Genomic DNA, 72,089 nt, shown 5'->3' with positions numbered 1-72,089 from the left:
TGATTTTATAGTTGAGCTATCATCATTATTTAAAACAAGAAAACACTTTACCTTTCCAGATGACTTGATTCCTTTAAACAAGCAGAAAAACACAATAACCCAGGATAAAAGCGTTGTGCCAACCAGCTCCCATCTTATATCTCCAAAGTCTCCAATACCTCCTGTTATTTCCAGCACGTTATTCCTTAAAACATAAAAGTTAGAAAAAAAACATTTTTTTTAGTACTATACTAGTTCACGTGTGTGCGATTTCTTTCGCCCAATTTCCCTTTCACTCCCTGTCAAAGTGGACTAATGAAAATGTCCCACCCAAAAACGTACCCTTTCCAGGGTGGAGTTATATAAAACTAAAGGCTTGCTAAGTACGAATCATAGGTTTATACATTCTAAGGTAATTCTTGTGAGCATAATTATCGTTTATTTTCAATTTTGCACACTGTAGCGGTTGTAAATAAAGGATGGTCTCAATGGGGTGGTGGCTTTTACGGTTAACGGTTAAAATTTTGGCTGTTTTACGGCAAACGGTTAATTTTTTTCCATTACGGTTAACAGAAGTTAAAAATTAATTGCCATTGTTTTTTAAAAGTTAAAAATGATAATTTCCATTCTTGAAAAACATATGTTTGGTCTTAGGACCATTCTGGGACGATAAAGTGACCTGGTCTATTTTATTTCAAATTACTGACCGATTTTTTACGGTTAACATTTTTTACGGCTAACGGTTAAAACTTTTCAATTTTTACGCCTAACGGCTAAATTTTTGGCCGTTTTACGGCTAACGGTTAACCCCATTGACACCCTCATACTTATACCCTTTCACGATTGTAGGTAGCAGTGACTGTCGTATTATAATTAACGTTCACACGGTTGTGAAGAATTAGTTTAAGACTGCCCTAAGGGTTTAATATTTATTACTGCTTTATAATAATTTATAATAATATGGAATCGAATCAGTATCTTTATACATTGTAATAGACGGACCATTATTTTCTTGAAGGAGGGGTGGGGGGGGGGGGGGGAGAAGAAACATTTTCCTCTGCAAACTTTTTTTTTTTTAGTTTATGCACCTCTGCAAACATTTTTTTTTTTTTTCAAAGTTCTTGCTATTTTTTGTAATACATATCGTGTTGGCAAACAATTTATTTTGTCTTTCCAGGCCCTGCAAACATTTTTTTTCAATATTTTTCATCCCCCCCCCCCCCCTCCAAAAAAATAATGGTCCGTCCCTAAGCAGTAAGACACTAATTATGATAATTTACTTACGTCCAAAACTCGGCACTCGGTGACGTGTACTTAGCGGAGCAGTTTTCGGCCAAATTGAAAGAAGTGCAGTTAAAAACATCGTCCCCTTTCCTTTCTGCCCTGAAAAATAAATATAACATTACGCTAAAAACCTTTAATTAGCTTCAAACGCAGACGCCTTCTTTGTGCGTTCTTTGTGCATTCTACCCCCACGGAGAGGAATGCGTGACGAATCCGAAAAGATTACCTGCTGTACCTTACACTACCTGCTGCTCTTTAAATATAGCTAAATCAAATGGGTTAAGAATCAATGATTGAAACCAATCCTTAAAGTTGCTAGAACTAAAGGTGGCAGGCCAACTGGAATGCAGCTTCAAGTGATGGAGCTATGTTACGGAAAATTTAAATTACATAAAAATGTTAGTAAAATAGAGTTTTAAACCCTCTCAATCATAGACTTCCTTGTTCCTGCTTTGTTTTAAAAATACTCTGTTAGCTTGTTAGCTTTCCCTGCAATCAATCATTGTCAAGCAACCTCCCCCCCCCCCCCCCCAAACTTGGTTAGGCCAAACGTTAACGGGGGGATTCCTCACTCACCCATCCCCTTCACACCCCACGAAAATAGCCTGCGACCAGGTTTTCAAGTGGGACAATCTGACCGGAAAGGCCTTTTCAAGGGCTTCAAGAAAAGCACGCTAAAACACTTACAGGCAAAACTCTGTGTTCCATGGGTGGTCGCAGGTTTTCCAAGGCACTTCAGATCGAAATGATTGAAACAAGAAGTAAATTGTCCACGACAAGATAATGATGTAGTAGATACAGCAGAGATAGGACATCACACAAATGGCGTAACCAACACCTGGAAATATAACAAGAGGCACTGAGTTAAAATGCGTTCTATTCAAATGTGCCATGTAAAACTATCCTTGAAAGGTAATTTCAAAGAATTTGAAGTAGTGATTTCGATGTACTGTTTACATCCTCTCTATTTTTTCAACACAAAGCGCGAGAGAAATTTGAGGAGAAGCGAGCGCAAATGTCATACGATAGAGGAGGGGAACAGGGCACCTCCTCGCGCTCCCGCGTTCATGTGTCATTCGCGTTCGCGTCCAGTCCTCTCGCGGTATTCTTTTTGCGCGTTCAGTTTTCGAAGAAAAGAAAAAAAGGGAGAAGAAAAAGAGGGCTTTGAACAGTTTGTGATGCTTATCAGCCCCGGTAATTTAAATACAAGTCCTCTTATCTGCCTTATCATCCTATTTATTGATTTTTTTGTTTTTGTTTTTCCTTTTGTCTTCTGTTACAGGGGCTAACGAGAGCTAGCGCAGAACCGGAAAAAATCAGCGGATTTTCTCTTCGCCTAGCATTTGATGTAGAAAGACAGTTACCTTTCATAAGCGGGCAAATTGATTTCCACACTCCAATTACTCCAGAGCTAAACCACTGACCAATCGCTAATTCCAAGAAAAATAACGGCACACCATTTAGGAACAGCATTATGAAGTACGGGATAAGAAACGATGCTGGCGAGGAAAAAAGAACAAGATATTACAACAATTGAACGCATCTTTGTTTTTTACACCTCCCTGTTCCTCCTTCCCATTTCCCTTCCTTCCCCGGGAACAAAGCTACCTTATTGGTACTAATTTTCGTGTTTCGCGAAAAAACAGTCGGCATATTTCGCCGGTCTTTAGCGTCGCGATTTGGATGCAAAATCATTTTCTCAGGGAATTAATTTTCGCGAAAATTCCCAGAATTGTATTGTTATTTTACACTTCTTTTTGCTGAAAACCGCATCGTGTACCATAGGCAAAGTCAAAGACATTAGCCTTATATTATGCATATTTACATTGTAGCCGAGAATTAGACTAGGTAAAGCTATATGTATCATTTGCATATAGTTCTTGGGCCTCTAATCAATTTCAACAGAAAATAAAAATAAAGGAGGGTTTTAAATTTCGCGACAATTAACAATCCAGAATAAGAATTATTGGAATAATGTGAGTGAGCGTTCGTTTGGCTGCTCTTCCTATTCCGGAATACCGTAAAATTCCGGTTGTAAGACCCCCCCCCCCCCCCGCTTATAAGATCCCCGGTTATAGGCCCATCTACCTGGAAACAAAAACAAAAAATACATCCGATTATAAGCCCCCCAGATATAAGCCCCCCTCTGCCGGATGACAGTATTGAACAGGGCTAAATGTTGCTTTTATTATATTATTATATTAAACGCGTATTTCGATCAACACTCCCGTGGCCTGTTTCGGAACGTTTTTTTATTCCGCTTTCAAGCCCTTCCAGATATAAGCCCCTCCGTTTATAAGCCCACCCAAAAACCCTTACGAAGTTGTATAAGCCCAGTGCTTATAACCGAAATTTTATGGTACTTGGATTTCCATTCCGGCTATTCTACTCTCAGGAGCAGAATAGCCAGAGCAGAATAGCTGGTATAATTCAGAATATATTCTTATTCCAGAATATTCCCAAACGAACGCGCCCTAAAGTTCGCGGGGTTTTTTTTTCGCGTCGCTTTATGTTTGCGTTTTTTTTTAAATCGCGAAAATCGCGGAATTAAAGCGACGCTAAAATAACAAGCGGCTGTTTAGTCGCACTGTAGTCGTGAAACATGAGCCAAAGAACTTGTGTCAAGTTATTGCTATGGTCGATTTTAAAACCGCTAATCTACTGTTATCTAAACGAAGTTAATAAAGCAACGAACCAAAGAACAAACAACGAACGAACGAACGAACGAACGAACGAACGAACGAATCTTGACCCTTGTACCTCGACTTCTGGTATTCCAGGGAACAATAAAATGTCACACGGGAATGAGTGCCGATGATTGATAAAAGCGGTGAAGTAAACATGTGCTTCCAATAAAATAACAAACGCACCTATAAATAGCCTGTGTACAGCCGTCCCGCTCCCCTAAATAAATAAATCCCTATAAATCGACCTATAAATACCAAACAAACCTTGTGATAAATAGAACGGTGCTAGTTTATTGAATGTTTTCTAATACACCAGTAATTACCCACTGGTATTTTTACCTTTATTGCGTATTGATGCAGTCATACCGTCGGTTATTTGCCGTTTACGCACATTCCAAACCAAAACACTCATGACAATTGAACCATGTCATGTCCTATCCAACGTAACCGATATCCCCGGGCCGATATCGCATATCGCGTATCGACGCGCTAATAATTGAGCCAGAAATTCTGAGACTATAGCTCCGAATTTGCTGAAATGCTTGACAATTTAACACCCTTGCCCTAACTCAGGCCTTACCTCCGCCGTTTTTGTAAGCCAGGTACGGAAACCTCCAGATATTTCCAAATCCAACGCAGTAACCGAGTGAGGAAAGAATGAAATCTGCTTTGCGACCCCATTTTTCTCGCTCTTCGACTTCCGCGGACTCTACTTTAACGTCTTCGGATAACAGCTTTCCATTACCAGCGTTCTCATTTTCATCATTGGACATATTTGTTGCACTTTTGCCTTCCCGATTTCCTCGTGTCTACAAAGGCGGACAACTCCTACCTGCATGGGATGTTGTTACCAGATTTACATAACCAGGTATAATATTTAATACCTTACCCTTTGTCAAGTTAACCAATCAACGACAAGGAGTTTATGTACACAGGATGTCTGTGTACATTACAGGGGGTACAATATTTATTTTTGGTTGGAGTTTACACCCTCTGAGCAAAGTCGCTGCGATCTCTTGTTTAGATGATCGAAAAACGACTCTGCTAGCAGTGTAAGGATCGTAACGCCCGGTTCTCCAAACCCTGGCCTCAAATATCTCAAACAAAAGCGTACTCTAAAATTTTTATGGATGTCGCATCCGCACTCATGCGGAGTTACTTAGGGAGAAATTGGGCAAAAATCGCACAGTTATGATCAATCACTTCACATCCCCTACGGCATTTCGTGGCATATTTTATTTTTGGAGAATAAACACACACAGAATGACCTAAAACATGATATTATTAAAACGGTCTCTGGTATAAGTAAATATACAAATGCAAATTATGTGTAATCCCTGCTTTTGATATTGAAGGAACAAAGAAAACAATAGAAGTGAAAAGGTGTTAAATTATTTCAAGCAAATTAATTCAAAAAATTTGTAACAATCCTTTATTATTTTTTTATGCAAACTACAGGAATTACATCCTTGAAATGTTCACATTACATAAAATTGCATTACCTTATCCTTACTAATTTTCGCGAGTACTAATTTTCACGATTTTCGCGATTTCAAAATAATCGCGAAATTTAGTACGCACGAAAAAAAACATTGCGCGAAATTAAACACGCGAAAATTAATAACATATTCAGCATATCAAAACAACCAAAATTTTAAATGTTTGGAACTGCAACTATCTACCTTAAAAAATATATTCTCGTCTTGCTTTGATTAGCACCCTTCCTCTGATTACTGTTTCGAGCTTGTAAATGAGTTTAAAACCTCTTTAGTACAATCACCTAGGTTTCCGTTTGAAGGCTTCTTGTACTTACATTGAACCAGACCTTTGTGTATTTCCAGTGGTTCCTTAGTCTTTGACAACTGATCCATAGAACACTGACAAAATCGCCGCAAAAATTAATACACTTATCCTCTAATTTTTCTTGCAATCGCGAAAATTAATGCTCGCGCAATTCGGCTCTCGAATTTTCGCAAAATTAAGTACACGCGAAAATTAGTAAGAATAAGGTACTCTGGACAATTACAACGAAAAACTAAGGCTATGTTTACACGCGACCGGTCCGATTTTCGGACCGGATAGGCCTTCTATCTATCATGACATTACACGGAACCGTTCTGGAACCGGTCCGGAACGGATCCAAAACTGGACCTGCTATTTTCCCCCCCACGCCCCGAAACACCTGGGGCTCGTTTCTCGAAGGTTCCGAAAAGTTCTCGCACCCGGAAAGCGATAGCAAAATCTCAAACATTATGATTACAAAGCAGACTTGTATTCGCTTACTTTTTAATTTTAATATGAACAGAGGTTCCCTACATACAAAGTATCAGGCCTATACACTTCTCTGTTTTAAGATACAGATAACGAGGCGCGTTTACACGACAGAACTGAATTTAGGTATGGACTCGTCAGAAAATTGGTCCGTACCCGTCAAAATTTGGTCCGCACCTTATCACTTTTGTAGGGATACAGTCAAATCAAAACGGGGCCGTAGGAGCCTATGGCCCCGTTTTGATTGAACTGTTTCTCTACAAAAATGATTAGGTGCGGACCAAATTTTGACGGGAACGGACCAACTTTTTGACAAGTCCGTACCTAAGTTTTTGTGTCTTGTAAACGCGCGCGCCTTTTAAAAATCGCTTTACGGGCCCGAAAGGTTTCCGGGGCTTTCGAGAAACAGGCCCCTGAATCGGTTCCAAACGTTTCCATGTAAACAGGTCCGGTTAGGTTCGGAACGGTTCCGGACCGGTCTCGTGTAAACGTACATAATAGTACCGTATTTTCTTGATTAAACGCCCCTAGCGTTCAGATTTCAGCTTCAACTTAGCCTGGTGGACCCAGCGTTTATTAACTCCTGCAATTTATTTGAGCCCGATGTTCATCAAGCAAGGATTTTTATTTAATATTTGTGGCAAACACGAGAGGCCTATTTTATTTTCAACAGAACAGGTTGCTTTTTTTAGATGGGCCTATAACCAGGGGGACTTAAAACGATAACAGCACGTTCGACTAATTAAATCGTCTCACCACGACAAAAAAGCCGTGCAAAGTGGGTAAAAGTTCATTATATCAGAGCCTTTGTTAGATGCATTTGTCAGACTATCGTCTTGACAAATGATCCGTCTTGGGACGGAAGATCACAAGAAAGTCTTACACGAGCATGTGAAGAAATAGTAATTCATACTCTATATAGTATAATTTATGATATAAATACTAGTAGATTATATACAGTGTATGCTATAAACTTCGCGACATGCAAAAGGCATATTTTTTGAATTTATACTTAGCTAAAACAATAGGTCATATATCTTTTATTAATAGTGTGGGTTCTTTTAAATCTTTGTCGTATATATTTGTTTTGTACAGCGACCGGCTGCATTCTCCAATTGCACTTCTTGAGGCAAAGTGCAATGTGGCAACGATTTGACTGATCAGGTTCCAAACCAGCTGCCCGGCTGGTTCCAGACGTTTTTTTTTTTTTTTGCTTTGTTATTCTACTACAGCGAAAATGGCGTTATTCGTATCTCAACTTGTTTAAGTAAAGATATGAAAGAAAACCTCGCTCTGGTCGTCTTAACCTACCGAAGAACCTCTTAAAGGCTGGATGGCGTATTTCTTTCCAAGACCTTTTGAGTGGAGAGAGCTTAATATTAAAGACACCCATCTGTAACAGACCTGGTGACACCTGATTTTCCACCAGGTTTTCAACAAAAATCGACCAGGGCAGTCAAAAATCCACCAGGTTGATTACTTACTTTTTGTATGCAATAAACTTAGCGGGGTAATCGTACACAATTTTCCGCACCGATGTCGCCTAACGGCTGTAGAAGGCCCCCTTCGTTTTTTCGCATTGTACGTAAACAACTGAAGTAATGTACACTTTGTATCCTGCTCTTACACGGATAAAAGTGGCAAAGGAAAAACAGAATCGAATAAAGGCATCGGACTTAATTTATCTTATAAGAAGTCCTTTTAGGCCTTCGCGTTATACGCCAAACGGGCCGTTTTGCGATCCGCGAGCGTTCTTTGTATCGAACAGTGCTTTACCGCCACTAGATCCGCAATGGGTCAAATTTAGCAAATCATTGTCACAATGAGCCAATGAGTAAACATACTATTGACACTGTCAGTTTGCACTTGGACTTGAATGAGTCGCCGGGGTTATATTCCTGAAATCCTCTGAAATTCTCGCACGTTTTTGTCCATCAGAGTATCATACACGGCACGCAATGCATGCAGAAGCGATGACGAACAGAATAACAAATTCCGCCGACCGCCTTATGATTTAAGTGCTACCGACTGGAATTTTCGAGAAAAAAATTTCAAAACTCCGATTTCGCATTTCTTCATATTCAGTCAAAAGAAACCCTTTGGTGAACTATTTACAAAAATGACATTTAAAATTTTCAAAGGGTTTTTATGTTTGAGAAAATCGGCAAAAGGTTAAAAGGCCGTTTTCGCGTCCCCGCCGCCATAAAATTTTGTCGAATTTTTGTGGGTATTCAAAACACTCGTACGGAAAGAAGGTTGAACGTATGAAATTTATCTTTGGCAGGTATGCGGGGCATCCAATATACTACACAGAAACCTAAAAATATTGCAAAACGATGCAATTAAACAGATCTTTTTTAAAGCCCGAAAATTGGTATTTTGAGCACTTTGGTAAACACTTGAAACAAGGGTAACTTTGGTGGCAAAAATCGTGTCCTGGTACATCGAAATTTGGAATAAAATATAAATCGGCGTCAAGTACTATTATGGTACTGTAACATATAAAAAATCCAGCCCGGGTAATTGAAAAACCACCCGTTGAGAGAAGTAAACGCATAGTGAACATTTCATGTATTGACTACAAAAATTGTCACGGTCACGCAACACTAGTAAACACATTTCGATCTGATTTATTCAATGTGTTTTAGTTTTGCTCACTTTGGCTACAGTTTATGCTCGAAAAAGTCTACCTATCTTATGTATAATTTACTGTTTTGTATTCATATAAAAATTAATTGTAGAGGATGGGATAATTAATCTGACCGCAAAAATACAAAGGTCAAGTTTCGTGTCATATTTACCGACTTTGCCGCTCACACTGTGTAACTCGCACTGTGAAAGAAATAAAACAATTCAAAGCGAAATGTCTTCACAAAGTAGTCTCGAAGCGTGTCATATTTTATTCTGGTGGTTCTGTTTCATTAAATTACTAACTATTTAACACTGGTAAAAGTTATTTTTAGTTCCGGCTGTATCGATTCTGTAAAGTTTTTCGAATACCTCAGTCTGTGTGTCAACAACATGAATTTTGCAAATACAGTATGTGTTCATAAACAAGATGATGATCTTATCGACAAGCGTATCTATAGGAGAACATCGAAAAATGAAGTAGCTGTGTTCAACTGCTTGTATATTTTCCTTTTAAGAGTGCGGGTCCTCGACTTGATATTATACGCCAGAACTGATACATGTACATGTTTACCAAGAACTGCAAGAACTGGAATTAGATGTCTGTCTGAATGTCTGTTGATTTCCTGTTTAACAATAACAATAAAAAAAACACTCTTGGCTATAAAGCAAAAGATACTATACCACTAGCAGCAGCTTACCATACATGTCCAAACATAACAAGTAACGATTCTCGGCTGGTTGAGCAAATACCAAACACATTCGAAAAGGCGAACTCCACAGCCGTTGTCAGCCGTCGTCACGCTCTCCCCTTCGCTCAACTGTTCCCAAGCTGTCTGCCTTTCTCCCGTTTGCAGTTCTCTGTCTTTTTACTGCGGCATTCACAACCAATCTCGACTCCCTCTTTGTACCTCCAGACTCTTAAAATCAAATTCCATCCTTTGGATAGCGGGGAAAGGGAAGGTTTTATACGGGTGTTGGGCGGGGGGAGGGGGGGGGGGGGGGTAGGGGGTCAAGGTTTATTTTGTCATTGATCTTATTGTCCCACAAAGTGACTGACCAGATTACCAGAATTGCAGAAGTAATCGTTACCTTAAGGTTGCTATTTTTAGGGGCTACTTATTTAAGCCATTTTTCTGAGCAAGATTTAGTGACTATTTAATTTAGCGATTTCAGAATTTGTTTTTTTAGGCCAGGCCCTTGTGTGGGAAATGGTCCAGGCAAACTCTCTTTCGAAGAAAAATCTGTGGCAGCTACAATTCTTTTGCAATGAACTTGGACTAGCTGTTCCTGTACCACAAGTGAGGAAAAGGGCTCTTTATGTGGTCCTGTTGCAAGAACTTGTCCAGGAATGTAGTTGCATGAATGCGGGACCAAGTTAAAATGCTCTGTGTTCTGTTGCGTCTGCAACTATTAAAAACAGTGGCGGATCAAGGGGAGAAGCCATTGGGCCCTGGTCCCCATTATTTTTAGGCTAAACCGAGGCCCACGGGACCAAGAAAAATCATCTTCAAGAGCTAATTTCAGGTAAGGATGATTGGGGGCCCTACCTACCTAAAGGTCTGGATCCGCCACTGTTATAATTAGTACACATAAGCTAGCTCCTAATAAATTGTCCAATACTAAGTGTCGTCGTACTAGCCGTGCATTTAAAATTACTGTTTTATACACCTCGAGTGACTTCTAGTACACGCATCTCCAAGCTACGTGAGATCCGACAAAGAATTGTGCCAAAGTCTTCCTAACGTTGTGTGGCCCTCTGCATTTAATCGTCCCACATATCCTAAAATAAGGCAAGGGGCAAACCTTCAAATACTGAGAAGTGGAGACAGGAAATGATTTCCGACCAATTTTTTTCTGCAAGGTTGGTCCTTTTCTTCTCTCTACTACAAGGTTTTTTGTCGCTGTTGTTTTTTTTTTAAGTTAAACCTCTCTTCTTGAATTCCTGTCCACCTCAGTATCTGAGGGCTGAGGGCCAACCCTTAGCTAGTTCCCAGGCTGCTGTCAGTACAACATACCTCAAGGGTGCAATTTTTAACGGCTTCTAATTTTAGTGATTTAAGCGAGTAGCACGAAAATCGCTAAATTTAAAAGTACTCGCTAAAATTAGTCTTCGTCAAATTTAATACTCGTTAAATTTTAGTACCTCCCTCCCCCCTCCCCAAAGAAAAATAAATTAATCATAGTCGACATCAAAAATTCTTTTAAGAAATGGATATCGAAACTTTGTTCTTTCTGACAATGCCGTCTAGTGATTCTGTTCTTTTACTGAACATTTATTTCCATCTTAGCTATTACTTTATGAAATACTGGTTTACACTGGGTATCTTTTTTTCTAGGGCCTGCTGTTTTCAGTTTTTTAAAAAAATCTGATAATCGCTAAATTACATTGTCGCTAAATCTTGCTAAAAAAAAATCGCTAAAATTACTACCATCTTAAACCTTAAGGTAACTGATTACACCAGGTAATCTGGTCAGTCACTTTGTGGGACAATAAGATCAATGACAAAATAAACCTTGACCCCCTACCCCCACCCCCCCCCACCCCCCCCCCCCCCCCACCCAACACCCACATAAAACCTTCCCTTTCCCCGCTATCCAAAGGATGGAATTTGACTTTAAGAGTCTGGAGGTACAAAGAGTGAGTCGAGATTGGTTGTGAATGCGGTAAAAAGTCAGAGAACCTGTGTAAAAATTGCAAACGGGAGAAAGGCAGACAGCTTGGGAACAGTGGAGCGAAGGGGAGAGCGTGACGACGGCTAACAACGGCTGTGGAGATCGCCTTTTCGAATGTGTTTGGTATTTGCTCAACCAGCCGAGAATCGTTACTTGTTATGTTTGGACATGTATGGTAAGCTGCTGTTGGTGGTAGAGTATCTTTTGCTTTATAGCCAAGAGTGTTTTTTTGATTGTTATTGTTAAACAGGAAATCAACAGACATTCAGACAGACATCTAATTCCAATTCTTGCAGTTCTTGGTAAACATGTACATGTATCAGTTCTGACGTATAATATCAAGTCGAGGACCCGCACTCTTAAAAGGAAAATATACAAGCAGTTGAACACAGCTACTTCATTTTTCGATGTTCTCCTATAGATACGCTTGTCGATAAGATCATCATCTTGTTTATGAACACATACTGTATTTGCAAAATTCATGTTGTTGACACACAGACTGAGGTATTCGAAAAACTTTACAGAATCGATACAGCCGGAACTAAAAATAACTTTTACCAGTGTTAAATAGTTAGTAATTTAATGAAACAGAACCACCAGAATAAAATATGACACGCTTCGAGACTACTTTGTGAAGACATTTCGCTTTGAATTGTTTTATTTCTTTCACAGTGCGAGTTACACAGTGTGAGCGGCAAAGTCGGTAAATATGACACGAAACTTGACCTTTGTATTTTTGCGGTCAGATCAATTATCCCATCCTCTAAAATTAATTTTTATATGAATACAAAACAGTAAAGTATACATAAGATAGGTAGACTTTTTCGAGCATAAACTGTAGCCAAAGTGAGCAAAACTAAAACACATTGAATAAATCAGATCGAAATGTGTTTACTAGTGTTGCGTGACCGTGACAATTTTTGTAGTCAATACATGAAATGTTCACTATGCGTTTACTTCTCTCAACGGGTGGTTTTTCAATTACCCGGGCTGGATTTTTTATATGTTACAGTACCATAATAGTACTTGACGCCGATTTATATTTTATTCCAAATTTCGATGTACCAGGACACGATTTTTGCCACCAAAGTTACCCTTGTTTCAAGTGTTTACCAAAGTGCTCAAAATACCAATTTTCGGGCTTTAAAAAAGATCTGTTTAATTGCATCGTTTTGCAATATTTTTAGGTTTCTGTGTAGTATATTGGATGCCCCGCATACCTGCCAAAGATAAATTTCATACGTTCAACCTTCTTTCCGTACGAGTGTTTTGAATACCCACAAAAATTCGACAAAATTTTATGGCGGCGGGGACGCGAAAACGGCCTTTTAACCTTTTGCCGATTTTCTCAAATATAAAAACCCTTTGAAAATTTTAAATGTCATTTTTGTAAATAGTTCACCAAAGGGTTTCTTTTGACTGAATATGAAGAAATGCGAAATCGGAGTTTTGAAATTTTTTTCTCGAAAATTCCAGTCGGTAGCACTTAAGGCGATGGACTGACGTTATCGCCTTAAAACGATTCCTTTAGATGCATGTTACTTTTCCAGTTCTTAGCAGGCCTGTAGGCAGGATTTAAAACGACGGTTCTTCAGAGCGCCAAAGATCTGAAAAATGCAATCGTGTGAACGCCGAATAGAAGATGTATAAAGCTACTGGGGGTCCAGGGGGCATGCCTCCCCGGGAAATTTTGAAAATTAGACAGGCCGAAATCAAATTTCGTGCGTTTTGAAGGGAGTTTCGTATGCAACTAGGCAGCTTAAAGTAAAGTTAAAACAACACGATTATTTCTAGACCTTTTCAGTTAAAATCAAAGCTCCTTATTTTTGGAAGGGGAACGCGCTTCACCAGGCAACCAACCTTGCGCTTGGCGGATTACACCACCAAAACATACATTTACGACTTTAAATTCCTAAACCGCGTGTCGAAGGATTTTTGGAAAGTCTAGGTTAACGTTAATTCAGCCAGATATTCGATATGTTTCAAAAAAAAATTGGGAGAACGTTTCGCGGGATCATTTTCTCGACTCCCTAGTTTGAACGTCTCTCAAGCCCTGCTAATCTGAATACAAGTTTTTAAACTTGTAATTAAAATTACTTTTCCAGAAGGTAAATGACAAAAATATTTATTATCAAAAGAGCCTAGCACCAAGAGACAGATACAGAGGTTGTCTAGTACGGGCGCGCCTAAATTTAAACGGTCCGTTTACCGTTAAAGTTGCAAAATGTTCATATTGCCGGCCCTTATTCGTTGATCCATTTTCAGAAGGTCAAAGCATAAAGACGTCAAAAGAGGAAATTCGGATTAAGCGAGCAATGAAAAATACGTTTTAATGATCCAGCAAGGCATCAATAGTTTCATGCAGGTGAAAGCTACACAAAGTAATATTTAGACAGTACTTACAATTTGAGGCAGCTAAATTAAAATTTACCGTAATACGCCACTTGAATGATCTTGAATGTACTTGAATAACTTGCGTATTTTTTACATCACATTGTGCCGGCGGGCTGCAAAGTTAATCACGATATTTTATACATCAAACGCCTCCCAAACTGCTCAAGGCTACTTAATCGACGGAAAAAAGCCGCTTAATACTCACCAAGAATTATGTCGGTCAAGCTGATTATCCTCTGCGTAGTTATTCGATAAAACGCTGTAGAAAGCCGGGTCAAAAATACTTCCACACATTCGTTTTGGGCCACGCGCGCTGTTCAAATCGCTCTGAATCATTCACAAGCTCGTATTACATACAGAAAGGAAACAGATCTGTTTTTTCTCTTCAGTGACGTTCATGACAGCAGAACAAGCGATAAAAACAATGGAAAAAAGTTAACAATTACTTTTTGCTATATTTACATCAAGTTATAGTTAATTATTAAATTATCTTTTTGCCGCGCGTCGTTTTCTTCTGTCTACAAAGATTTTGGTTGATTTTTTTCCTGACCAGGTTAACAAAATTCTTCCCCGGGAGAAATAAAATTCACCAGGGATTTTTCAGATAATCACCAGGGACCAGGGAGGTCAAATTTCCACCAGGGAGGGCAAAATAACCCACCAGGTCGGGTTTCACCAGGTCTGTTACAGAGGGGTGTTTAAAGGTAAAGTGGACTTTTCCGTTCAATATAGTGCTGTTATTTTTTTGGAAGTGGTAGGGCGGGGGGATATGAAAAAGTTTCCTCTGCAAACTTTTTCTAAAGCCGGGGCCAAACGAGGATGAGAGTTTATGAGAGCTGACTCTCATGAGAGTTTTCGTCAACTCTCATCGGCTATCATCAACTCAGGCCAATCGAGAGAAAACTCTCATCTCATCATGAAAAAATTGAGCATGTTCAAAGTTAATGAGAGCGCATGAGAGTGCATGAGAGTCGATGAGAGTAGTGCATGCATGAGAGTTCCATGTCAAACGATTAACGAGAGTGAGAGTTTGAACTCTCATCAACTCTCATCCTCGTTTGACCCGGGCTTAAGTTTATGCACCTCTGCAAGCATTTTTTTTTTTCGAAATGCAAACTATGTTGTGTTATACATACCGTGTTCTCAAACAATTTATTTGGTCTTTCTAGGCCCTGCAGACAATTTTTTTTATATATATTTTCATTTCTCTCCCCCCCCCCCCCCTCCCCTCCTCCAAAAAATTAATGGTCCGTCATATAAGAGTTAAGTAACACATTTACACAATTAAGCAACAATAAATGTAAATGTAGAGCGCGCATAACTTTAAAATAACAAAAAACCTTGTTTTTACAGTGCACTGTCTTTATGTACAGTAGAACCCCGGTAACTCGAACTAAATTTCGTTTCCCTTGATCAAAATTTGGGTCAAATTTACCCCCATAACTCGAATTCCGGTTTTTACAACTCGCCGCAGTTGCCCATTGATTAGAGCAACGAACAGATCACGTATTTGACAGCCATTTAACACTCTTATCATAAGAATGTTTGATCGTGTTAGAGTTTCTGAGGAGGTAAGTTTAATTTGCACTGTACTTTATACTGAAGTAATGAAAAATAAGTAAACTATCAATTATTAACTTGGCAAATTAAATATTCAATCGACCCCTATAACTCGAAACCCCGCTAACTCGAACTGTTTTTCGTTTCCCTTCAGAGTTCGAGTTACCGGGGTTTTACTGTATTTACAGGGCACTCCCAATAATGAATATAGCAATACATGTCACTGTCGTCGGTGTACAAGGATTTTTCACATTGACACTTGTATTCTTGTCTTTGATTTGTATCAATGAGACCTTTCAGCAGAGTTACTTTAGCGTCATTTGTATCACAGTGAACAGCCATGATTCGCGTGCCCTGGTGACAGATAGAAAAGACATGTTTGTCATTTATATGTATTTATATGGTTGGCATAAAAGAAGTTGGAAGAAAAGAAACAACTTCTTTAAATCTAATGGGGAATACAATGCGAGAAAGCCGCACCAATTAACCTCTTTGATGCTCGGCAACTTTTGGCAACTTTTCATCTTTTCAGCAACTTTTTCTTTTCGATTAACTTTTTGCAATTTCAAGACCGAAGATTTAGTTCTAAGTGTTATTCGAAGGCCATACGAATGTTTCCGAGCATTTTTTGAATTTCTCCGAAGATTAACCAAATTTGCCAAACTTTGCCGAGAAAGTTCAGAACATGCTTCAACTTTCAGATCATTCAGCATTAAAAACTCGTCTGGAAACATGACGTCATCAGTGTATTCCCGATTGTTCTTAGTAAAATAATTATTTGTAATTTAACTAATTTTGGCCTTAAAATGTTATTTAGAAATATTTCTGTTACAGTTAAATTGCATGAAAATGCTAAGAAATCTTACCTTCAAAGGGAAATTAGCCTACATCTGAAAATTTTTCTTCTTTAAAAGTAACGTTTTGAGCAGCTCTTCGGATATTGGAACAAATTTTGAGCTACTTTTCAAGAAATTTCGAGCAACTTTAGGACAGCCCTAAGCCCCGGATCTACACATTGTAGAAAGTATCCTGGCAAAACAACGTTGTTGTGTTGTTGGCGAACTGGAGACTAACTCGTCTGTTAAATTTGTATGCACTCGCCCCCGCTTATGGCAACGAGAAACTTTTCTTTCTTATAGTCCATTTTATGCAATAGGTAAGCCAACTTTACTCATAAACAAGGTGAGATTTGCGGGTTATATGTAACGTACCATTTGCTCTGTCACAGTTATGGACGCGCTTGCATATGGCCCGGGTTTAATAGAAGCCTTTTTTTCTTTTTTCTTGTAGCTGCAGAGCGTTAGATTGTTTCCAGGCCCCGGTAATCCTCGTGGTCCCGGAGGTCCAGTTCTACCGACGGGGCCCTCGGTACCATTATACCCAGGAGGTCCTCTCGAAGGTGTGGCCTTACTCATGTTGATCATCTGCAAGGTGAAAAAATAATCAATAATTAATCAACTGTTTCTTCCAACTTAGTTCTTAAAGTTCAAAGTACTTGATACAGTATTTTTTATTACACACCGGGCCGCGAGTAAACGCAGGTCAGGCCAGCAAAGAAACGCCAGATCCACATGGTTCAATTTTGAGAGAACACCCCTGCGTATATTCTAATAACCAGCGTTTATTTAAAATCGATGACTTTCATGGTGACCGTTTTCGACCTTTTAGAAACAACCGAAGAAGGTCCTTTAAAATATTTTAGGGAGAAGTTACTGAACATTCCAGCAAGGAACATAATAGGAACATTGGCCATTGTATTCAACGAACAGGCCTGGGAAACATTAACACCCTTCCCAGTCCGCCTTTCTAGAGGCCCTCTCAGAGGGCCACGTAAGATATGTGTACCTGTTCATTGACGTCACGAAGATCCTTGTCAGTTGAATTTAATTTCCGCCATAAATGTAACAAATCGCCTTGCTTCAGAAAGGTCGAGTTAAGGGCAGCTATAGCTTGTTTCTGCAAAGAAAAACGAAAAGTTACAAAAAGTAAAATAATCGTGGACGGTTTTCATAAAGGCAAATCTACAAAGAAAACTCGACAATAATTAAACGCTTAAACGTTATTCCAAGTACTCTGACTAAAATGCTTTAAATTTTCGCGCAGGTTTTAATTTCGTCATTCTCTTAAATGGACGATTTTCGCTTTATTAGGAGGCTTAAGTTTGTAATTTCCTCACTCGTTTCATACTTTACTCGCTGAACATCGCGAAAATTTAAGCCTGGTTTTCACTAACGACGCAAGCATAAGCGCAAGCACATGCGCAACCACGCAAAAAATGACAAATTTTGATCCTTCTGCTTGTGCTTGCCGCAAGCACAAGTACAAGTATTAAAATGCAATGGGCTTGTGCTTGTGCTTGAGTCGAAGCCGTTTTCACGGTGAAATAAGAGCTGTTATCAGTAGTATGTACTACACTCTAAGGCAAATTTGCCTTAGAGATATAGTACATACTACTTTCCAGTACTGGGTCCAAATATGGTGATAAAAATGGGTCCAAATATTGGGTCCAAATATTGGGTCCAAAAATGGGATCAAATATGGAAACAGTGCTGGAAATCAGTGTTGGATAAATATTATATGTATTTCATATTAATTTGTTAAATTAATATGAAAATCAATTATTACATGAAATGGATTCAAACTCTAGAAAACCAAGCCTGTAAAACCAAGCCTGAAAAACCAACCCTAACTCAACCCTAGGTTCAAAATAAAAAAAACTTCTTATACTATTTTTAAAATATGGAAAATCAGGTATATACTTCGCTGAGTTGTCTCATTATTAATATTTAAACACCTTGAACATCTGCCCTATGTTTAGTATGTCAACCAATCATAACTTTCATTTTTTAGTCAAAATTGTTTCTTAAATGTATTATTTTTTCAAATTGGTTTCAAAGTTGGTTTTAGATTTGGTTATCAAAAAAATTCTTATACTTTTTCAAAATTTTTATAGTGCGTTTATATATGTTGTAGATCCTTCATTGGTATCCAACTATTAAAATCATCATTATATCCTTTCCATTTGACAAGAGCCTGTTTCTTTTTGTAGTCTCTACGGATCACTTTATCAATTCTGAATACATCCTGCTTTGCTTTCAACAGTTCAGGTTCATAAAAGCTACCTTTTATTTCTTCATCATTCAAATCTTTTATTTTGTATGTAATGGGATTAGTATGTTGGATCTTAGTAATTACGAACATTTCTTCACTCCAATTCGGTATATAACCCTTATCGAAAACAATTCGTTTATACTTAGATATTCGGACCTTGTCACCAACCTTAAATTTTGGTTTAGCTGATAATGGCTCCATATCACCGTATAGGTTAAAGTAAACAGTTCCTTCATTCTTTTTCTTTGAAGCTTCTGTGGGTGTCATTTTGATAGAGCTATGTTTTGTATTATTATATTCTTTTACTATTTTTGGTAGCATTTCAAGATACTGTGTATTACCTTGAATAGTAAACTGTTTGTACATTCTATTTTTCAAAGTTCTATTAAATCTCTCAATAACAACAGCTTTACCTTCATTAAAAGTGGAATACATGTTAATATCATTTTGCTTTAGCCATTCCTTGAATGTTTTGTTATAAAATTCAGATCCCTTATCAACCCAGAGATATTCAGGTTTACGCTTGTCATTAATGATAATATTGTTGAAAGCGCTAGTTATTGATGCACCTTTCTTATCTTTCAATTGTATAGCCCAAGCGAATTTACTGAATACGTCAATTATAGTCAATAGATATTTATAACCTTTATTCCATTTTGAAAGTTTATCCATAAAAACTAAATCAGCAGACCATATGTCGTCAATTCCATTTGATATTACTCTTCTAGTTTTAAATTTTCGTCTGATTGGTTTATGTAACTCATCGGCTAATTGTTGAGACCAATCATTTTTACTCAACGCCGTTTTCCGTTTTTTGGCTTCCTTTTCTGTTTAACACCAAGTCCGATTGTCTTTTTTCCTTTAATTAAAGCTTGAACTGCTGTAGTGCCCCATGGACGATCTTTGAATGCTATTTTTGATATTTTCTTAAGCATAAGATCATCTGCCTTATGTTTATCAGCTAGTGATTTTGAATTACTGTAATCAATATCATGCTGTTGGCATATGCTATCAAGATTGTTTATTGGATCTCTATATTTAGGATCATTAGAAGCCAATCGTTCTTTTAATTTAGTACCAGGACCACAATAATTATACTTTTTGCCTGTAGGTGTTCTCATGTGTAGTTCTCCAAGTTTTGATAAGTGTTTTTGAATATCAAGACCCTTACCCTTTTTATAGTAATCAACATTGTCTTTTACACCTTTGAGAGCTTGCCCTGCTAAAAGTCTTGCCATTGAAGCAAAGCTAGGTGATGGAGTTACGAAATTTGATGCTACATAGGCTATTTTATCAACAGTAGAAGGGGGTTTATAACGTGCAAGAGCCCCACCCTATGACTTTTTATGAATTTACTCTTCTTTTTACCGCAAATATAACAATTTGATTTTTCCATAAGACGGCCATTCTTTGCTTTGACTTTTTTAGAATTCATTGACTCAGTATTCTTTTTACATGAAACACAGTATGATTTACACATATATATATATATATATATATATAAAATATATATATATATATATATACATTAGATATTTAATCACAGTATGTGTTTCGCCATTTTTTAGATTTCTTATCCCAAATAGTACCAGAGCATGAAGGATCTTGGTGTTCACTTGGAGATGTCCAGAATTTCTTTGAGAATAATCCGGTTTTCGTGTTGAAGGCACCTTTTGCGATGTCTCCACTCCAGAACGTCTATCTAATGTTTCCTTTTTTGTACTCCGGTAGCACTAATGATAACCAATCTAAGATCCTGAATTTGTGCAAACCCGGGTATTTTTTGGCCGATCTTTTTGTTGATCGTCTGTCCGACATCTACCCCCTCGTGTCTTTTTATTATCGCTAACAAAACGAGTTTTAGTAATACCACAAGAAGCGCATTTCGATTTGAGCATTAAACGATTGTTTTTTGTTCTAACATATATTTCAGAGCTAGGAACTGAATTCAGTTTGTATTTTTTCACGTTCACGCAAAACGATTTTACCATTTTATATATAATATGATTACATATTTTTGAAATAATTGCTTATAAAACGTTCATTGTACATCGTATCAGACATTGATAATGGCATTAATATATCGTGATACTTTTTATCGTACACCAATGCTTGATGCAGGAAATAAAGACAATAATAGCCACAAAGAACTGATTTGATATGTTGATAATGTGTGTTGTTATATAATATTTCTTTTATACCATCTTTTTTAGCTCTCAATAAAAATTCCTGAGGGTAACTTAATCCAAAACTGTCAAAATATAACAAAGTATTTTTCCTTTTACCATTAATACAACAAGTCCAATGAGTACCAACACCTTCATAGCTGTCTAAATTAATGATACATGGGCTATGTTTTTTAGGCATGTGTTCATCTCTGCTGTATATCCCTGTGATATTAATATTTAAATACTTACACCATCTCATTAGATCATTGTTACTTAGAGCTTTTTTGATAAATGTAGGTTTTTTTACTTTTTTTTTGGTTTCAAGATCTTTTTTTTTTGGAAGCACCAATCCACCTGTTCTAAGAAATTTATCATATTCACCCCAAGAACCGATGAATGGTGGCGGTCTGTAAGATAATGCATCTCTCTTATTTGGTAGTTTGATTTTACCACCGTTTTTTGATCTTTGTTTCCTAATGTTTGGTGATGGATAATAAGGGTATTCTATTTGCATACCGGACCCTCCTTTATCAGGAGTGACTTGAGTTCCTTTTCCAATTACCTTTCGCATTTTACTTATTTGTGCTTTAGATAAACTCAATGTAATGCCTTTACCTTCACTTTTTACTTTATTATGCCGTGTTATTTGTCTTTTTGTAAGGTATAACTCAGTATTACCCTTCTTTTTTATCTGATTCTTGTTAATTAATAAACTGATTTCACTTGAATTTTTGATTGCTCTGGCTAGCTTTTTTATTTGGCCTTCTGAAAGAGGAATATATGTTGAAATATATTTTGTGCTCATAGTCTTGCTCTATATATAATAGTGTTAGATTAAATATTACATAAAAATAAGTTCATTTCCAATTTTGTCAATTACAATTTTTTCTTCATAAAGAACTACAGCGTATATCATATAATCGTCAGTAGCTTGTACATTCAATCTGTAATGAAACAATAACTGTTTTGGATCATCAGTAACCGATTCCTTATGATTTCTTAAATCAAAATATATTATCGGAAATAATTCAGAGTAATTCTGTAAATTTAACTGCGCTCCTGTATTATAGTCATAGGTTCTGTATGCATATTCTAGAATGTCATTATATAATCTTGGTTTAAAATCACAATCATACTCTAGTTCTGGAGTAAAAAACGAAGTCCCAAGTTGCAAACGGCAAGTGGAAAGTTTACATGCATCATCACCCGCATTTATTTTAAAAGTATCAAAAATAAAGGGATTTTCTAATTCATTATTTGACTTGTTTCTTTGCAGATAAACAAAAACATGCTTTGCATTTTTAATAGCAGGAGTAATTTGATATATTCCGGATATTGCAGTTGTTGGTGATGAATGCTTAATAAACTCTCTTAAATATGTAAATTTTGATGGCCTTAAAAAGGTATTATTTACTAATTTTTGTCCTGCCGATGTAAAGTTCAAACGTGGTAACCATAACTGAAAATCTAAAACAATATATCGTGTTTCATCACCCCCAACTCTGTAAATAAACTCTCTATCATCATTTAGTGTTATGTTTAGTTCGATTTGCATAGGTGGTATCATTTTATCTCGTAGTTCTTGAAAAATGGAAAACCTATTCAACGGAATACAAGCATATACGTCTTTTGATTCTGCGCACAATTCAGCTCTTTTAATTGCTCCTACTTTTGGGGCTGTTGTCAAATTGCCCACTAATACAGCTCTATCGTCAAGATACCAATTAAAATTGGTAGCTACTGTACGGCTATAGTCATCAGAAAATTCAAGCAATCCTTTTATGAAACAGATTTTATGCAGGTCATTACCATCGTAAGGTTTTTTACCTCCTGAAGTTATCATAATGTGATTTATAATACTGGAACTATCATTTATCGTTGAGGTTAAAACAGGGGTAGCTAAAACATTGGCATAATATTTGCTCCATCTGCTTTTTTCTGAAGTTTGTATTTGACGATAAAGTATCCGTTATACCAATCGAACCATGAAGAGCGATCGGTCATATTGAATATATACCCTGTTTTTTCCTGATATAAGCCATTTGCCGGCTGAATAATAGGTGTTTGCAGATTGAATCTGAGATAATCAACTTTTTCAACATTTTCTATGCTTCTGAAACTCATTTATATTATTAGATTATATAATTTACTTCAATTGTGCTAATCGTTTCAAAATAAGATCCCCAGCTTTTTCACTTCTATTTAACACGGTTTTTAAACTTTTCTTTTGTGCTTTGATTATTGGTGATTTATTGATATCTTTTATCATTTTTTTAGAATATTGTCCGATATTTGATAAATCATTAGTTATTAAACCTGATCCTTTATGGCGATATTGATATAAACCTTTTTTAGGGTTATAAAATTTTGACCATTCGTATACTCGATTCATTTTATATTATTAGTTTAGATTAATTCACCTCTTTGATAACGATATGAAACGCCGTATCGATTTCATTTAAATCAATGGGACGATTATACGAATCGGTTATATATATTCGAATTGAATCAATGCTATTTTTATTAATTGGAGAAAATTTCAATCTTCTCGGTTCAAGAGTGAAAGGAAATGACCTACGAATTCCTTGTGCTATAATACTAAAACAAAATAAAACGTCTCTTGATTCATCTGTCAAGGATCTTTTAGTCAAATCGCAATGAATACATATCATATCAACGCTCCTTGTTAAATCAGGTATTTTGTCACTTATATTACTCCCTGAAGTTAAAATTTTCTTTTCAAAACCCAGAATCAAATTAAAGTCTGATACAGATAGACCTAATTCATAATTTTGCTTTATGGTTATTATTGTTCTAAATAATGATAAATCAAACGTAACTGAAAATGGATAATCATCACCATCTTTACCAGTTGTATTTTTTAAAAAAGTATCAATGTCTGTATATGAATACATTCCATTAGGAAATTCAATATTTTTAAAACTTGTATCACTACCAACGGTTTTTCGATATCTTATTTTATTGTTACCGAATGAGGCTGAAAGGTTATACCACGAATATGTCATACTGATTATTTCGTCTAGTGCCATTTCATAATTTTTATTTGGATCTAGGAATAAAGGCTGGTCAAGATAAATTGTAAAATCATGTGCTTTCTGATTATAATTATTGGCTTGTCTTTTCGCCCTGAATGAACTAAGTATTAAATGCTTTTCCATAATATATATTTAAATTAGATAAAATAGTTGTTATAAATTTTTTCATATAGACGCTTTGTAATTCTTTTCACTCTTAACAGTTCATCCAATATTGTAATACCTTGGTTTTTTAATTCATAACTCGTATTCCCAGCGTTAATGCTTCCGCAAATTATATCCAATTTTTTAATAAGTTTTTCAGGGTCTCTGTAATAAATAGCCTTATAATTATGGGCTAGACCACTGCCTTCCCACTCATCTTCTTCTCTATCAGAATCAGGCGCTGTCTCCCTCCTAATACCCTCTATCTTATCAAATAATGCTTTTTCTATAGCTGGTTTTTTCTTATATTTAGTTTTACGGGGGGTCTTTTTTAATTTTTTTGATTTTTCCTCTAAATCCGAAGCTGAGAAAGGAACTTTGTTGTATTCCATTCTTTGCTTTTTTTGTCTAGTCAGTAACAGCTGATCTTCGATTCTATCAATTTTTTTTGTAAAATCTTCGGATAGTCCCGACAGCTCATCATATGACTTTCCTTCATATTTACCTGATTTGATAAAATTTTCACCACTTTTTTAGAGCTTCCCTAATAAAACGTTGACGCGACGCCTTTCTTCAGCTAGATATTTGCGTTCATTATCTAATTCCTTTTGATCAGCCTTTTTGAAAGAGCTAGGTGTCCATTCTTTTCTCTTCCGTGTTGTTGATGGCTCAAAATCGGGCATTTCACCTTCATCTTCTGTTTCATCTTCATCAATTGGTGGTGGTGGTTCAAAATTGGGCATTTCATCTTCATCCCTCTTCCAATTGGTCGGTGGTGGTTCAAAATTGGGCATTTCATCTTCATCCTCATCTTCATCAATTGGTGGTGGTGGTTCGAAATTGGGCATTTCATCTACCCCCATCTTCTGCTTCAATTGGATATTCTGGAAGAGGATCACCCTCTCTTACCCCTTTATTTTCCAACTTTTTAGTTGCTTCAATTTGTGTGTCGAGACGAGATGTTACTGGTTTAAACATTTTTATGAATTTGATTTGTCCTAATTCATCTTGCAATTTTGAAGACATTATTTGATTATTAATATTCTTGATTTGATTCTCAACTTCCTCTTTTTGGTCAGCAATTTTTTGCCAAGCTAATAGACTCATTTATATATATTAGTGTAGATTATTATCGTCTTTCATCGGTCTTCCAGAAGTCTTTCATCAGTCTTTCATTAGTCTTCCAGAAGTCTTTCATCAGTCTTTCATCAGTCTTTCATTAGTCTTTCAGGCGTCTTTCATATTATATAACTGATATATATAATATGAAAATACCAAATCTATGACACTGAATACGATATAGTCTCGAACTTTCAAACAAGTATACGATTTCATGCCAAATCAATGTTTTCGTATGCTACTTTGCTCTCCGAGTAATATGGGAAAGACAAATACTTTAATGCATATGATTTACAAACCTTTATTTTATTTCGATAAAATATATTTATATGCAAAAAATTTAGACCAGTCTAAAATACCAGAATCTTATCAATGTGTTCCAACCAATAAGCGATGAAGCTGGTTATAACATTATTGAAGCTAGTAACGACCAAATAATTCCATGTTTCTAAACTAAATGATGATAATCAAAAGCTCGTGATATTTGACGATTATGTTTGTGATAAAAATCAAAAACCATTAATCGATTATTTCATACAAGGGAGACATAAAAACTGTAGCGTGATATATTTGTCTCAAAGCTATTTTAAAACGAAAAAAGACATAAGACTTAACTGTTCGCATTTCTGTATTTACGAATTCCCAAGTGCTAATGAGAGGGCACTGATATGCCGTGAAAACAGTATTCCAAAAGAGCTATACGAGCAAGCAACTAAAGACCCATTCGAGCTTTTTATATATTGATAAACCACGTAAATTCACTAACAAAAAATTTCGATGAGAAGATTTAATCTAACATATTAACAGAAAATGGGGTACATTAATGACGAAAATGATTTTATGCATACCAAATATTCTCAAAGTGCAAAACCTGCAATTGGTTTTAAACAACTGGGAGCTGATTTCGATATGGATAACAAAAAGATATTCAGGTTAAATACACAAGCTGATGTAGCCATCGATGCTGACTATGAATCGTATAGGCTTGATTTGTCTTCAGGTGTCAACAAAGGATATCTTAAATTGAATTGTTTGACAAAAGATGATGCAGGAAACAATTTTGATGCTAATCAATCAGTGATACACAACACAGAACCGTATTATGATGGTTTGTACCAAAAAACAAGTCTAGTATCGAAAGAATACGTTGATTTAATGGATACCAACCTTGAACAAAAAATAGATAGTAAAATACAAAATAAAGCTGATCTAGATACCCACGATGAACAAACGTTTAACAGCATAATAAATGTTCCGAATTTTGATCAAGGATACAGCAATATGTCAAACGTAATGAATAAAGAATATATTGACTCCAGAGACGCGCTTAATAAAACATATTCCGACAATACTTTTATAACAAAGAAAACAGGTGCTATTTTGGCTAATACCCTTCAGAGTAAGGCTTCCAAAATATATGCCGACAGTACTTTTTTAACAAGAACTCAAGGAAATGTCTTGGCGAATAGTCTTCATACAAAGCTTGATATTAACGGTAAAAATCATATGAATGCAAATCTTAACATGGCCAATAACAAAATAATTAATATAAAGGAACCATCTAGTTTAAATGATGTTGTTACTCTCAAATACATGCAAGATCACGTAAGTCAAAGCCATGTTCAATCTGTTAATAGTGAAAACAAATTCAAATATATAATGGAAAAACCCAGTGAGCAAGTAAGTCAAGAAAACGATATCGAATTAGGAGATGAAGTATACCTTGACAAATCACCGCATCAGATTAACAAAAAGGTGATTGACATGAAATTACTACTTGATGCTTCAAAACGGTATTATAGTTCAAGAGTTGGATTAAACCTCTATCTTCTTTCCAATGATCAATATACCTTATGTTTTAAGTTGATATGGACAAATAATGATATTGATCCTAGTTCTATACATATCGATGGTATATCTTCAATTGAAACAATTCATAACATAAGCACAAAGGTATTCGGAACGCAACTATATGCTCGATTAATATGCCAATTCACCAAATCTCAGCAAATCGGTAACAATTATATCTATATTGATATCGTTATGAAGATGAAACCTGATCAAAATTATGATCAAAAACTACAAACTTACTTCACAGTGTATGGAATATCTTCACATCAATCCAATATCTCACCAAGCATATATGACCAACTATATCGCGTGGAGAATGATCAAATATATATCGAGGGAGCTGTAAATATGTCTAATTATTCCATCACTGGCTTAAAAGAAGCTTTAAATAACAACGATGCAATCAATCTAGGCCAGTTGACAAGCTTGAATAATGCTCTCAAACTAACTCTTGAAAACCAGATCAAAACATTGCAACCCAAAAGCTATTATTATGAATTGTTTGGGAAATATTATTTCGATTTAATGGATCCATCTAAATTCATCATGTCAGATAGCAACGGCGCTGTTGTTTCAGGATTAGATAATCTTGTCTTTAATCCAACAAAATTGTTAGCAGATTTTGATATAACAAAGGGTTTTAAAAATAGTTTCATAATTAATTTAAATGAAAACATCACTGGATCTGACGACTTTACCTTTTATCTGACATTTAAATATGAGGCAGGGCCTAATAAAAGAATTCTTATAAAATTGGGCGATGATAGTAGTTTTCATTACCCTTGGATTAACATTGAGAATAAAAAAATTAAAATTGAATATGATTTAGATGAATATATAGAGCAGATTAGAACTGCTTATATAGGGAAATATCTGAATCTATGGTATACTAAAATAGGGTCCAAATTTAGAATCGCTGTTTGCAATAATGCTATGAGTATTGATCAAACATTTTCTGGGTTTAATATCAATGCATCTAACATTAAAATCAGTTCAGATTACTATGTACAAAGAATCGCTTTTAGTAAAACTGCATATCCGATAAATGGTAGGGAGTATCATAAAATCCAATTTTTAGATAAAACAAAGGCTGTATTCTTCGAATAAATTATCTAACTCCAACGATTTTATCTAATTAAATTATATGAAAACAGTGAAATTGGTTAGCAATATTATTGATTCTATTGAGAGATTAATTCAAAACATAAGGAAGCTGTATTACACAATAAAGAACAAGCGCAATGCTAAAATGACAAAATGATAAAACAAAAAAATCATATATAACTAATATATATGACTAAACATCGAAAATGCATATTTACATGGAACCATATATCAAGCAAACTTACTGAAGACCAAATTATAGAATTGAAAGCTTATTATCAAACATATCATCGAAAATGTTGGGCTTACAAGCAGGCTGTTAAACGTTTCAAAAAATGGAAATTATTAGGGAATTCATTGTCTATCATATTTGCATCAAGCGGATTCGCCTCCTCTATAGCGACTGGTGGTATTGCTTTGATCACAATATCAACAATTTCATTATTGATTCAGGCTTTGATGATACATAAGAATCTCGAACTAAAAATTCATAACTCCATATATGCTTACCAAAGCTATCAACACCTTTCTGAACTCTATTAAAGGCGCTATGAGAAGTGGCGATTATAATGCGTCTAGCATCCTAAATACAATGAAAAGCATTGACGACTACATATGCGATACAGGTCCAATAATCGATCGATATCTGCTCAAGTATGATGATAAATTTACCGAATAATCCGTGCGATCTGGGACGATTTTAATGCTAAAATCTCACCCCAATACCGATCATTAAAAGCTCGCGTTTTTTTTGATTCAGTAACACAGATGAAATTGTATGGTATACCGAGCATTTTAAACAGCTGTCTTATAATATATTTCGTTGAGATCATCCTCTTTCTTCTTTTATTTATAGATGGAAGAATAGTATCGATCTCATGAAACACTTTGTAAATCTTATCGCGATGATTATGAGACAATTGAACTCTATTTTTAATACATAAATCGTTTAAAACATTCTCAATATGGTATTTACGATGATAGATGCTTTTACGCCATATTTTGTGTCTGTTCTCGTAAAAATCAAAATACTCGCTAACATATTTATAATTCTGAGTCCCGCAATTTTGGCATACTTTCATATATGCATCTTCCAAAATATCAGGTTTATCACAGCAATGATCAACAACTTTATCGCCTGTATATAATAACTCATTGCAAAAAGATACAAGAACCCTCACCCATTATTTTTAATATCGCTATGTATCTGTGTAACACAAAACATCTCATATATAAATATATTTATATAAAGATGGTTCAAGGCAATAGAATTAAGTTATGAAGACTATCATCGAGTTTGTCTCTGTTTGCATGCATTGTTATATCGTCTAAAATGCAATTATGGAAACACTCGTAATTGAATACGCAACGCATATAAACTTTTGGAGTAAAATTTACTCCAAAAGTTTATAATAAAAAAAATTCTTACTCATGACCTCAAAAACGAATTTATCGACTTGATATAGCCTAAATTAAAAATACCTGCTGACGCGTAATTCATCAAAAAACTCCCTTTTTAAAGACTGGTTGATTAAAAATACCTGCTGACGCGTAAGTCGAAAAATCACGCCATTGATAAAAAAAACCTGCTGACGCGTAAGTCGAAAAATCACGCCATTGATCAAAAAACCTGCTGACGCGTAAGTCGAAAAATCACGCCATCGAAAAACCCCTAATAATTTCCGAGAATGTCTTCAAATGTAAACATTGTCGAACCATCTTTTTAGTCATTAATCATTTATAACTTATGGCTAAAACCGTAAACTGAATAATTATGTATTTAATGTTGATCCTTACGAGGTCTTCCCCGTCGTCGTTTCTGGTCTTCAGGTATACACTCTAAACGTGCATGATTTTTGTCTTCATTTTTGATATTTCAGATCTGCTATTTAGGTTCGAAGATAGCATTTTAATAATACAAATATTAGCTTCAAGGATGCTCTGAATACACCACATTTTATTTATGAAGACTATATCATTCGAGCTTTCATCAGCTTCTGGCAGGTGTTTGATATTTAATGTAATATCACTCATTCTATATATATTAATAAAGAAAATAATTATCTGTTTATATCTATCACTTAAACGCATTATAAAAAACATATAAAGAATTATATATATATAGTATATAATAAATGGGAAGGAACAAAATTTATACAACCGAAAAAGACCGATTAGAAGCTATTACTAGATCAAAAACGAAATACATGCTTAATAAGCCTTGGTATTGTGATATTTGTGAATATCACACTTGCCTTGCAGGAAAATGGAGTCACATGAGAACTAAAAAACACATTAAAAATGCTGTCATTAAAGGTATTCAAGAAGATAATCGGTTCAATATTATACCTGATGAATAACATATAAAGAAAAATTATATAATTATATATTGTATAGCACAGTATATATAAATTGCTGTTTTCTGTTGCCTGAGGTGACCAAAAATATATTATTTCTGGTTATCTTTAAACGCACCAAAAATCTCAAAAATAATTTTTACTATAAAGGACTTAAAGGTTTGGTGATTTTATATAGTACACAAAAATGACACAAAAAAATATCTCAACTAATAGTAAAATGAACGAATCTGATCTCAACAAGCTATCTAAAACCGACCTTATAAAACTCATTTTATCACTAAAAGCCGAACCAAAAGCACACGAGCACCAAAAGGTCGAGCCGAAAGCACACGAGCCCCAGAAGCCGAATCAAAGCCCCACCCCCTCGCGTAAAATACCAAAAAAGAAGACATACCAATCTCATTCAAATACTCCTAAACCAATAACAAAAACCCATAATACTCTTAAACAACTATCAAAAAGTTACCTGAGGGATGCAAAGACACTTGGCTATACATGGATAGATCTTGTAAAAAACTCAACAAGGCAAAAAGTAATCAATAAAATTCAAAAATATAAGACCGATAAGACCTTAAACAGGACACTCAATGAATTTAATTTCGATGACAGTATTTTTGATTCAACATCCAATGACCAACCTCTATTCAAAATAACGGAAATCGGAAATACAGCGAATAAAAAATTCAATGCTTATACCAATGAATTCAAAATAAATGTACGAAAAAATTTCATAAACAATAAAAATGATGTTTTCAGTGTATTTGAAAAAATGGTTGAAATGACAATAAAGAAAAGGCAGTTAAAAGGTAATGATAGATTCAGATTGGTAATTTCAAATGATGAATTAGATCATCCTATCTCAACAAAATTGTTAAAAGTTTCTGATTTCAAGTTAAATCAACTTTCAGATGTAATCAATACGTTGGAGTATAAAGAAATAGATTTAGAAAATTGCAAAATAATCATTCAATCTGTCAAAATACCGGCAGGCAAAGGTCGGTTATATTTATCTAAACAAACTGTGAATAGGAAACAGTGTATTATCACAATAAAAAATAATGATTCAATATGCTTAGCCCGCTCCATTATAACAGCTTATGCTAATCTACATCCTGAAAATTACACCACAACACAGCTAAGGGACGGGTTAAACAAGTCTCGGAAGTTACAAGAGACTCTAGCGAAAGATTTACATGAAAAGGCTTGTGTTGCAATTAACGATTTTGGAAATAGCATTGAAGATGCTGATAGCTTTGCAAAATATTTGAATGTAGAAATAAATATCATTGATAGTGAGCAGTTTAATGAGATTATTTATACATCCAATAATGGTAAAGCAGACAAAATTTATTTATACAAAACACGTAATCATTTTGATGTCGTAAAATCAATGAAAGCACTTCTTAATGTAGCATATTACTGCCACTCTTGTAAAAAAGCTTATACTAGACGGGATAAGCATAAATGTGCCCAAAAATGTTTTTCTTGTTTCAAATATTTCCCAGATGGTAATAAATGTAGCGGTAAAGCTGTTACCTGTAAACACTGCAATCGTGTTTTTCATGGTAAAAGTTGTTTTAAAAACCATACAAGAAATCGATCGAAAAAAGATGATGATGATTCAGTGTGTAGCAGTGTAGCAAAATGTTTAAAATGCAATCAAATCATCCTAAAACCATATATTAAAATACATAAATGTGGTTACAAAATGTGTAATAATTGTAATAGCTATTGTGAAAGCAAACATAAATGTTTCATGAAAAAGATCAAGTGTAAGGGTGGAAATTGCATCAAAGATAACAAAAATCCTTGCAGATTAAATAAAAACATAAAACGAAAAGATTATTGCTACTCATGTAGAACGTATAATGAAAAATATTTATTTTTCGATTTCGAATGTACACAAAACACTGGAACACATGAAGTTAATTTAGCTATCGGCCATGATTTCAATGGTAATGAATCAATCTTCAATGATATTAATAGTTTTTGTAGTGGTATTCTTAATGAAAAATATAAAGGATACACACTTCTGGCTCACAATTCCAAAGGGTACGACTCCCATTTTATTCTTAAATGGTGTATTGATAATGGTTTTAAACCTTACTGTATTTACAATGGTGCAAAAATTATGATGATGGAAATTCCACAATTAAGAATCAAGATAATCGACAGCTTAAATTTTATTCAGCAACCATTATCATCGTTTCCTAAAACGTTTGGTTTAAACGAGCTGAAAAAAGGATATTTCCCACATTATTTCAACAAAATTTGTAATCAAAACTATATAGGAAAAATACCTTCTAAAAAGCATTATGGGTATAATCAAATGAAAACCCATGATAGACAAAAATTTTTACAATGGTATAATGATGGTGTTAATGAAAATTATGTTTTCGATTTCAAAAAAGAATTAATTGAATACTGTAGGTCAGATGTTGATATATTAAGAAGATGTATGTTAAAATTCAGACAAGATTTCATAAACCAAGAAAATATTGATCCACTAAAATACATCACAATAGCTGGTGTTTGTATGGCTATTTATAGAGGTAATTATATGCCAAAAAATACCATAGCTGTAGTTGATAACGTTGTTCAAACAGAAAACCATAGTGCAGTCAGTATTGCATGGCTTGATTACATAAGTAAGAAAAATAAAATTAAAATTCAACATGCCTTGGAAGGTGGTGAAAAAGTTATCAAATGCAACAATAACAAATTAAAAGTAGATGGTTTTTGTGCATCTACAAATACTATTTATGAATTTCAAGGTTGCTTCTGGCATGGATGCCCAAATTGCTACAAGGCTGATGTTATCAATAATAAGAATCAAAGTGATATGGGTACTTTGTATAATAAAACACAAGATAAAAACAAAAAAATAACAACTGCTGGTTACAATCTTATTGAAATGTGGGAATGTAAATTAAAAAAGGATAAAAGTTTTCAGAAATATTATAAAAATGATTGGTATAGAGAAGTGGTTGGGCAACTAAACCCTAGAGATGCTTTCTACGGGGGGCGTACAAATGCTACCAAATTATTGTACAAATTCAAAGAAGGCGAATGTGGTAAATACGTTGACTTTTGCTCCTTATATCCTACGGTTCAGTTCTACAAAAAATATCCCATTGGTCATCCTAAAAAAATAATATCACCAGAAAAATACGATACAAAATGGTATGGATTCATAAAATGTAAAATTTTAGCTCCAAGAGAATTATACCATGCTGTTCTACCTCAGAGAATCAAATGTGAAAAGGCTGAAAAGCTAATGTTCCCTCTGTGTATATCATGTGCTAAATCAAAACAACAAGAAAGATGCCAACATAGTGAAAATGAACGAGCATTTATTGGTACATGGACAACAGATGAGGTCAATAAGGCCATTGAAAAAGGCTATAAAATTATAAAAATATATGAGGTTTGGCATTTTGAGAACTCATCCGATGATCTATTCAAAGGTTATATAAAAAAATTCATGAAGCTAAAACTTGAATCAACAAAATATAATTTTAAAAATAACAATGACGAGATGATTTTTAGAAATAAAGTTAAAAAGAATTTAGACATTGAATTAGGTGAATTACATGAAAATTCAGGTTTACGAGCAATTGCAAAAATGTGTTTAAACTCACTTTGGGGAAAATTTGGCCAACGAAATAACATGAATCAATGTAAATACGTGACTGATATAAATGAATTTTATCAAGTAGTTCTCGATGATACAATAGATAATTTAAACATAAACTTCATAAATGAAGAAATGGTACAGATGAGTTATACTTATAAAGATCAGTTTGTTGATAATAGCTATAATACAAATATCTATGTAGCATGTTTTACGACTAGCAGTGCACGGCTAATGTTGTATGAAAAACTAGACTATTTAGATAAACAGGTATTATATTTTGATACAGATAGTATTGTGTATATCGAATCCAAAAATGGTAAGACAATAGAAACAGGTGATATGTTAGGTGATTTAACAGATGAGTTAGACAGTGAGGTTATAAAAGGTACCTTTGTAAGCGGTGGCCCTAAAAACTACAGTTTCATATATGGCGATAATAAACAGAAATGTGTTATTAAAGGTTTTTCCCTTAATCATGAAAATTCACAAATACTAAATCACACAAATATGATTAAGATGGTTAAGGGCGATATCAAAGAACTCACATTAGTAAATGAAAATAAGATAACCAGACAGAGTAAACAAATTGTTAACAAATATGAGGAAAAAGTATACAGCTTTGGATATGACAAGCGCACAATAAAATACATATCGGATAGCTGTATAGAAACATATCCTTATGGATATTAAAGACAAACTCATCTGTTTATCCTAGGTTTTGATTTTCAGTTATGTCAACGAGGTTTGTTTTAAACGCACTAAGATGCAAGATTTTTAAAAAAGAGTATAAGAAGTTTTTTATTTTGAACCTAGGGTTGAGTTAGGGTTGGTTTTTCAGGCTTGGTTTTACAGGCTTTTTTTTCTAGGGTTTGAATTTCAGTTTTGATTTTCCATGGCTTGAATTTCAGTTTTGATTCCAATATTTGATTCCAATATTTGAATCCATTTTTGTCCCCATATTTGTTCCAGTCGGCGGGCAGTAGTGATGTACTACATCTCTAAGGCAAATTTGCCTCAGAGTGTAGTACATTACTACTGTTATCCTTGCGCTTGTGCTTGCTTCGCTAGTGGAAACCAGGCTTTAGTCGACGAAGTTTAGTCCCAACCCCTACGAAAACAAAAAGGGGCAACGAAGTCGGCGAAGTTGCTGAAACAAAAACATGCATATGTTATAAACACGCACGGGCATTTTGAAAAAAAAAAATTAAATATCCATTAAAAAGATCTTACATTGTTAATCATGTCTTGTTGTGTCTTGTTAATTTCTTCCCTCGGTTGTGTTAGATTATCTGCAATCTTCTTCACAGACTCGTGTAGTACTTTTTCTTCCTGAAAATAAAATGCGTGGAAAACGCTGGTAACTTTGATCAAAGCATGAGAACGATTTGACATGCAAGGGCAAATATAATCTTAACAGCTCCCATGCAAGAATGCGAGCATAGCCACATGGAACGTAAACCTAGCGTCAGATCAACATATGTCAGCTAGCTATTTAGCACCCACAATATTAATCCACTTACAATTTTACAAATATGAAATCAAATCAATGAATGAATCAATGAATAAGTCAATGAACGAACGAACGAACGAACGAACGAAAGAACGAACGAACGAACGAACGAACCAACGAAAGAAAGAAAGATCAAGAAAGAAAGAAACCGTTGAAAGAAAGAAAGAAAGAAAGAAAGAAAGAAAGAAAGAAAGAAAGAAAGAAAGAAAGAAAAAGAAGGAAGGAAGGAAGGAAGGAAGGAAGGAAGGAAGGAAGGAAGGAAGGAAGGAAGGAAGGAAGGAAGGAAGGAATGGAATTTTTTTTATTCGAATGAACGAATAACCGAATGAAAGAATGAACGAACGAATCAGATGTCATATGATTATGAATAAATTTCATTCTACGAAACATAAAATAGAAAAAAAAATATTTGTAATTTGTAATCCGCGACCTCCATTCATCAAAGGACCTCTCAAAGGGAAGTTTCCGCTCGGAACTAGTGGAAACAAGCTCGCTCAGCAAACACTACACTAAAAAAAAAAAAAAAAAAAAAACACTACGTACCGTGCTTATGCCAGCTGTGACCTCCTCTAGGAATGAAATGTTCCTCTTCAGGTTTTGTACACTTTCTGAGAGATTTTTCCACTCAACACGGGGCGCCCGCATCACTGATGGAAAACCTAGAAAACACCAAATGAACTGGTATCTTAGCATACCCGGTACAGAGGGGGTCATTGAGGGTTGCTAGAAACCGCATGCAAAAAAATCGGCAACTGAATATCGCGATATCGCAGAGAAAAAATCGGAAAATACCGCAATTTCATAGTATAAACCTGCATGGCTGGCGGATTTTTTGACGCGAGGGCGAAAAAACAGGCAAAAACGAGCGGTGAGACCGTGGAACAATTACACTGCTTTAAACTGGCTGCTAAAACAGTCAACGTGTAAAATAAAATGTGTGACACAATAAGGCTGTTTCAGGTTGCTTTGAAAACGACCAGAAACGGCTAAAAATTGTTAATTTGATAAAAACGGAGTTTTCAATTCTTTAGCTTAAACTTTCCGCTTGTTGTTTTCGGAGAAAGAAAAATGTCGTTTTGGGTACGAAAAAATGCCAGCTACGATTTTCGAAAAGGCAATAGCGGCTTGTAAATTTGGGTAATATTATTCATATCCGAACAGAGGATTTTTTTCTTAGCGTCTAAAAAATCTCTTTAAATTGCACAAAAAGGACATTTAGAACGTAAACACGACGTTCCGACACCTATAGTAAAATTTTCTTGTTGGGCTCCCCTGCCTTATAGTTTTAATAAATTGCAAATATTCTTATCATTCATTTAATGTTCCTTGCTGTTGCAATTTTAGTCGAGAGAAGGACTATTCCAAAACTTTAGCAACGATCCCGAAACAGAGAAGATGTATTACAAGGCCCAGTTGTTGAAAGGGTGGATAACGCCGATCCACCGGATAAATCAATGGGTGAATTTCACTGTCACGTTGCGAAAAAATAAATCCAAAACTATTGAATAAAAAAAATCAAGAATATTACAGGTTGTAGAAAACTACTATATAAACTACTTGTCCAAGTCTCAGGTCTGTACGTCATTCCGTACTGGAGTTATCAGTCAAAATGTTTCACGCAAATTTAGAGAGCACAGTATGGAATCGCCATGTTGGAGCCAAAGGGTTAAGTTGTACATGACAGAAATGTACGGTACAACCCAGTATTTTCTCAAGTGGTCATCAATTTACCAACCGGTTGCTTGACGAGCTTGTTAAAAAGAGGCACTCTGAGAGGCACAAATGTCTGCATCGACTTCTTGACTCGGAAATCAATGGCACTATTAATTTTAGAAGAATTTCAGTACAAGGCCCCTAGCTATTGCTATTTCAAGTACTTATACAAAGCACTTACCAGTAACGGTTAAATGACCGTCACATCCTTTGCATTTCTCTCCTTCATTCTTAACCATCACTTTATAAGACAGAAAACTCGTCAAGCCAAGGCAAATTATGGCAAGAACAGACAGAACTGCATTCAAAGCCACGAGACATCTCATTTGTCGCGATGATGACCTGTAATATTTCCCGCCTACTTCTGCCTGCTCCATGTAGGACATGGGTTCAAGACGGACATCTCTTGCGAGCTCTGCACGTGTGTCGAGGGATTGATTTTTGTAAACACTGCTGTTTTTTGTAAAAGCAGCCACATCCAAACTGCTGAAATCCAAGTCGTTTGCCGGGTTCGCGTACGAATAACGCGGCTTATCGTAAATTGCAGAATTTTGTCCCGTGTAGCAGTCATTTTCAGTTAGTGTTCCCGGTAGCTGTGACATCTTCCTGTATTTTCAATATCAGCTAAGGAAAGTTAGCAAGGGTCCTGCGCGACCTTAAACACAAATAAATACCTGAAAACCATACCCTATCGAGCCGCACCCCCTCCCCCCGCCGCCCCCGGGGGGGGGGGTAGCGAGCGGTGAAGCTTGCATAATTTTAGAAACGGCGGCGAGACTGATGTAACGGTCGGCGACGGACGGGCAGACAGGAACGAGCAGGATTCAAGGATGTTCTTATGCCGAATTGTTTATTGAAAGCCTTAACTCATCAGCAATACAGCAAGCGAACAAACAAACCAGAATAAACTAAAAAAATAAACGGAAAGGACTTATGGATTACACCTAGTAGAAAAATACAAAACAAACTGAATGTTTTACATGTAATAAAAAATTGACAATTACAAGACAGGAAATAAACTTGAAAAACCAAGTTAAACAACATGAGTCAAAATGAAACAAAGTCATTCACAGACTACAAAACCAAGTTATCTATAGTTGCGTAAAAGCAACTACAAAATAATAATGACAAATAAGTGTACAAGAAAATAACAAGAACCAATCGAGGAACTTGAAAATACAAGTTTAAAAACAGTATTATTTTGGAATACGTGACGTGACGGAAGTGACTTACACTTAAAGCCCGGTAGGGCAGTATCATGGCGATTTTGACCTCTGCATAAAATTTCGCTATAACGGAGCTAAAACTATGACTTAATAGCTTCACTCATTCACAAACTGCATAGAGAATACCAAGGTGAAGATATTGCGTGAATATTTCAAAGGAGAGAAAAATGTATTTATTTTTTAACGATTTGTCCATGACACATGGGCAGAGTTTGAAAACGTCTGCCAGACGTTTTCAATTTTTCTTTGAAATCTCATGCCTTTATAACTCATGACGATGCATCTTTTATTACTTTAGTGGACTGCTATAGTCATTTTTGACAAAGCTTTACCAATACTTTAAAGTTTCCTTTAACATAAAAATTTCTTTTGACTTTTACTTTTCGAAGTGATTGTCGTGATACTGCCCCTTTAAGGCTTAATATAAACTAACTTTGAGTGACAGAAATCCTGACGCGTGTTGCAAAAGCAAATTCGCGTAAGCGAGAAAAATAACTTCTGAAAACGATGAATGATTCTACAGTGAAATAGAACTTATTGCCTACAACATGACATGAAACAGGAATTTATATGCAAATACTAGGTTTATAAGGTGAACAGAAAAGGGTTACTGATTTGCGAACAAATAACTCTGACCTAAAAACATGACTCGCGTGGTTGAAAACCCCGTTGAAAACAAACGAAGCGAATCCGTGTATCAAACAACATAAAGAAAACATAGCTTTCTGATTTACAGTTGTAAAATACACTGAAAATGATTTACTTGACAATAAAAAAGGTTGAACTTAGTACAAAACGTTTTTGATATAAATACGTGGACAGAAGCAAACAAAAATAGAGCTTTGGAGACGAACATGCGGCCCCACTTCAGTAGCAAAACACAATGAAATCTAAACAGACAAGAAATCGTTCCCGATGAATGAAAAATAAATGTATTTGTCTAGCAAAAGCACTACAGTCGAACCTCGATTATCCGGACTCGCCGCATAATCGAAAGCATGAATATTAATGAGCCAAACAAATGGTATCTGACAGGATGCGGTGGTGCGGATCCGCATAATTGGCTAACTTTCGCATCCTCCCCATCTTCCGCGAATTTTTCCACATTGAACAACGATAAAATGATCAGCTGTTAACCATTCTCACAAACAAAAATTCCGAAGACATTGATTATTTTGAGGCAGTTTTTCTCCGAAAAAGGCGACCAAACAGACGAAAACATGCCGATTCGTTCGCAAACAATTTTGAAGCTCCAGGCTTTCCATGCGTCTATCGTGATGGGCCTGGTGACTACTGACTAGACGTGGTGCAAACGTGCGGTGTCGAACGATCGATCGAACATTCTACGTTGTTTTTCACTTCATAGAAGGATTTAAACATTCTGAATTTTGCCTTTTTGCCATGTAAACTTCAGTATAATACAAGTAAGCAAAGACCGGAAAGCAAATTTATTTGTGTGAATGTTTTTATGGCTGGAGTAGTGGAAACTGAATGAGGAAGTTGCCTGCCGAAGTGCTAAATGGGTCCTAAATGTTCTTCGATTGGAAACCACACATCAGAGGTTTTCCAATGTTTTTTGACAGGTAAACCACCTTGAAATAACGTTTAAATCGTTGTAGAACTTAGGTATATCTGGTCTTGAATGTGACTTAAATAATATTCATGAAAAAATTGGGACCAGAGAAGGAAGTCCAGATAATCGAGAAATCCGGATAATCAAGGTCCGGATAATCGGGCGGGAGAGAAAAAAAAGGGGGGAGGAGGCCCCCCCCCCCCCCCAACCCCCCACCCAACAGGATAAAGGTTCGACTGTAATAGATCTAGATTCGCTTGAGTTACGAAACAAAATCAAAACTCTAGGTTTAAACTAAAATGATGCACTACGAAAACTAAAACTACAAGATAAAGTGACTAAAATTATGCAATAATTAGCGAGGACAAGTACTGTTAAGCACCGCCCACCCCCGTCCTCCTTCCCTCGTGGAGGGGTCGGGGTGATAACAATAAACAAACAAATCAGTCCTACCTTGCTAGAAGCAAGCTCTTTCTCTCTCCGCTCTTCGATCTGCCTAGTAAGTCTCGAGAACTGAACTAACTACCAGCTAAACACGTGCTCCTATTTATACCAGAGTGATAGCAGGAAACGGCAGTTTCTCACTAGGAAGGCCTGATACTCAGGTTAGTTTGTCACGTACGAAACGAGTTTAAAACAACGCTGCCAAACCACAAAAAACACTTCCTTGCGAAGTAAACGCTACGACAAGGATATCCTGTGTAAATTACGATATATTAAAGGTGATAAGCCTAGATTAGAAGATTAAAACAAGAGAGTACAAAGGTAAGAGAGTGACTCCCCCCATGTTTGCGTTATTCCAAAGGTAATCCCTCTTAAGTTATTTTTAGACATGATACCCAGAACTTCCGCAGATGTGAACGCGCGTTGCGTGGATGTTGTCGCGCGTTTTCGTGGAGAATGCAAAGACCAAAACATGGCGGTCAGCAGAGTGGGATAAGTTATCTCTAGCTCTGCGCATGGACCAGCATGGTGTCTAGAAAGCAATTCTGGTTTCTCAGTTATTTTATGCCCTGCTGTTAACGTGTGGCTTAGCTGCTTTGCGGGAAAAAAACGTTTACTATGTAGCTTTGCTGGTTTTGCGGTCAGTTTTCTGAGTTTTGTATTTGGTTCATACTGCATGTCGCGAAGCAGATTTTGGAAGTTTAAGCACAACCAAGGACACAGCTTCTTGGTGAACAATTTTAATGTTTCGGGATTGCTTGTTGAACTACAACTGCATTTCTCGAGTCATTTTGGACTCACTACAAGCGGTTTCGACCTTTTATTTATGTTAACAGGAAATAATTTAAATTAAAAGACAATAGTAAACTACTTTAATTGTTATGGATAAATTGAGTAACCTCAGCTGTTTAGGATGGCGAGAACAAACGAATCGTAAACTTAGTCCGATTTATTCCCTTGTGCAAAAATCTGTATATTAAAGAATAACTATGTTTAGAACGGCTAAAAGAAGAACAGTAATCGAACAAAAGGAAAGTTCTTGTACTGGACTAAGTGTACCCGTGAAGAAAGTTTAGTTTTGGTTCGTAAAAGTATCGGAATCCAAAGCCTTTGTCTTCGGGCAGAGAACAAAGGACTACGGTGTTAGGACTAAAGGTGTTAGGAGTGGAGTAAGAAACTAGATTTTAATACCAGCTAAATTTAAATTAAGAGGTTCTGCCGTATTCATAAAACCTCTTTTCAATTAATTCATCGTAGGGTATCACTACTTTACTTCGAAGTGACCGTGATATCAAGATCCAAGACCGATGGGGTACCAGTTGAGCAATTAAACAATGGGATCTAGATGTGATCCAGCCTGCTGATGGGCACGGTGGTATCAGAGTAGACAATCGGGCGGAGTTGCAAATGTGCCCTCCATCTGTACTGCAGACGACCCCTGAGAGAGCAAGGAGAGTCAGCCAGGCACCCAGGGAGCCACAGCAGGCAGACTCCTCTGATGATGATGACAGCCGTTCCGAGCTCGCAATTGACATTGCACAACCACCTGCCGCAGCAAGCAGTGACGGACCCTCCGATGGAAGTGATGCTGACGAGTCAAACTCACACCCCCACCATCGTACAAGAGGGCGGGGGAGGGGATAGAACCCCTCCCCAGAGTTTCCGTTCTATTTAGCAGTAGCGAATTATTTTTGCACTGAGTAGAAAGCCCGTAGCGTACTCTACAAGAAGACATAATGTTTGTTGGCTTTGACGTCATATGACGTCATTATAGCCGCCATCCTGGATCCGCCATCTTGGATTTGACCATTTTCTTAGAAAGTCAGAAAATACCGGAAATTGATGCAAAATCAAGTAAGAATGCTTATTCAATACAAAAATAATCTAATCGCACAATTCTGTTTCAAAAAAATGGAAAATGAAAAATGTTAAAAATGGCGATTTTTGGCATGACCTGCTTGATTGACATATCAAAATTACCGCAAGGGACGAATGAACAGCTACTGAAAGTTTCAGCATTGTAGAGTAAATCCTCTTTTCAAAATTTCGAAAAAGCTTACGGGGAGGTGGCATCCACCCCCCCCCCCCCCCCCACCCCCCGTCTTGCACGTTCTAGAGGCTCTAAATTATCCGGTTCAATTTCGTGCGCTTATGCATCGCTCCGGAATATTTTTACGTCGAGCGCTAACCACGTTTCATTGCTAAAATGCGGTAGTAGCAGTTAGGTTTTTGGAGGTGAGGGGGGGGGGGGGGGGGGGGGAGGTGAATAGGGTTACGTAAATCCGCTGATCCGTGCTATTTTTGGCCAAATCCGTCAACCCGCTGCTTCTTTCGTTCAAATCCGAATCAGCATTAATTTGAGAACTTTGTGTCGTATAGTTTCACTGCGACGGACGATAGATGCTGTTTTTATGCCAATGTTTTAAGAAGTTTCATTTTATTGCTTGTTTTTGCGACAATTTCGCCAAAATACCGATAAAGATCGTCCAAAGTGGTTCGAACTTCGTTAAATATCCACGTTCAGAGCTTCCTGACATGAAGAGTCCGTAATTCGCGCCAAAATTCTCAGCTAATCCGATCCGTGAATCCGCTTTATATGTCGCAAAAAATCCGCATTCCGGGCGCGTTTTAAGGCCAAATCCGTTGATTCGCGAACCAATTCACCCCCCTTTTTGTGGTTACCTTTCGTAGATCGTTTTAATCTGATAATCTAGGCTTATCACCTTAAAGATGACGTAATTAGCACAGGATATCCTTTAAGCAGCGTCATGTACTTCGCAAGGAAATGGTTTTTATGGTTTGACAGCGCTGTTTTGAACTGGTTTCGTACGTGAGAAACTGCTGTTCCCTGCTATCACTCTGGTATAAATAGGGGCACGTGTTTAGCTTCTAGTTAGTTCAGTTCTCGAGACTTTACTGGGCAGATCGAAGAGCGGAGAGACAAACTGAAAGAGCTTGCTTCTAGCAAGGTAGGATTGATTTGTTTGTTTATTGTTATTAACAGTACTTGTCCTCGTTAATTACTGCATAATTTTAGTCGCTTTATCTTGCAGTTTTAGTTTTCGTAGTGCATCATTTTAGTTTAAACTTTATAGAGTTTTGATTTTGTTTCGTAACTCAAGCGAATCTATTACAGTCGAACCTCGATTATCCGGATTTCTCGATTATCTGGACTTCCTTCTCTGGTCCCAATTTTTTCATGAATATTATTTAAGTCACATTTAAGACCAGATATACCTAAGTTCTACGACGATTTAAACGTTATTTCAAGGTGGTTTACCTGTCAAAAGACATTGGAAAACCTCTGATGTCTGGTTTCCAATCGAAGAACATTTAACACTTCGGCAGGCAACTTCCTCATTCAGTTTCCACTAGCCAAAAAACATTCACACAAATAAATTGGCTTTCCGGTCTTTGCTTACTTGTATTATACTGAAGTTTACCAGGCAAAATGGCAAAATTCAGAATGTTTAAATCCTTCTATGAAGTGAAAAACAACGTAGAAAGTTGGATCGGTCGACACCGCACGTTTGCACCACGTCTAGTCACCAGGCCCATCACGAAAAGACGCATGGAACGCCTGGAGGTTCAAAATTGTTTGAGTTGTTTGGGAACGAATCGGCATGTTTTCGCTTGTTTCGTCGTCTTTTTCGGATTAGAACTGCCTCAAAAATATTAATAATCAATGTCTTCTGAATTTTTGTTTGTGAGAATGGTTAACAGCTGATTTATCGCTGTTCAATGCGGAAAACATTCGACGAAGATGGGGAGGATGCCCCCTCTACTAGCTATGGAGGAGGCTGAAGTTAGCCAACTATGCGGATCCGCATCACCGCATCCTGTCAGATACTCTTTTTTGGCTCATTAATATTCATACTTTCGATTATCTGGCGAGTCCGGATAATCGAGGTTCGACTGTTGTGCTTTTGCTAGACAAATACATTTATTTTTCATTATCGGGAACGATTTCTTGTCTGTTTAGTTTTCATTGTGTTTTGTATTGTGGGGCCGCGTGTTCGTCTCCAAAGCTCTATTTTTGTTTGCTTCTGTCCACGCATTTAGCACACGTTTTGTTCTAAGTTCAACCTTTTTTATTGTCAAGTAAATCATTTTCATGATATTTTACAACTGTAAATCAAAAAGCTCGGCTCGATAGGGTATGGTTTTTAGGCTTTTTTGTGTTTAAGGTCGCGCAGGGCCATTGCTCATTTACCTTTAATTTCGCCAATCGTGCTTGATTAAGAATGTAATATTCTTCTTGCTTCGCTTAGCACGTATGTGACTCCTCCCCCTCCCCACTCCGCCCCATGGATCAAAAGGTATAGCTGATAACGTATGAAACTAAGCCGCACTCACCAAAACAAAGTTAGTTGGAGTACCACAACTCTTGCAGAAACTTTCATCATTCAGTATAAGACTGCTTGATAAAAAATTAACACCTGTGCCTGCAGTTGTTAAAGACTTAGGTGTTCATCTCGACGCATGCCTTAGTGAACGAACATGCATATCACTATTTTCGAGGCCTGCCCTTGCCACTAGCTGGATTTGTTTCTCGGTTGTCCCGAGTTCAAATCCTCGACCACGCTTTTTATATAGCCAACTGGTCTGCCTCCTGCCAGTTGGGATTTTTAACCTTGTTATGTTCATTTATAAATTATTTGTTTCCTCTGTTTCAGTGGCATGCCTGTAAACTAGCTATCTCGTTGAGTCGGGGAGATATGAAGCTAAGAGCATGACCACTATAAACACATATATATATATTTTTTTTATTTTTTATTTAAAACTGTTTCGAATTGTCTACAGGAAGATGTCACAACGGCCGCGAACAAAAAGTGAAAATGACTGCTACACGGGACAAAATTCTGGAATTTACGATAAACTGGATTTCAGCAGTTTGGATGTGGCTGCTTTTACAAAAAACAGCAGTGTTTACAAAAATCAATCCCTCTCAAGAGATGTTCTTCTTGAGCCAATGTCCTTCATGGAGCAGGCAGAACAAGGCGGGGAATCTTACAGGTCATCATCGCGACGAATGAGATGTCTCGTGGTTTTGAATGCAGTTCTGTCTGTTTTTACCATAATGTGCCTTGGCTTGACTGGTTTTTTGTCCTATAAAGTGATGGTTACGAATGAAGGAGAGAAATGCAAAGGATGTGACGGTCACTTGACCGTTACTGGTAAGTGCTTTGTACATGTATAAGTACTTGATATGGCTATAGCTAGAGGCCTTGTACTGAAAGTCTACTAAAATTAATAGTGCCATTGATTTCCGAGTCAAGAAGTCGATGCAGACATTTGTGCCTCGTACGTGTTGTGTTCCTGCCTTTCAGAGCTCGAGTGCCTCTTTTTAATAAGCTCGTCAAGCAACCGGTTGGTAAATTGATGACCACTTGAGAAAATACTGGGTGGCTAATCTGTGACTTTTTGACTATCTCACACAGGGATAGTGCGGCGAATACTCCAAGGCCATCCCAATAAAATGTTTCGTTTCCCATCGCCCGACCGACCCTTTTTTTCAATTTAAAAAAAAATCCAGATTCACTAGTCAATGAAGCAAGTACTCCAATTTATAAACATTGTTTTATAAGCACACGATCTTGTTTTATTAACAACAATTGGTATGATGTGATGTCTTTGTTTTTTTTTTTTTTTTTTTTAAAAAACCCCCGGCCCGGAAAAGGGGAGACCTCGCCCACGTATGGACGATAAAATTGGATTGTATTGTATTGTATTGTATTTGTCTTTAATAAACATCGATACTACGTTATTTAAAGATTGTTAAGACCCTATTAAGGAATATATAACGAACGAAAAGACCACGTTTTCGAGTTGACTTTGTAAGCAGGCTTTCTTACTTACAGGGTTCGTACGCGTCTTGAAAACCCTTGAAAACCTTTGAATTTCACGAGTTCGATTTCAAGGCCTTGAAAGTACTGTCTTGAAATTGGTTTTCGGTCCTTGAAAGTCCTTGATTTTTTTTTTATTGAATGTCAGAAGGCAATAAGAAGACCGCCAAAATAGGCGATTTTTTTTAATTCTTTAGCATCAACGGCACAACAGACTGAAAATCGTTGATTTGGGGTAAATTTCATGAAAAAAGTCCTTGAAATTTCCAAGAAGGGTCCTGGAAAGTCCTTGAAAAGTCCTTGAATTTTTGGCCTAAAAATGTGTACGAACCTTGTAAATTAGCAGCCCGGCCTTTTCTGGAACCCAAAACCCTTCAAGTGTTCATTTTTTTTTTTTTTTTTTTGCCCGACCGACCGACCCACCATCACAAGAGACGGGGTGATGGGAAACGAAGCATTTTATTGGGATTGCCCAAGTGGCTTTATTCTAGGTAAGGTTCTAGAGGAATTTTTCCGCAACCGAATCTGTCCAGCAACCCTCAATGACCCCCTCTGTACCGGGTATGCTAAGATACCAGTACATTTGGTGTTTTCTAGGTTTACCATCAGTGATGCCCCGTGTTGAGTTGAAAAATCTCTCAAAAAGTGTACAAAACCTGAAGAGGAACATTTCATTCCTAGAGGAGGTCACCGCTGGAATAAGCACGGTACGTAGTGTTTATAGCGAGGTTGTTTCCACTAGTTCCGGACGGAAACTTCCATTTGAATGGAGGTCGCGGATAACAAATTGTACGATGTTTGGCAGAATGAAATTCATTCATAATCATACGACATCCGATTCGCTCATTCGTTCATTCTTTCGTTCGTTCGTTCGTTCGTTCATTGATCTTTTTCATTGATTCATTCATTGATTTGATTTGATATTTGTAAAATTGTAAGTGGATTAATATTGTGGGTGCTAAAAAGCTGACTTATGTTGATCTGGCACGCTAGGTTTACGTTTCATGTGGCTATGCTCGCATTCTTGCATGGGAGCCGTTAGGATTATATTTGCCCTTGTATGTCAAGTCGTTTCCATGTCTTGATCAAAGTTACCAGCGTTTTCCACGCATTTTATTTTCAGGAAGAAAAAGTACTACACGAGTCTGTGAAGAAGATTGCAGATAATCTAACACAACTGAGGGAAGAAATTAACAAGACACAACAAGACGTGATTAACATTGTAAGATCTTTTTACTGGAATATTTTTTTTTATATATATTTCAAAATGTCCATGGGTGTTTATAACACGTTTTTGTTTACGCATCTTCGCCGACTTCGTTGCTCCCTTTTATTTTCGTAGGGTTGGGACTAAACTTCGTCGACTAAAGCCTGGTTTTCACTAGCGACGCAAGCACAAGTGCAAGCACAAGCGCAAGAATATAACAACTCTTATTTTACCGTAAAAACGGCTTCGACTCAAGCAAAGGCACAAGCGTATTGCAGTTTTATGCTTGTGCTTGTGCTTGCGGCAAGCACAAGTACAAGCAGGATCAAAATTTGTCCTTTTTGCTTGATTGCGCTTAGCTTGTGCTTCCGCTTATGCTTGCGTCGTTAATTAAAACCAGGCTTAAAATTTCGCGATGTTCAGCGAGTAAAGTATGAAACGAGTAAGAAAATTACAAACTTAAGCCGCTCAATAAAGCGAAAATCGTCCATTTAAGAGAGTGACGCAAAATTAACACCTGCGCGAAAATTTAAAGCATTATAGTCAGAGTACTTGGAATAACGTTTTAGCCTTTAATTATTGTCGAGTTTTCTTTGTAGATTCGCCTTTATAAAACCGCCAACGATTACTTTACTTTTTGTAACTTTTATTTTTCTTTTGTAGAAACAAGCTATAGCTGCCCTTAATTCGACCTCTTTGAAGCAAGGTGATTTCTTAAATTTATGGTGGAAATTAAATTCAACCGAAAAGGATCTTCGAGGCGTCAAAGAACAGGTACACATATCTTACGCGGCCCTTTAATAGGGGCTCAGGAAGGAAGACTGTGAAGGGTGTTAAATGTTTACTTTTTCATTGAAAATGACCCATGTTCCTTTTTAGAACCATCTTACAACGTTGAAAATAATTAAATTTGTCGGCACACTAAGAGGTTGCTAAAAGAGGCAGTCGCCAGTCACTAGTTAACGCTGCGTTTCTTTCACTGGCCTGGCACGGCGTTTACTCGCGGCCCGGCGTGTAATGGAAAAAAAAAAACGGTACCAAGTTCTTTGAACTTTTAGATCTACATTAGAAGAAACAGTTGACTATTATTAGTTTTTTTTTCTTGCAGGTGATTAACATGAGTAATAACACACCTTCTAGAGGACCTCCCGGGTATAATGGTACCCAGGGTCCCGTCGGTAGTGTTGGACCTCCGGGGCCGCGAGGATTACCGGGGCCTGGAAACAATCTTAAGCTTTGCCGCTACAGAACCGACAAAAGCGATCCTGAATCGCGCGGTTCAAAAGCAAAAGCTACGATCAATGTGACAGAGAAAATGGTAGGTTAAATAAAAATTACAAATTTAATCCTGTTAATGATTCAGCCGGCTTCACCACAAAAAACAGTCCAGAAGAAACAAACCGCCTTCCAGACATACCTAAGAGAGGCGAGGGCTCACGCAGAAAATTCTTACAGACCGGGCTCCTGTTTGTCAACGACACCAAACCGTCGCTTTCAAGGTCTTTTCTATTCTATGCTTAGAAGACCCCCAGGGGGGTACTCCGGCTTGTAAATGACGGGGATGATCGAAGGATTTTTTAGGGTTGAAATTTTCGATTCCGGGATTTTTTTGGCGGGTTAGAAAATTTGGTAAGTATTTTATTGGGGTGATTTGATTTAAATAGGGGATATTTTGGGTATTAAAAACGAACTAAAGTGCCTTGCTGCGGCCTTTGGCGTATTTATGGTATGATGAATAAACAAACACATGCGTTCAAGACCATGGTAGCCATGTAAGCTAAGCTGACTGCACAATTAACGTTAACGTTTAAAGAAGCATTCCAGTGAGTCTAAAGTCGAGTTTACACGTGCAATTTTTATGTGAACACTTTTAACTTGAGAAAGTCAGAAAGGGCCAACGGACAATACAAAGAACCGGATCTTGGTGGATCTGATCAGCAAATTGTATAAATACGAACAAATTGAAAAACAGAAAGGCTGACCGTACGGCGGAGGGATTGAACTTGTATGTTTTCTTCCAATATTTCGTCAGGCACGGCCTGACTTCATGTATTGGTCTTTCCCTGATGAAACCTTTTCCCCAGCCCCCCTGATCCTACCCTTGAAACGGCTTTAGAGTGGGTTCCGTTAGATCAGCTGTCAGCGTCAGACACCTTTTACGTTAAATTATCCAATAAATACCTTTATGTATCCTGTTCCTCCTAGATTAAATGCTATGCATATAAACAAGTATGTATGTGTTGCTTTGGCAAAGCTCTGTTTGCTGGGATAATGAAAGGCAAGACTACCATTTGGCAGATTTTGGCCACGAGTGTGCCCGTTTATTTTTTTTTTTCAAGGATAGAAAGCTTAGAAAATGAAAACCTTAAACTATTATCCCAGCAAAGGTGAAGGAGAACCCGCCAACCCAAATCAACAACGACAGAACGGAGGGAGTGGAGGGAGGGGGAAATTCACTTAACTAGTTGGAAGCCATGAGGGAAAGGGCGATGTAACCGCGCCTACATAACCTAAGAGCCCGCAAAAATGTGACCAGAAGTAATCGTTGGAGGGAATTACACCGGAAGCTGGAAAAGACTTACGTAACAAGCTACATAAACCCGTTTATTTTTGCAAAAAAATGCTCCTTTTTAAAAACATGTCTATTTTGTTTTTGACCTCAGGGCACGCGAATCATCGCTGTTCACTGTGCTACAAATGACGCTAAAGTAACTCGGCTGACAGGTCCGGCCATTGGTTCTAATTTAAATCAAAGACAGAATTACACGTGCGAGTGTAAAGGTACCCTGAATAGCGGGGACAGTAAAATGTATTGTTATATTCATTATTGGGAATGCCCTGTACATTCATAAAGGCGGTTCACTGTAAAAGTTCGAGCTCTTTGCTGTTGCGGTGTTGGTGGTAATGGATGGATTGTTATATCATCATCATCATCATCATCATCATCATCATCATTTTATTTGCCACTTTAGAAGTTAATACATACAAAATAACTTAAATAGATAGGGCGAGGAGACCTCCAAGAAACCACAAGGCTTATAGGGGAGGCCACCTCGGGTTAGTAATATATTTGTAATTTCGCTGTGAATGTGCAGCTAGGCCAATTTCAGACTCATTTTATTAGAAATTTAATCATTGTTTTTTTTTTCTTAAAAGAAGAGAAGCTACTTGAACCAGTGATCGATTCTGGTAGAGAATTCCAAATTTTAGGACCCTGGAAAAGTATTGAAAACTGCTTTATATACTAAAATCCCGCAAGTAAGAACCTAGTTTTTCCAGGTTAGCCTTAACAGGTCCTTACATAAATGGAAGTTAAACAAATTTAGGCTATTTAGATTCTTAATAGGTTCTTATTTTCTGAGGAAAAATTTACATTGTTGCTAATAGAACTTTTAGTGATATTCGGCCTATTATTTGTATAAAATGTGCATGCCGCACAAGTGTTTATGTAAGAATGAAGCACTAATCTTTCAGTTCATGACATTGTATAATTATATGTTCAGTAAGGCCTTGTCCAAACTCATTTTCCCAAAAGTAAACAATTTTAGAAAATAAGAACCTGTTTTCAAACTTTAAGCTTAATAGGTTCTTATAAAAATGGGGTCTTATTTGCAAATATTAGCCTAACAAGTTCTTAAATGTTAGGTTCTTACTCGTGGGTTTTTACTGTAGTCACTGTTAAAAGCATTGTTATATTCATTATTGAGAATGCCCTGTAGATGCATAAGACAGTTTACTGTAAAAGCTCGATCTCTTTGCTGTCACGCTGCTGGTAAACCATTTGTTCGGACACGACATTAATGTAAACAAACCTTAAAAAGTGGATGAACATTCATTAATTATATGCCACATTGCCAGATATTATAGATATTTTAGATTTTAAATTTTAGATTGTTAATTATTTACGTAATAGTTTTTTTAAATGTTTAATTTTTTAGATTGTTAATTATTTATTTAAAAGATATTTAAATTTTTTTAAATTTTAGATTTAATTATTTGCGTAATAGATATTTTAAATTTTTAAATTTTAGATTTTAATTTTAGTAAGGGGACCTAAATAGGGATGACCTCATGGTCCTCCTCTTCAGATACCATTTTGTTTTTGAATAAAATATTGTCTTGTATTGTATTGTATTGTATTGAATGGAGGTGTTCGTGGGCGTGTAGGGTTATGGAAAAAAATGGCTGGTGTACATTTGTAACAACCTTTCAAACACAACACAGCTAATAGGGACATAAAAAGCTATATTTTTGCGACATTCGTCCCTGTACTAACAACATTGTGTTTGCTAGGTTTGAACTTTTTAGAACTTTTCTGTGCGTTTTTGTGAACTTTTTAGGGTTAAATGGATAATAATGTACCAGTCGCCATCTTTTTTTTCTACGGAGGATAAAAGAAAGCGTCGAGTCTGATCATATCTTGTAATGTAAACTTTTTTGTCTCGTTATTCGTCGTCGTTTTCTATTTTAATTATTTTTTTCTATAATTTAATTGACGTAATTTACACAGAAATAAGAGGGAGCATTGCCATCATTGTTTCGCATTTTTAGTAATTAATTGATGATCTTCTTTTCCAAAACTTGCAATGTCTTATGCAAAACAAACTCGGGCGGGACTGGACTGTTAAGAGCTTTGAAATGTTAAGTTTAATTTATCATACTGCCATCAGTCCATCGATTTGCAACACATTTAACTATTCTCTTACATGGAAAGCATCTGATAGTTAGTACGGTGTAGTTTGGATCAATGGGGTGACTGTGTTGCGTTCTGGGGCAAAACACTCTACACTTAGTAAATCTCAGTAATTCCTTTCTTCGCCCATACAGGTATAACAGGGATCTAAGGGACCGTTCATTTTTTATGGGGTAGGGGAGGGGGGAGCTGGGGGATTTGATAGATAGTCGCTGTTATATATATAATGGCCCCCCTTCTTTATCGGAAATTTTTACCTGGCCCCCCTCGAAATCTTATTTTTTTCGATGACCCCCCCCCCCAAAAAAAAAAAAAACAATAATAAAGTGAAACTAAAATTATCAAGCCTCATGACTAAAGAATGTATCAGTGCATGTTCAGTCATAATAATAGACAAACTACATTCCCCCACAAGCTGGCATTGCCTGGACTGTTTATCGTGAATGCCGTCTGTTAGTATGGGTTGACTGCATTAGTAGCCAATAAGCTGTTGGGTTGAGTTAATAATAAAGTAGGGGGGTCCGGGAGCATGCTCCCCCGGGAATTTTAAGAACCTCAGGAATGTTATTTTGGACATTCTGGCAAGATTTTTTTAAAACTATTACAGAAGACTTCATTGCAGCACTTAAAAAGTATAATTATTTCCAGTGACCCCCCCCCCCCCCCCTTACTGACCACATTTTTTTGCCTGCCCCCCCTTTGAAGCCATATTTTTTTTGGCATGACCCCCCCTCAATTCCCACCAGCCCCCCCCCCCCCTCCCCTTCCTCATAAGAAATGAACGGTCCCTAAATGGGTAATGGCGAATAATGCTGGAGTTTGCCCTGCGATCGTACTAGATTGAAATATTCTTAGTCGCTTTGCGGTAAAGAAACCCGCGGAGATACGGGCTGGCCTGATGGGCTACTAGGCTGGAAAGCAGACTTTTGGCTCGCATTTAGCTTGAGGGGAGCACGTTCGGTTAAACAGCTGGGATTTTTTAATAGAATTAAAATAAAATAACAAAAAACGCTGTGCAAAGTGTCAGGTTACCAATGATAGACTAACATCCACTGTCCTAGTCACATCATACTACTGAAAAACTGGAGTAGCTTGGAGGCAAGTGCCGGGGCGTACTTGCGGCTTGGCTCCTAAAATCCATTGGATTGGAGAAATATATGAAGGAGGCGTACAGAAACGACGGACGGACAGATGGATGAAGATAATGAGAGAGAGAGAGAGGGAGGGAGGCAAGGAGGCAGGCAGGCAGGCAGGCAGGCAGGCGGGATAGGGGGGGGTTGAACAGATGGACGGATAAGTGGATTTGAATGAATAAAATAAACTAATCATTCCTAAAGTAATAAGAAACTTTATTCATATGAAGATAAACATTAATCCAGTACAAATTTGCTAAGTTCTTAACAGTTTTATCATATCGCATATTTCACACTTTAATTTCCGACTATGTCATTGGTCCTTAATATCTTATGCTACATAAAGAGAGGCTGTCCTCAGGGGCACCCAACGAGAAAAGGTGTCGGAACACCGTTTTTACTTTATAGCCTTATTATTAAATGCCAAGAAAAGTGTATCTTTTCGGATACGCTAACTAGACTTTCAATCTTCAGAAATTTTTAGGGAACGAAATATAATTATCCGAATTTACGAGCCCCTGTTGCATTCTCGAAAATCGTAGCTGGCCTCTTTTCATGCCCAAAACAACATTTTTTCCTTTCCGAAAAAAAAAACAGGCATTACTTTCTCATGTCAAGAAAGATTGAGCTGAAAAAAAAAACTCAAGTTTTTCATCACATTTTAATCCGAAAATCGTAGGCGATAGGACTTCCGAACAGATATTCACCGAAACGGTCTGTTGGGTACCCCTCAAGTCCTTTCTTGACTACATCTGACACAGCTAGGGATGCATAATCCGTCCAGACGAATTGTGTCCGTTGTTTAATTTTAATCATGGTCTAGTTGTTCCCTGAGGGTAAAGACAGGAAAGCCAACAGCTATCACACGCTCTAGAGGGTAGTAAAGGGTTTATGCGTGACGCGTAAAAAGGCCAAATGTTAGATCGTGACGCGTGAAAATAGGGCGAACATTAGACCGTGACGCGTGAAAATAGCTAGAAAAGACACGTGATTCGTGAACTCTGCTGTTTCAAGTATACATGACTTGTGAATTTGGTTAAAATTTGTGCGTGAAACGGGATGACAACACCCCCTTTGCTACCCTCGCTTTAGTTATCCAGAGCGTTCGTTCAAACACATAGAGCAGACCTTTCGTCTTGACGCACAACCCGTCTTTTGTTCGAAGATCACTATCACTATAAGGTCTTGCTCAAAAAAAAATCAATTCATACCCTATGGTGTATATCAACTATATTATATATAATTGTTGATATAAATAGTAGCGGATTATATACAGTGTATACTATAAACTACGCGACATGCAAAAGGCATGCAAGATATGTGCTGCTTATTTTTGAAACGCTTTTTCTAGAGAAATATTTGTACTCTAAGCTAAAGCACGTAATTTATAAATATATTTTTTTAGAAGTGTCGGTTATTGTAAACCTTTGTCGTATATTTGCTTTGTACAGCGATCGCTAAAAATAAATATGGGCGGTGTTGCTTATTTCTTTCCAAAACCTTTTGAGTGGGGAGGGCTTAATGGAGATAAAGTGGTGCTGTTACGAGTTTAGTAACACATTTACACAATATGCTAACAATAAATGTAATTGTTATATCCCCAAAAGCGCGCTTTCTCATTAGCTACTTCGAGGCCACACGATATCTAACAATAAAACTGTTTCCCGCCAAAGGTCTCTGAGTGGGAGACATTACAAAAGCTATGACGTCAGAGGGTAACATTGCAATGGTTGACCAACGACCGCCGTTTTTCCAAGTCTTCGTCGTGCTATAACAAATCCCTTAATGACTGGTCCCTCGGGAAACCAGTTATTTTTGTTTCCCTTGAATCTCAATGATTGAGATTCTCGGGAAACAAAATTAAAGGTTTCTCTCGGAACCAGTCATTAAGTGCATAATGTAGTGGATGCGTAACTTTAAAACAACAAAATTACCTCGTTTTCCTGTTTATAAATTATAATGACCTACCATCTAGGGAAGAAGGGCTTTATGAAGAGGAGGGGGCTTATCACAGAGGCGGAATCAATGAAGTGGTCGGGGGGGGGGGGGGGCTTAATTGAGTTTTTACGGTATCATTTTTTTATCCCTTGGGTGTCGTTTTGACTGAATACGAATATTTGTAAAGAGAATTAATAGTATATGCGCCTAGAAAAAATCTACACTTGTCGCAAAATGTCGACTGTCACCAAATTAAAGGCTATGGATATATTGATTGCTTTACACATTCGCTATTTCCTTGTGCTTTGTCGTTAGAAAATGTACATATAATAATTTGTTCTCTTTCTATTCGAAAGATCGTCAACTACCAAGCGTACGGCAAAAGAAACGATAATTTGCCAAACCCTGGAGAAATTAATAGCTATTCAGCGTCACAAATAGAAGATATATGAGTTGAAAACGTCCAATATAATAATTTACCCTGCACTGGGGCAAGTTTACTTATTAATAAAGACAAAAGAACATGCAACATTGAGCCTTACCATGTTATGAAAACTTCATGTCGTTAGGTTCTATTAGGGCTAGCTTTCACAGAGAACCGTCTTTATGTATTTACAGGGCATTCCCAATAATGCATGTAGCAATACATTAAACTTTCTCCGGTACTCAGGGTTTTTACACAGTCACACGTGTATTTCTGTCTTTTATTTGAATCAGTGGCAACTGACAGCAGAGTTACTTTAGCGTCATTTGTATCACAGTGAACTGCCATGATTCGCGTGCCCTGATGACAAAAAAAGAGTGTTTGTCATTTATAGGTATTAACAGCATTAAGTGTTTGAATTTTTAAGGGGGGGGGGTCAGGTGGGTGGAGGGAGCTTATGGTTGGTATAAAAGAAGTTGGCTCAAAAGAAACAACTTCTTTAAATCTGATGGGGAATATAATGTGACAAAGCCGCACCGATTAACCTTTTTGATTTTCATTCTATGTGCAAACTACTTGGTTTAATGTTATGCGAGGACGCTAATGTCGGCCATTTAGAAAGGTTGGACGAGAGAGGGCTTACTTTGGCTGTTTTAAGTGTAAGTTATAACAGATCCTTTAAAGGGACTCACGAAGGTTTCCAACACGTTCCAGCCCTTATACTTAGACGGCTCAGTACTACAAATCTTTATCAGTAATGATATCAAACAAATGTCCAACCATTGCTGAAGAAGTTGTGGATATTTTCATAACATCTGTTGTTAACATAGAAACATTACTGTGAGCCTCCTTAAAGAAATGGGCTAACATTAACGCGTTGATAAAGTAAGCACGGCACTTAACCAACCTAAGCGAACCAAAATGGTAGATCTTTGGCCTGTGACAGCAGTTCCTTTTGATTTGCTTTCTATCAATTACATTGAAACATCACGTGATCGAGTGCCGTTGGTACCGGAAAAAGTGCCCAATTAGAAAAGTGTTCCACTAAAAGTCCTAAATTGATGTTTAAAAAATGTAGTTTTCAGTTTGCATAGAGCCCCGATGGGGCTCTTCCAAAGATGCTCGGCACCTTTTGGGCAACTTATCATCTTTCGAACAACTTTTTTGCAATTTCAACACCAAAGGATTCCGAAGATATTCTGAGTGTTATTCAAAGGCCATACGAATGTTTCCGAGCATTTTTGAACTTCTTCGAAAATAAACCAAATTTGCTGCTGCAACTTTCAGATCATTCAGCATTAAAAACTCGTCAGCAATCATGACGTCATCGGTATCATCCCGATTGTTCTTAGTAAAATAAATCTTTGTAATTTAACTAATTTTGGCCTTAAAATGTTATTTAGATGTTTCTGCATTTAATTGTATAAAATTGCTTAGAAAACTAACCTTTAAAGGGAAATTAGCATATATCTGGAGATGTTTCTTTTTCAAAAACAACGTTTTGGGTCTTTTGGAGCAACTTTCTAGCATCTTTTTGGATGTTGGAGCAACTTTCGGGCGACGTTTTGTGAAATTTCGAACGTCTTTGGGACAGCACTAAGCCCAGGGCCTACACAATGTAGAAAAGATCACGGAAATAACGTTGTCGTGTTGTTGGCGAACTGGAGACTAGCTCGTCTGTTAAATTTGTATGCACAAGCATTGGCTTATGACAACGATGAACTTTTGTTTCTTATGGACCATTTTTATTTATAAACAAGGTGAGAATTGCGGGTTATAATTAACGTACCATTTGCTCCGTCACAGATACTGTAGCCCTTGCGTACGCTCCGGCCGATACAGAAGGGGTATTTACTTTTTTCTTGTAGCTGCAGAGCGTAAGATTGATTCCAGGACCCGGTAATCCTCGTGGTCCCGGAGGTCCAGTTCTACCGACGGGACCCTGGGTACCATTATACCCGGGAGGTCCTCTTGGAGGTGCGGTCTTACTCATGTTGATCACCTGAAGGAAAAAAACGCTCATAATTAATCAACTGTTTACTAATGTAGATCTAAAATTCAAATTACTTGATGCTGTATTTCTCCATTACAATATTATGGGGAGAAGTTATCGAATAACGTGTTTTCTCGATTAAACGCCGGGTACCGAATAAACGCCGGGTCTCCAAGGTAGAGTGGAAAATAGGTCCCTCAGTGTTCATTCCTCGTATAATAAACTGTAGGTATATTAGTCACATACATGTTTGCACGAAAAAACTGCAGGAGTCAAATAAACTCCGGGCCAAACAGGTTAAGTTTGAAATAAACGTCGGGGCGTTTAATCGAGAAAATACGGTAATCCATACAGAAACATGATTTAGAATCATGGGCCATTTTATTCAAGGAACAGGCCTAGAAAACATTAACACTCTTCCCAGTTCCATTTTTCAAAGCCCCTGTCAGAGGGCCTCGTGGGGTATGTGTACCTGTTCTTTGACGTCACGAAGGTCCTTTTCGGTTGAATTTAATTTCCGCCATAACTCTAACAAATCGTCTTGCTTTAAAGAGGTCGAGTTTAGGGCCGCTATAGCTTCTTTCTGCAAACGAAAAAAGAAGGATAATAATGCAGCCGAAGGATTTATCAAGGTGAATCAACAAATAAAGTCGACAATTATATTATTATACGCTAAAGCGTTATTCCACGTACTTTGACTACAATTCTTTAAATTTTCGCGCATGTTTTAATTTCGTTATTTTCGTTTGTGATGCGTTATTTTAGGTGGGGGTTCGTTATTTTACGTGTTTTATACTTGGCTCAATGAATATCGCAAAAATTTAGCGTACGGAATTTTGGGCAATTTTTTGATTTTCCCCACGAAAGGCGGTAACGTAGTCGGCGAAAATCCTTAAACATAAACATGTTTTAATCACGCACGGATATTTTTTCAATCAAAATTTTCAATATCTGATAAAAAGATCTTACATTGTTATTCATGACTTGTTGTGTCTTGTTAATCTCTTTCCTCAGTTGTGTTAGATTCTCCGCAATCTTCTTCACAGACTCGTGTAGTAGCTTTTCTTCCTGAAAATAAAATGCGTGGAAAACGCTGGTAACTTTGATCAAGGCATGGAAACGATTTGTCATGCAAGGGCAAAAATATATGCGGGCTTACAGCTCCTAGCAAGAATGCTCGCGTGCCAACACATGTCAGCTATTTAACACCCACAATATTAATCCACTTACAATTTTACAAGTATCAAATCAAATCAATAAATGAATCAATGAATAAATCAACGAATGAATCAATGAACGAACGAATGCACGAACGAACGAACGAACGAACGAACAAACGAACGATCGAATGTCACATGAATAAATTTCCCTCCGCCGAACATCGTAACATTTGGAATCCGTGACCTCAGGTGAAGTTTCCGCTTGGAGCGGAAGCAAGCTTGCTATAAACACTACGTACCGTTTTTATTGCAGTGGTGACCTCCTCTAGGAATGAAATGTTCCTCTTCAGGTTTTGTACACTTTCTGAGAGATTTGTCCACTCAACACGAGGTAACACTGTTGGGAAACCTAGAACACAAAATACGTATTATTTAGTACCATAGTGTATATCCGGTAAAGGTCTTTTAGTGATATCACGGTTGAAGCGTTCCAAAAGAAATCCAGTAGGGTTTTAGTCTCTGTTTCATGTTTCGAAAGTTAAACATATAAATAAAAAACAAAAACGTTGACTTACCGGAGCTTTGAAAAAGGTTTCAATACGACCGACCTTCTCATAGTTTCAATTTCTTCAAATTCATCATCTTTTGTGGCTATATGCCCGGCAGCCGGGCACGGTCTTAAATAGACTTATTATAGGAAATTAACGCGAATTTCAAACTTTCGCGCGCGTTAATTTAACCCTATTCAGACCGGGGGGGCGGGGAGGGGGGGGGGGGGCTTTTGAGGCCCGCGCTGACTTTGAACTTTTATAACTTTTTTAAGATTTAACCAAACGCTGCCAAACTTTTTGAGTTTTCCTAAAATTTATCTGTCAACAATTTGGTAGGGTTGGATGATGGGTCAGGAACATGACATCACCATGGCAACGGCATTTTGACAAGCATGTTTTCCCAAATTTGTAATTTTGCGTGTTTCTGTTAATAAAAATCAACTTAAATGGAATTATTTTTACATTCTTACGGGTTTAAAGCACATTTTTATTTATTTTGAGTACTTTGCAGTGATTTTGGGTCGTTTTCTGGCATTTTGGAAAAATTTTGAAATCCAAGATGGCGGATCCAAGATGGCGGCTGTTTTGACATCATGATGTAATTGCCACGTGATATGGCGTCACCATCCCACGTGACGTATACCAAAAGAAAGATTTTCAGACATACAATACATCCTATAAGTTTCATGTTGATTGCTTAAATATTCTGGAAGTTACATGGGGGGGCCCCCCCCCCGGTCTGAGAAGGTCCAAAAAAGCCCGGTCTGAATAGGGAGGGTTAAGTCGCGTTAATTTTTGTTAACGTTAATTTCCGCGCCGTTAATTAAGTGGAGCGTTAATTTCCATGATGTTAATTTCGATTATTTTGGCCCCAATTTTTCGTTACAGTCCAGATGTTCTTGACTCCAAGAAAAAAGCATAATTTTATCTGCCACTATCATTGATACCTTGAAGAACGCTACCACAAACATTGTTTTCGTCTAAGATTATACGCCTACAAGTGTTGAAATAAACTTGTTTATGTTGTGTACGTCGCGTTAATTTCCTTCATTTTGAAATGTTACCCCCTCTTTCGCGTTAATTTCCTTTATTGGGAAGTATTTTTTCCTTCAATTCGCGTTAATTTAAGTCGCGTTAATTTCAAACACCTTAATTAACACAAGCGTTAATTTTCTATAATAAGGTATACTAAATGCCCGGCAGTCAAAATATTTTATAAAATTTCCACTGAAAGGTTCTTTTAAACTTCGTGAGAGTATTAGATGTGTTTTTAGAAATGTCGAGCGATTCCAAAAACCATGTTGGTTTTCTAGTTGACGAAATATCTGAACTTGGGCATACCATAAAATCGCTGTGTTCTCGACTGTGTTTCGGCTCAGCCCGGCATTCAGAAATACTCACCAAATTCCCGCAGAAAGCCCCATTCAAACCTAATGAGAGTATTCGATGTTTGTTTAGAAATGCCAAGCGATTCTAAAAATTATTTTGGTTTTGTAGTGGACGAATTTTCCGAGCTTGCACATACCATAAAACCGCTTGTTTCTCCACACTTAGATGTGTGATCAGCCTGCCGGGCACTGTCTCAAATGCGCTAAATGCCCGGCAGTCAGAAATACTCACTAAATTTCCGCAGAAAACTTCATTCAAACCTAATGAGAGTATTCGATGTTTGTTAAGAAATGCCAAGCGATTCTAAAAAAATTTTTGGTTTTGTAGTGGACGAAGTTTCCGCTGAGCTTGCACATACCATGAAATCACTTGTTTCTCCACACTTTAGAAGATTTGTGATCAGACTGCCGGGCACGGTCTCAAATGCGCTAAATGCCCGGCAGTCAGAAATGTCACCAGAAATTTCAGAAATCGCTTCATTTCAAACGAACAGATTTTCAATAAACAACAGTACACGAGGAAGCAACAGCTAAAGCAGCTAGCAGACGAGAGCACGAAGCGAGAATCGATCGTAAGATCGAAAGTCTTCAAACCTACACATCACGTGCTGCAAATTTCCCGCCAAGAACAAGCGTCACGCATGACCGGAAGTTGTCATGGTGTCACGAACTCAGCTTCGAAATCTACTATGTCTACTACATTTCGTTTCAGCGTAAACAAACCGTTAGATTTGAGATCTTTAAAACTTTTCAGGATCGCCTAGCACTTCTTAATCGGCGTATAATAGTTTGGAGGTGACTGCCGGGCATTTAGCGCATTTGAGACAGTGCCCGGCAGTCTGATCACACATCTAAAAGAAACAAGCGGTTTTAAGGTATGTGCAAGCTCGGAAAATTCGTCTATACAAAACCAAAAATTTTTTTAGAATCGCTTGGCATTTCTAAACAAACGTCGAATACTCTCATTAGGTTTGAATGGGGCTTTCTGCGGGAATTTGGTGAGTATTTCTGAATGCCGGGCTGAGCCGAAACACAGTCGAGAACACAGCGATTTTATGGTATGCCCAAGTTCAGATATTTCGTCAACTAGAAAACCAACATGGTTTTTGGAATCGCTCGACATTTCTAAAAACACATCTAATACTCTCACGAAGTTTACAAGAACCTTTCAGTGGAAATTCTATAAAATATTTTGACTGCCTTGCTGTTGCAATTTAGTCGAGAGAAGGACTATTTCACAACTTTAGCAACGATCCCGAAACAGAGAAGGTGTATCATAGGACGCTAGATTTAAAGAACTGAACTACTAAGGCACTAGGGGAGAAGAGCACTCCTTGCAATTGTTGATGGGGGTGTGTAATTTGAGTACATTTAGTTAAGGTGGCAGGTAATGGTTTGAAGTTGAACCCGGCACGAACGTAAATAAGGAAATTACGCCACAGATAATCAGGCTCTCTACAGAAAGCTACAGTAATCTTAATCCTCTCCTTAAAACATCCGCAAATTTGCATTCTTTTGGTTTGGTTGGTTTGGTTTTGTTTGTTTTTCTTTTCTTTTCTTTTCATTTCATTTCTTTTTTGTTTTGCTTTCCGCACTATTGCTCTAACATCAGGTCTGAAGCAGTCTTCAACTCGGCTAAGCTTTATGGTCAGATGGCCGGAACAAGACTAGACAAATCCGTTATCCTTCTCAGACAGATAAGAAAGGTTAAGCTAATTTCCGGGACATTTTCGAAGCGCTATAAATGAAGAAACTTTAAGTGTCGAGTGGAAATCCTTCCGCATAATTTAGAGTTGAGCTACTTTATTATTTTGTGTCTTTTCTTCCTATAATTATAATACGAAACACGGCCAGCGTTTACGTATCCAGATGGTCATATTTATATTTATATTTTTTTTAAATTATACTTTTCATTTTTGTCAGTCTGCCATGTCGGTCTTTTCCGTTTGAAGCTTAAAAAGACGTCATAACCAAAATGCTCATCAAAAGTATATTTACAGGGATTTTTTTTTACAGCAAGCGTTCATATCTCCATGCCAGATTTGATGACATCGAACATGAAAGAGATTTGAAGAACGCCCATAACTGATGTCCAATTATGCTAAGAATGTGCGCAGCTTTCAAAGTATTTTAATTTACCGATCCGATTAACCTGATACGAAACTTCCCGTATGTATAAACAAAAACAAAGGTGTGTGCGTTTTCGCGCGGTTTTAATTGTATCTTGTGTTATGTTTGTTTACTACATTAACTTGAAGAGATGTTAAATGGAAATGGTCTTTCAAAAGCTTATACCAAAACTGACTTGTATTAAGATTAGTACCGTGATGGATCAAATAAAAGCTTATTTTAAACCGTTTCGAGAGAACAGGTCGGAATGAATAAGAAATCTAATATGTTGCATGGTTGAAATGTTGAACGTATGTTTTGCTTGTCTCTTTTTCTAGCAAAAATCCGTAAAAATTGCGAACGACGTTTTCTTTGATCCCTTTAGAACCTTAGCGCAGACGAATTTTCCCAGCATAAAGCGACTTGGAGGACTGCCACTATCCCTGTGTGGGATAGTCAATCACAGATTAGCCACCCAGTATTTCTCAAGTGGCCATCAATTTACCAACCGGTTGCTTGACGAGCTTGTTAAAAAGAAGCACTCTGAGAGTATGTAAAACGTTTCTCGGCCAAGATAACACCACGAGTCACGAACGTCTGAACTTCTTGATTCGGAATTCAGTGGCACTATTCAGTACTACGCCTCTAGCTTGAGATGCAGTTAGAGGCAAAGTGTTGGATGAGTCAAGTACTTATACAAAATCACTTACCCGTAGCAGCCGAACTGCTATCGCATCCGCTGCATCTCTCCCCTTCATTCTTAACTATCACTTTATAGGACAGAAAACTCGTCAAGCCAAGACAAATAATGGTAAGAACAGACAGAACTGCATTCAAAGCCACGAGACATCTCATTCGTCGCGATGATGACCTGTACTGCCTGTATAAAGATTTCCCGCCTTCTTCCCCCTGCTCCATGTAGGACATGGGCTCAAGACGGACATTTCTTGAGAGCTCTGCACGTGTGTTAGGGGATTGATTTTTGTAAACACTGCTGTTTTTTGTAAAAGCAGCCACATCCAAACTGCTGAAATCCAAGTCGTTGGCAGGGTTCGCGTACAAATAACGCGGTTCGTCGTAAATTCCTGAATTTTGCCCCGTGTAGTAGTCATTTTCAGTTCTTGCTCGAGGTCGTTGTAACATATTTCTGTATTTTCAAGTATCAGCTTAGAACACGCCGTTATCTTGCTTAGGTGTTTTGGTGGGTGTTTGGGTGGGTGCGACTTAGTTTAAAACATCAGCTAAATTATTTCCCTATAAAGAGGTCAGATATGTAGTAGCCGGAAACGATGTCGGCAAGATATCAAATGGTGTCTTGCTCGGATCGTGAAACACGCGATATCTGTTGATCGATGGGGCGGGGGAGGGGAGGGGGTATGTACGTACTAAGCGAAACACGAAGTGTATTACATTCTTAATCAAACACGGATGGCGAAAGGTTAACTTAAGAACTTACGAAACAACGGCGAGACTGATATCTTTAAATTTCTGAGACCCGACCATTCGCCACCCCTGATAACCCCTTAATGCATTTCCTCTTTAAGTCACTTCAGGTAGGTGTAAGGGATCTTGCGACTGAAAATTCCACAGATTTCAGAAAATTGTTACGGCTAATTCCAGAAGCAGTTTGCTTAGAGTTTTTTGTTTCGAACAAAACCTGAGACTGCGAGCAGACGGAATTTACAAATTAAAATTTGTGTTGATCGTAGTATATATTTCAGCTCTTTTTGTATTAAACGGGGTATCTTTACAAGGACCAATGTCAAACAGGATAGGCTTATATGCCAGCAGAGGTGTAAATTTATACAAACTTAGCCAAAAGCCGAATTTCCACAAATTCTTCCGTATTGCTAATTAACTTATGTGGATTTCAGCATTGATAATTAGAACAAAGCCAGTGAAGTACTTGTTTATGTCTTAGACGAGATATAAAAATTGACATTCTGTCTTAAACAGGGTAGGAAAATCAGACGTTTGTATCTTCAACTGGGTCAGGGTTTGGAAGGCCGGGCTGCACCTCCGTACCCGAGATTGTGTCGAGTAATCCCCCCCGCCCCCGGCCTCGCTGCTCCATCTCAATTCGCATGATTGGCATCGCACGCTAGCAAATGAAAGAGCGAGAGAGTCCGAAGGGACTCTAAAATGAAATTTGAATTAAACCCCAGGTAATTGTTTTTTTATCTTATTTTAATTACTACACCTGCAACCGTAAGGGAAACCTCAACGCCAGACTTGGCAAGAGGAAGTGTATGTTGAACAGCACTTAGACCGTAAAGACGCCTACAGATTCCAGCCTAAATGTGCATTAAACCACAAACCATAGATAAACAGCGGCACATTCCAAGATATGATAGCGCTTTTCTGTCTCATCGCAGTTCTTGGGTCTAATTTTAAATCTCGGTCTTTCTCATCGTCGCGACAGGCGGAAAGATCGGTAGAACTTGCTTATTAGGCCTATATTATGGTATTAATTACATTGTGTCACAGGCGACGCAACTTGCACCATTTTTCTACAAGGTTGTCATTCGTAGCCGTCTTAATCCTTGAACTTCGTGGTTACCCTTGTTTAATTTCCGTTTCTTGTTTCTTCTTTGGGGTTTTTCTACCTTATAAAACTCTCATTTTTGAGGTTTCCTTCAATTTGAAAGAAAAAGTGACATTTTACATTTGTAGACCACCCTCGTGTCACAATCGATCAATAATTAACCTCCTTCTACATTCTTTTTTGTACACATCCGAATTAACATCGGGATATTAAGAGGGTGTCAAAGGGTTTATGCGCGACACGGGAAAAGGGAAAAATTAGACCGTGACGCGTGAAAATAGCCAAAAAAACACGTGATCCGTGAATTCTGCTGTTTCGAGTATATATGATATGTGAATTTGGTTAAAACTTATGCGTGACAGTAATTAACAGTAATTGACGATAATTTCAACAAGTTCAAATCCCGCTAAAAAAGAAAAAGAACCGCTTCTTTTTTACTTCTTTTTATTTGTAACGATTAATGGTATATTTTCTCCAAATTTTTTCGCCAATTCCCAGGGTCTCGCCGATGTAGCGTTCGCTACTTCATTTACTGAATCTAATCGTGCATGCGACATGTAAAGCCAAGCTAAAAGCTTAATAGAAGTGTGAATCATAGCTCAGATGTGCGATGGGTTGTGATTCGGGGGGTGCTGTCTTTTTAAATTTTGACGTCAGGCTGATTTGGAATAACTGCTTCGTAGTTCACAGGGTATGCGTGGCTTAATCGTATAATGAGTGCATCAACAGGGATCGAACATCAACATCAACAATGCTTCGATTCTATGCAGGAAATGTGACTGCAAGGTCAGTAAATCACCTTCGGTGATATTTCTTCCGAGCCGCAAACACTATGAATACTAAAAGTTTGCCTTCCTGTTTTCCCCCTTGGGAGGGGGGGTGCTCCCCTACAATACGTATACGGGTATCTGCCGCCCAACAGGGTCGTGATTTTAGGCTCCCGATCAAGAACGGGGTGTCCATTTTAGAGACGATTCCTAGAACGGGATATGATGTTTCGAGTGCAAGGTTTTAAATTACCAGTAGCCAAAACGGGGTGTTAAAAAATTGACCTGTTTCTAGAACGGGATGTCATTTTGGATGCAAATTCTCGCTAAAACAGTCTTAAACCGTGTGTTATGGAGACATGGGGGGGGGGGGGGGGGGGGCGGCGCATACCCATACAAAACATACCTGAGTACCCCCTCCCCCCCCCCCCGTGCGCGCGCTTCAAAGTGAGCAAGCAATCAATAGTACAAACCAGGAGGTGTTACTGATCTTTCGCTATTTTTAGGAACCTAAACATTTACATTTATTAATTAAGTCAATCCATAAAGACATTTCTTTTGCGGTATACAACGAACACACTATTTCTCTACTATAAATGACCTTGAGGTTGTTGAAAGGTTGAGCAAAAAGTGTTTAAAAGAGTATAAAATATGCTCAGCAGTGATTTAATACTTCGTTTTGTGACTGTACGAATATATTTGATAATAATTAATTTATCGTGAAAGAGTCACAGTATTTCATAAGACATTCACCAAGCACTTTACTGGTTGACATTATGATTATAGCTAGATACTGGAATAGCAACCATAGGCTGAGTTGCAATATAGGTCGGTTGCAGAGGAATTTGTCCATCTTCCATTTGCAGACTTCTACGGCCCGCCTGAAATTTAAAAAGAATATTCATGTTACGGACAGGTCATTATTTATTGCCTGAGTGGGGGACGGTTTTCGGACGATTTGGGGCTAAACACGATGACATTTAGCCGATCCCCGTTTTAAATGTTATTTCGTTGAAGTGATCCCAATTATAAATCCGATTCATGATTTCCAATAGATCACGGCTGAGATTCTGCTAAAAGATAATATGCTATTTCTTTTCTATCATTAAAGCTACAAAAATGAGTGTTGGTAACACATGAAATACCTGACTCTCTTCCCGTGGTTCGTAGCCTGAATCACAACTCCTAGCGCTTGCAACACTGAGGGCAATCTCGATGATGGCAAATGCAATAACCAAGGAAAAGACGGTTAACATATTTTTTTCTTGGCTAGTGAATTTGATTTTTGTGTCTTGATCCACGAAGTAGGACTGGGCGAGTTTGCTAGTGCTGTATTTTAGAGACAGCAGGATGCCAATACCCTGCTGATAGTGGTACACTGTTATCACTGACACTGCTGCACAAGCCATACTCACTGACTTCATGGCAAGAATCTGTAGACAACAAAAATGAAGGAAATGGAGAGATGACTGATTAATAAATAATCAGGTCAGTAAAAAACGAAATATATGACCGGGACGGGCAATTTTTTTAAGCCTACTTTAGACACTAGTTTTTTTTTTTTTGTTTGTTTGTTTGTTTGTTGCTGTTTTTTTTCGAATTTCTGATCAAAGAGGAAAAAGGAATATGTTCAATATAATGTGCCCCGAGGTGGAGTCGAACTCGAATCGTTCGACTGAAGAGCGACTGTGAGCCACCGGGAGCTGACTTCCAGACTTCGTAGATTTTAAATACCTATATATCGAGTTAACCTTACAAATATAGAGAGCTATCCGTAAACAGACGAACCAAAGTGCATAGTAGGCTAACCGAAGCGCATAATTGGCTAACCGAAGTGAAAAGAAGGCTAAAAGAAGTAAATAGAAAGCTAACCGGAGTGCATAGTAGGCTAACCGATTACTAGTTACCAGTCGATGACCGCGAGTGTCGGCCATCTTGAAGTGGGCGTAAAAAAATTGCCCGTTGCCTTTCTCGTGCGCTTAAGGCCATGACAAACGAAGGCACAATGTTGCAGACACATTGCAACAGATACAAATATTTCCCTAAAAACGAAAATGTCCTGCGCAGCGTTAATTTAAATGAACACATTGGATTAAATGTAAAGTTTAACGCTGGAAAGTTCAATGTAAAATACTAAACGTTTCGGCAATGCCGGCTGCCTTCATCAGTAGTAGTATTTTACATTGAACTTTCCAGCGTTAAACTTTACATTAAAATCCAATGTGTACAACTATTTCCCTGTTTGCTCGCGCGCGCAACATTTGTTGCGGACACAAAATATTTATGATTTTTTTACAAACATTTTATGTCCGCAACAATGTTTCCCCGCTTGTTCAGTATGGAAACAAAACATTTGTTTTGTGTTCCGCTTGTTCGCTCACCCAAGAAACACCGCATCTCAAGGCTTGGTCACTAAGCCACGCCGTCATTGTCATCAAAGCAAGGAAACATGGCGGACAGTTGCTGAATGAAATTCTCGCTTTTTCGAAGAATATCACTTTAACTCCGGTATTTTATAAGCATTGAAAATTTTGAAAAATTACTGCGGAGGCCTTTGGACCAAAAATATTTTCAAGAAATTTTCATAGATCGTGCTGCCATGAAAAAAGCGCCCAATACCGTTGACATTTTTTTTTACAAGAAACACAAACACTTGCTCCGATCCTCGAGCATTGTTGAGTTATGCACTTCTGCGCGTCTTTAACTTTTTTAAAAGATGAGGGAGTCTTCGCAAAGCCTTCAGACGTAACAAATGAAAACAATATATTGTCTTACCAAAGCTGGGGAGCGGTTAGACATGTTTGACAAGACTAGTCCCATGACACCAACTGGTATTACCTGGGTAAAAATAGCAATAACAATTAAAGTAAAAAGTACGTTCCATCATTCATCCTTCGGTATGACAGACATTATAATTAGTGTGGTGAGCTTCCTGATGACTCGCGTACAAATTTAACTAATTTCCTGGTATAGTGTGCCACCGTGGAAAATTTATTGAATCGACAAAGCAAGTTTGCCCTGCTACTTCACCACGTTGATTCACAAAATTCCATAAAAACTTATTGTATATGATTCCTTTCTTCAACTATAATAGATGACCCTATCCCCGTCCCTAACCTAGGTTTGAATTAAATCTAACTGTGGTCTTATCAGATCGCCTTATTTAGTGCGCAGTTACAAATGATGGCCTCGACCGTAGCGTATGTTAAAATGGCAACGACTGTTTCAAAAAGGGAAATCGGCATCGGTGTGATTCTAAATTTAGGGCGACCTTTAATTGCTTAGTAGCAAAGTCTCGTTTATGTTTAGTCATCAATTTGCGTTTTTCTGGGTTGGAAAATCACAGCACCTTTTTTATTATTATTTTTGCCGAGTGCCTTGGAAAAGTTTTTATAGAATTTCTGCCAAGCAGGTTTACTTAAGGCTTTCCACAAGTTTCTCGGCAACTTTTTTTGCAACTTTTTCCCCTTCGAGCAACTTTTTTCCTCTCGAGCAACTTGTTGCATTTTGAGCAATTTCCAGACCGAAGATCCCGGAAGATCAAGTATCCGAGTGTTGTTCAAAGGCAATACGAACGTTTCCGAAGATTTACGAAGTTTGCCGAAGATTTTCGAGGAACATCTGAAGACGTTTCAACTTTCGGCTCATTCTGCATTAAAACATTACAAAACTCGTCAGCAAACATGACGTCATTGATATGTTACGATTTTTCTCAGTTAAAGAAATCCTTGTTATTTAACAAATGTTCCCCTTAATATGATATTTAGATACTTCTTTTGCTGTAAAATTGCATAACCATCCTTAGAAATCTTACCCTCAAAGGAAAATTAGCATATATTTAGAGAAATTCTCTTGATTAGAAGCAACGTTTTGGATTTTTTTGGAGCAACTTTCGAGCAACTTTTATTATCAGAAGCAACTTTTTTGGATCTTTGGAGCAACTTTTGAGCAACTTTTTGGGAAATTTCGAGCAACTTGTGGAAAGCCCTAGGTTTACTAGCTGTGCTGTAGGTTTCGAGGTAACAGATTTTCGGACTTTTCGATAGAAACTACCAAATAAAAATTAAAAGGATTGCCGCACAAAGAAAATTAAAATGTCAGCGTTCTGTTTATTAGGTCTTCCCTGGCTTTATAGACAAATGGACTAATTTTAATTTTCAATGGTGTACAATAATAATAACAATGATGATGAATACATAATAAAATATCTACAGTAGTACCCAGGTAACTCGAACTCGGATAACTCGAACAACCCCGCTAACTCGAACTAACTTCAATTTCCCTTTGATTTTAAACCCACTTTTCAGTTCTTTTTACCCGGTTAACTCGAACTCGGATAACTCGAAAACCCCGCTAACTCGAACTAAATTTCCTTTTCCCTAATCGAAATTTGGGTCAATTTTACCCCGATAACTCGAATTCCGGTTCTTGCAACTCGCCACGGATGCCCTTTGATTAGAGCAACGAACAGATCACGTATTTGGCATTTATGCTTTTTATCATTAGAATTTATGATCGTGTTAGAGTTTCTGACGAGATAAGTTTAATTTGCACTGTACTGTATGCTGAAGTGCTAAAAAGTCAGTAAATTATCAATTATTAACTTGGCAAATTAAATATTTAAATATTTAATTGACCCCGATAACTCGAAACCCCGCTAACTCGAACTGTTTTTCGTTTCCCTTCAGAGTTCGAGTTACCGGGATTCTACTGTAATAAGAAACAACAATAACACGAGCAGAGATAGGAGAGAAATTCACCAATTGGATTATATATGCGACTCTCACAAGGGCATCGAGTGACATCGAGAAAAACGACATTGAAAGGGTTATTTTTGAAAGCCATGGTGCAGGTCGCGCCGTAACCAGCAAGAGGCAAGACGAGGCGCTGCCTCGTCTTGATTTAACCCAAAATTAAAAAAAAAATACGTTCAAGTAGGAACATAATCCCCAATTGAACCTGATTGATTTTTCTGAAGAAATGTCTCATGAAAAAATGCTAAAAGTAGCGTCTCAGAGATTCTAGATTTCAACATTTTATTTCCAGACCCGCTAAGGCCTCGTGCCTTCGACATTCGCAAAGTTTGCCTCGTCTTTGTCAAACGTCTGGCTACGGCTCTGCATGGTGGATTCGAAACCGATGTCAGCGACATCTTATTTTATTTCATCAATTGACGTTGGGGTTTGAAAGTACAAAGTCCCTGTTGATGTATCGTATTTAAGTAAATCACTATAGCCTCTATTAGCTTGCTATAAACTTGCTTTATTGTCTCAGCTTGCGATTGAAAGAAAAACCACCAAAAGAAGTGAACCGAACTGAACTTTATGGTTTACAAGATTGCTTGCCCCCCGCTACTAGTAAAGGGGGAAAGGGTTAAACTAAAAACAAGCTAAAGATTTTCGCTCAGTAAAGGCAAAGAAATATCAAATAAAAAGGAAAATAAAGATTGAAAGATCTGGAATATCAATTCAAAATTTCACTAGAATGGCAATTTTGATTTCTTGACATCCTGTTAGAAAGTCAAATTTGATGAGCTATAATCCAATTCAATCATTTTCTCTTGATGTAAACCTGCAGTTCTTACCCAAAATACTTGTCCTAATTTGCTCTGTACAATCTTTTTGTAAAATTACGCCGGATATTTTCAAATATCATATAGTTAAAGGGAAAGAGAACTTTCGATTATCAGCCGGGGCACTGTCTCTTTAACATTAAACAACAATGAAGAAACAGTATTATACTATCTTAGTGTACTTACCAATGCAGCTATCCAACATGGCATAAACAACGAGCTGGAATAGATGAAACGTATTTCTAATCCGTCCAACATGCCGAGGGTA

At 37.3% G+C, this 72,089-nt stretch overlaps 5 protein-coding genes across 6 annotated transcripts in view; 1 reads left to right on the top strand and 4 right to left on the bottom strand.

The window, feature by feature from the left end:
• The window catches only part of LOC144665901 (sodium- and chloride-dependent GABA transporter 1-like), a 13,803-nt gene extending 9,080 nt beyond the window's left edge, over nucleotides 1-4,723 (bottom strand). Inside the window, exons 1-5 of the mRNA XM_078527182.1 lie at nucleotides 4,531-4,723; nucleotides 2,628-2,762; nucleotides 1,951-2,101; nucleotides 1,264-1,362; nucleotides 52-184 (exon numbers count right to left, since the gene is read on the bottom strand). Of these exons, the coding sequence (XP_078383308.1) occupies nucleotides 52-184; nucleotides 1,264-1,362; nucleotides 1,951-2,101; nucleotides 2,628-2,762; nucleotides 4,531-4,723 (711 nt within the window). The remainder of the gene's footprint in view (nucleotides 1-51; nucleotides 185-1,263; nucleotides 1,363-1,950; nucleotides 2,102-2,627; nucleotides 2,763-4,530) is intronic.
• A 10,541-nt stretch (nucleotides 4,724-15,264) lies between these two features.
• LOC144666386 (uncharacterized) lies at nucleotides 15,265-40,548 on the bottom strand. The gene is made up of 7 exons (XM_078527812.1): nucleotides 40,505-40,548; nucleotides 37,434-37,858; nucleotides 36,083-36,198; nucleotides 35,260-35,358; nucleotides 17,325-17,435; nucleotides 16,691-16,903; nucleotides 15,265-15,833 (listed from the first exon to the last, which is right to left on the bottom strand). Exons 2-7 carry the CDS (start codon nucleotides 37,852-37,854, stop codon nucleotides 15,642-15,644), a joined length of 1,152 nt encoding a protein of 383 aa, XP_078383938.1. The 5' UTR covers nucleotides 37,855-37,858; nucleotides 40,505-40,548; the 3' UTR covers nucleotides 15,265-15,641.
• A 2,765-nt stretch (nucleotides 40,549-43,313) lies between these two features.
• Nucleotides 43,314-51,409, top strand: LOC144666387 (uncharacterized). Its single transcript, XM_078527813.1, has 7 exons — nucleotides 43,314-43,464; nucleotides 45,299-45,672; nucleotides 46,939-47,048; nucleotides 47,465-47,563; nucleotides 48,212-48,322; nucleotides 48,657-48,866; nucleotides 50,212-51,409. The coding sequence occupies exons 2-7, from the start codon at nucleotides 45,303-45,305 to the stop codon at nucleotides 50,398-50,400; spliced, it is 1,089 nt and encodes a 362-aa protein (XP_078383939.1). The 5' UTR covers nucleotides 43,314-43,464; nucleotides 45,299-45,302; the 3' UTR covers nucleotides 50,401-51,409.
• Nucleotides 51,410-53,575: 2,166 nt separating this feature from the next.
• Nucleotides 53,576-64,607, bottom strand: LOC144665564 (uncharacterized). Its single transcript, XM_078526816.1, has 6 exons — nucleotides 63,648-64,607; nucleotides 59,189-59,298; nucleotides 58,699-58,797; nucleotides 58,202-58,312; nucleotides 57,526-57,738; nucleotides 53,576-56,096 (listed from the first exon to the last, which is right to left on the bottom strand). Exons 1-6 carry the CDS (start codon nucleotides 64,078-64,080, stop codon nucleotides 55,917-55,919), a joined length of 1,146 nt encoding a protein of 381 aa, XP_078382942.1. The 5' UTR covers nucleotides 64,081-64,607; the 3' UTR covers nucleotides 53,576-55,916.
• A 2,182-nt stretch (nucleotides 64,608-66,789) lies between these two features.
• The window catches only part of LOC144666445 (uncharacterized), a 28,826-nt gene continuing 23,526 nt past the window's right edge, over nucleotides 66,790-72,089 (bottom strand). Inside the window, exons 1-4 of one of the 2 annotated variants that reach the window (XM_078527884.1) lie at nucleotides 72,008-72,089; nucleotides 69,025-69,087; nucleotides 67,395-67,682; nucleotides 66,790-67,130 (exon numbers count right to left, since the gene is read on the bottom strand). The exon at nucleotides 72,008-72,089 is cut by the window's right edge and continues 228 nt beyond it. In XM_078527884.1, coding sequence (XP_078384010.1) covers nucleotides 67,011-67,130; nucleotides 67,395-67,682; nucleotides 69,025-69,087; nucleotides 72,008-72,089 — 553 coding nt within the window. In that variant the 3' untranslated portion in view covers nucleotides 66,790-67,010. The remainder of the gene's footprint in view (nucleotides 67,131-67,394; nucleotides 67,683-69,024; nucleotides 69,088-72,007) is intronic. The other variant, XM_078527883.1, reaches the window with a different exon arrangement.

Source organism: Oculina patagonica, chromosome 9, assembly GCF_052425735.1.
Source record: "Oculina patagonica isolate OP01 chromosome 9, crgOcupat, whole genome shotgun sequence".
Classification (NCBI taxonomy): domain Eukaryota; kingdom Metazoa; phylum Cnidaria; class Anthozoa; order Scleractinia; family Oculinidae; genus Oculina; species Oculina patagonica.
Note: the sequence above shows the minus strand (reverse complement) of the source record. Positions and strands in the feature narration are given on the sequence as shown.

Coding starts and splice junctions, on each gene's coding strand:
- LOC144666387 (XM_078527813.1), top strand. CDS start 45,303: ATGTCACAACGGCCGCGAACAAAAAGTGAAAATGACTGCTACACGGGA. Junction 48,323..48,656: donor TTCGAGGCGTCAAAGAACAG/GTACACATATCT, acceptor TTTTTCTTGCAG/GTGATTAACATGAGTAATAA. Junction 48,867..50,211: donor TCAATGTGACAGAGAAAATG/GTAGGTTAAATA, acceptor TTTTGACCTCAG/GGCACGCGAATCATCGCTGT.
- LOC144666386 (XM_078527812.1), bottom strand. CDS start 37,854: ATGTCACAGCTACCGGGAACACTAACTGAAAATGACTGCTACACGGGA. Junction 35,359..36,082: donor TCACAGCTGGCATAAGCACG/GTACGTAGTGTT, acceptor TTTTATTTTCAG/GAAGAAAAAGTACTACACGA. Junction 17,436..35,259: donor AACAAGACATGATTAACAAT/GTAAGATCTTTT, acceptor TTTTCTTTGCAG/AAACAAGCTATAGCTGCCCT.
- LOC144665564 (XM_078526816.1), bottom strand. CDS start 64,080: ATGTTACAACGACCTCGAGCAAGAACTGAAAATGACTACTACACGGGG. Junction 58,798..59,188: donor TCACCACTGCAATAAAAACG/GTACGTAGTGTT, acceptor TTTTATTTTCAG/GAAGAAAAGCTACTACACGA. Junction 57,739..58,201: donor TTCGTGACGTCAAAGAACAG/GTACACATACCC, acceptor TTTTTCCTTCAG/GTGATCAACATGAGTAAGAC.